Here is a 72089-nt window from a genome sequence, read left to right as displayed (position 1 = left end):
TGCTGCTGCTGCTTGGAGCTTTGATGGTTCTTGGCTTGGGTCCTTTCAGCTTCTTCCCAACGCCACCTCTTATTGTCACAGTCACAAACCTGCTCCTTGGAGAGCAGAAATAAAGGCCATGATCAAATGAGACGAGAAATATCAGCCAGCTCTTGTAATGATCCTGGGGGGGGGATTAAAGGGGAGAAGCTGTGAGAGCTTTTAAGGCTCTACATGACAGGTGTCATCTAGAGAATGAGAAAGCAAAGGGGCTTGTGGAATTCTCCTGTAAAGAACAGGACCACACTGGAGAATATAGCACGGGAGTGAGAGGCCTGTGGCTCTCTGGACATTGCTGGATTCCAGCTCTCATCTCTCAACTTTTCCACTCTTGATTTTAAAACGTATGTCACAGTGCACATTATCACAGATAAGGTAAAGGTAAAGGTACCCCTGCCCGTACAGGCCAGTCTTGCCAGACTCTGGGGTTGTGCGCCCATCTCACTCAAGAGGCCAGGGGCCAGCGCTGTCCAAAGACACTTCCGGGTCACGTGGCCAGCGTGACATTGCTGCTCTGGCGAGCCAGAGCTGCACACGGAAATGCCGTTTACCTTCCCGCTAGAAAGCAGTTCCTATTTATCTACTTGCACCCGAGGGTGCTTTCGAACTGCTAGGTTGGCAGGCGCTGGGACCAAGCAACGGGAGCACACCCCGCCGTAGGGATTCGAACCGCCGACCTTTCGATCGGCAAGCCCTAGGCGCTGAGGCTTTTACCCACAGCGCCACCCGCGTCCCTTTATTATCACAGATAGATGTTGTCTATTTCTTTATGGACACAGCCCAGCCCAAGTATTTCAGATATTTAAATTTTCAAATTTCAGTACACACTTGCATGGTTGTCAGAAACCACTTCCTAATCCAAACAGAGTTTTGCCAGATAAAATAGACACTCCGCAGTCAGAAGGAACATGTCTCTTAATACCATTTGCTGGGAATCCCAAATCGCAGGCCTCCCTTAGGCATTCATTGGCCACTGTGAGAACACAATGTTAGACTAGAAGGGCCTTTGGCCTGATTCTTATGTCTAACATGAGCAGGAATCTTCTGTTAGAGTTGACAGCTGAGATTCAACATTCACAGTGGTAACCAACACACACAGTGAAATAATATGTACAATTGCCAATGCTGGCGTCAGTTTCGGTTTGGGGGGGCTTCCGGTTTGGGTCGTGGACAGCGAGGAAGCGCAGAAAGCCCTTGTCAGGGTTTTCTGAGCAACACGGGGGCTTGGGGGACATGCAAAGGCACTGCTGGCGTCAGTTTTCTGTGGGAGCCCTTGAGCAAGATGGGCCTCCCTCTAGGAGTGTGCTCACGTCCATATTGCCATTGTCACTGCTCTTGTTCACTCGCCTTCTGCCTCTTGTTGCTGCTTGCATGCTTGGAGAAGACAGGTGAACAGACAGAGGCAGCAAGGAGTCTCTCATGGCAAAATATCACCCTGGACACCAGCATTGACTAACATCAAGTAGATAAACGTCCCATAGAGCTAGAGTGGCTGAGCTATGAAGCAGGAAGTTCTGCTTCTGCCATCATCTCATGAGGTAGCCTTAAGCAAATTTTAACCTCTTGGCCTCCTATTTACAGTAGAAGTAACAATCCTGACTGCCTTACAGAGTTGCCATAAGGTTTACTGGGGAAATGTAAGCAAAGCACACTAAACACTCAGAAGAGCTATTTAAATGCTACATGTCATTATTATTGTCCTGTATTTCAAAAGCACCCTTAAGTGCAAGTAGATAAATAGGGAAGGTTTACCTTTATAGCGGGAAGGTAAACGGCGTTTCCGTGTGCTGCGCTGGTGCTGGCTCGCCAGAGCAGCTTTGTCATGCTGGCTACGTGACCCGGAAGTGTCTCCGGACAGCGCTGGCCCCTGGCCTCTTAAGTGAGATGGGCGCACAACCCTAGAGTCGGACACGACTGGCCCGTACGGGCAGGGGTACCTTTACCTTTTATTTATCCAACACCTATTATAAGAGAGGGCAGCGCTAATGGGAATTTATTGTTGACAATTTCATACCTGGGGAGGCCCACATTAGCTGCTGTGAATTGGTGATGTTGGATGTTTTGAATTGTTTTTAGGAGGTTGTTTTTAAAAGTTTGAATTGTAATATATTATTGACATATTTGTCACCCTGTGTTCTTTCAGGAGGAAGAGTGGGTTGAAAATTTATTGAATGAATGTTGCTACCCAGTTTTAGTTTTGTCTTTTTTTACCAATTTCCCAGTGTAAATGAAACTATCTTGCAACCATTCTTGGGGTGGAGCAACACATTTCAATGGAAGATAAAACAGTAAGTTCGGTTTTATTGGAGCTCTAGAGAGAGAAATAAAGAAAGGCTGGGGATGACAAAGAAGCTGGTGAATGTGAATACAGACACATCTTCAGGTAGAAAGGGAGAACAAAAGACCTTCTGCCCAGAAATGTCCCCCAAGCCTCATTGTCACTTCAAGGCGTAACATTATCCCATCTGCTATACAGAGACAGACTGCTAGGCACTGGCACCTGAGTTCCATGACAATAGTCACCTTTACCTTGCTGTGGCCCAGACATGCAGGGAGTGGCCTGAGGTGTGGGTTCAAGAGAAGATGGGATTATGCAGATTAAACTCCCTGACACCAGCAAGGCTGCCAATACTGAAACAAAGAAAGCCACCCAAATGAAATCACAAATTGGTTATTTCAGTAATGGGTGGTTTAAGACCTTCAAATTTTATAAACAATAGCTTTGTTGCATGGCAGGGCAGGAACAGGAGGAGGAAAGAAAGGAAGGAAGGAAGGAAGGAAGGAAGGAAGGAAGGAAGGAAGGAAGGAAGGAAGGAAGGAAGGAAGGAAGGAAGGAAGGAATCTCATTTATTCAACACCATCCATGTGTATATAGAATTTCTTTTTTTAACCCTGGAATTTAATATGATGCGACAATAGTGATTTAAGAAGCCCCCGCAGCCTAAGATTCCAAGATCCCCTCCTCTTCCTCTTAAACTGACCATAACTACACACTGACATTGAACTTAAATCAGGGATGGGGAATCTGTCACTCTCCAGATGTGGTTGGATTCCAACCCCTTTCATCCCTGACCTTTGGCCATCCTGGCTGGGCCTTGATGAGATTCAGAGCCCAAGAATGTTGGGAAGGGCCAATGGTCCCCCATCCCTGCCTTAAATTGCTAAAGAAAATCATTCCTGGGAGAATCATCAGACAAGACTCATTTACATGCTGAGCATCTAACAAATCAACATATTCAGGAGTAGAAAGGAATTCCCCCCCTCCCCCCAAGGTTAGATTAGCTGGTAATTCTCACATAATTGCCAAAGCAAGCATAAGACAAAACCCTTAGAATAAACTGGATTGAGCTGAAGGGATGTCTCTGAGGTGGCAAAGTTAGTTCTGCAGCTCTTTATAAACTGGATAACCAGAGGGTGTCCTCTGTGAGAAATATGTGTGCTAGGAGAATAATTTAACTGCAGAAGGTTACATTCCAGGTGTGTTGGTCTGAGTATGCTTTCCCAGAAAAGCAATCTCAGCAGCACACGTCCACTCAGAGCCCATACATTTCAATGAAGCTGTGCTGACTTACAGGGAGAATGCTATATACCACTTAACCCAAATCCTCCACAGCATACTGAGTTGAAATACGTTTAAGGTCAACAGCTTCTACGTGGTACATAGATAGATGTGAGAAGGCACTTTATAGTCTCTCACATTAAACTTCCTGGTTTCCTAGTCTCTTTTTCTGAGATACATTTGTGTAAGTTTCTTAGCAATCAACATACTGATTTCTTAGAAATCAACAAATTAATCACCATAAAACATATAACCAGAGGATCAAACCTAATGAGTCACATTTTCAAGCTGATTTTTGCATTGCTAAAATTTCCATCTTTTAACATCTTTTTTTCTGTTTTGCAAATTCCCCCCAAAAAACTTGGAGTGGGAGGAATGGCAGTGTGATCCTACCTAGATATGTGTGCTCAGAAGTAAATCAGTGGAACCTACTCCAGGGTAATTGTGTATAAGCTGCAATATAATACACATTTTCCTAGTAGTAGGCCCCATGGAACTCCATGGGTGGTCTTGAGCTAAGGTTTACCCAGAATAAACCACTAAAATGAATAAACATAGCTGCCAGATCTATTAATTTCAATAGGTCTACTCTGAGTAAAACCTTATCGAATACCGCCAAATGTGCTAACTTTTGAATAGTCATGCAAGGGATTGCACTGTTAGGCACTAAGTTCCAATCAAGTAGAGGAATAGGAGGGAGAGGAAGAAGAAATGGAGATAGTTTAATAATAATAATAATAATAATAATAATAATAATAATAATAATAAAAAAAAAAAAAAATAGGCAACAACCCCCTTTTTACTCATATTGAAAGGCGCTACACCAAAGCAATCATGCTATTTAGCTCCGGAGTAATAAAGACGCAAGCTTGACTTCATAATTATAATGCTTTGGATGAGGAACCTGCCAGCCTCCAGATACTACTGAACTAAAACTCCCATTATTCATGCGCATTGGCCATGTTGGCTGGGGCTGATGGGAGCTGGAGTTCAGCTACGTTTGAAGGGCCATAAATTCCCAATTCCTGCTTTAGAAAATCCTATATGCTATTCTAGGTTATCAATCTTCTTTATTTATACAACAACAACAACAACAACAACAATTTGTACCTCACCCATCTGACTGAATTGCCCAAGCCACTCTGGGCGGCTTCCAACATATATAAAAACATAATCAAACCTGAAACCTTAAAAAAATTCCCTATACAGGGCTGCCTTCGGATGTCTTCTAAAGGTTATATACAAAAAAAAAATTTTCCTTCCAGTAGCACCTTAAAGACCAACTAAGTTAGTTCTTGGTATGAGCTTTCGTGTGCATGCACACTTCTTCAGATACACTGTATTCTTCAGATACAGTGTGTATCTGAAGAAGTGTGCATGCACACGAAAGCTCATACCAAGAACTAACTTAGTTGGTCTTTAAGGTGCTACTGGAAGGAAAAAAATTTTTTTGTTTTGACTATGGCAGACCAACACGGCTACCTATCTGTAAAAGGTTATATAGTTAACTCATCTCCTTGACATCCAATGGGAGGGCGTTCCACAGGGTGGGCACCACTACCAAGAAGGCCCTCTGCCTGGTTCTCTCTCTCTCTCTATATATATATATATGCATAGATATATATAGATATAGATGATTATGTAGAGGTGGAAGTAATCTGCATATGCATTTATGGACCTATATGTAAATGTGTGAGCAAACCGTGGATGTGCATCACATATATTTTCGTCTCTTCCAGGTGTCAAAACACTGCAAACCCAAATCAGTATCCTTTTGTCCTACATTTTAAGGTAATCCTTAACATGGTGGAGTTATAGTAGTGCAATATCCTGGCCCCAAGTAAGGAATGGGGAAGGAGCAAGAGACATGAGGATATTGGAATCAGGGAGAAAAAAGAAGCAAGAAAAGCAGTTGGTAAGATGAGCCGCATGATATTAAAAAAGGATTTCAGTGCAATACCACAGCAGGGAGTTCAAAGGAGCTGAAAATAAAGAACATTTAAAAACTGTTGTACAAATTTCTCAGTATGCCACACGAATGTTGTGAGGACAGTGCTGCACAGCTCCATTGATGTCATGATTGCTAGTTAACAGTTGCCCATGAAGCTTTTTCAAGCTGCAATTGACATGCCCGCTGGAGGGCATGTTTCCATTGTCTAGAAGTAAAATATTATTTATATATTCTTGATTCATTTATTAATTGCTTCTAGTAAAACATCCCAATGCGACTTAACAATAAATAGATATTGCTGTCCAAGTGCAGGAAAAATCTGATTTCCCTGCACATACCTATCTACAGTGGTACCTCAGTTTATGAACCATTCCAGAAGTCCGTTCTTAAATCAAAACCATTCTTAAACCGAGGTGCGCTTTCCCTAATGAGGCCTCCCGCCGCTGGTGCCCTTCCACCGTTCGGCTTCCGTTCATAGACCGAGGTAAAGTTCGCTAACCGGAACACTACTTCTGGTTTTGCAGAGTTTATATACCGAATTGTTCTTAAACCGGACTGTTCTTAAACCGAGGTACCACTGTATATGGAGGCACCACATACTGGGTTGAAACTGAAGGGAAAACCATTCTGCCATTAAGGCAAGTGAATGCACTGAAACCAGTTCCAGTTCTGAAGCAGGCTTGAATCTCTCTCTCCCCCCCCCCCCCATATTTGCTATTCATAATTTATTTGGAAGTTTGGACAAGTTTTCTTTCTTTCTTTCTTTCTTTCTTTCTTTCTTTCTTTCTTTCTTTCTTTCTTTCTTTCTTTCTTTCTTTCTTGTTTATGCATGTATTCATTTATTCCCAGAATATGGTATCTGAAGAAGTGTGCATGCACACGAAAGCTCATATCAAGAACTAACTTAGTTGGTCTTTAAGATGCTACTGGAAGGAATTTTTTTTTGTTTTGACTATGGCAGACCAACATGGCTACCTATCTGTTCCCAGAATATGTTTGTCCCAGCCTTCATCCAAGGAGTTCGAGTACAGGAAGAGATAGCCATGTTACACTGAGACTCCCATGTCCACCTTGTCTCCTTCTTTTCATCCCTTACTTCCAACCAACATTACCCTTCAGCCAAGTTCTTCACCCCACCCCACCCCACCCCAGATATATTTGTAAAAGGCCACTTATTTCTTTTAATCCCTTTGGCTATAATTACGGTAGCTAACTCTGCATTTTCCCCTGCCCTTATCTCCCCCTGCAAGCCCCAACTGACTGAATATTCCTGTTTACTTGCATCTCCTGTTCTTCATTTCCAGGGCAAGTTTTCTTTTTGATCTTCTTAGATCCTGGAGCAGTCTCTTGTGAATTCTTAATTCTTGTACTCTCTCACCCACCCCCTTTATCTTCCTCTCTTCATCCTCCCCCTTTCTCCATTTTACTTAACTACTCCATCATTTAAGATTCCTGGTTTTCTCTTCTTCTTGCTCACTATTATTTATTTACTCATTTTATTAGGGACTTGTTTTACCTTTGAGTCAAGGAGCAGCACATATTGGAGTTAGCCCATTTCATTTTCACAACAACACTGTTGCAGACACTAAAGACAACAGGCATATCAAAGTAAAGATTTAGGTGGTCTGAAATATCTCAGCTTCGGGGGGCATTCATGCTGATATTTCAGGGCTCATACCCTCCCTCACTATTTTCCCAAACAGCTGACTGGTTGTGTTTTAGCTGCTCCCCCCCTCCAAGCATAGCTGCGTGTTCCATTGGATCAGGGCAAATGTATTATTTTAATTCAATTGCATTCCTATTCCATCTTTCCTCCAAGGAGCTCAAGGTGGTAGACATAGTTTGCCCACTCCCTATTTTATCCTCACAGCAACCCTGACTGGCCCAAGGTCATCTGTGAACTTCGTGGCAGAGCAGAAATTTGAACCTTGAGCTTCCCAGATCCCAGTCCAGCATTCTGACCAGACTGGCAGAGAAACACCACCATGTTTTGCATGACTAAGTGAATCTCCATTTTAAAAAAGGCAGAAGAATCTGTCCTCCTTACTGCTTCTATGAATTTCTGTGTCCATGAGTCGAGTGGTTTGGGTGTTTATTTGTTTGTTTGTTTTCACGTTTGCAACTAGAGAGATAGGCAAGCAAATTGGATCATTTTCTACATCCCCGGGTCAGGGCTCCTCCTGCTTCTCATCTTTCCCCTTCTGCTGCTTTAATGTGATCAGGGGAGCAGCAAAGCCCCTACAGGTCCATGAGGTAATTGGGTGGGTTGTGATGGCAATAAAGACCCCAGTTCTTTGTCCACATTATTTTGGTAACAAAGGCTGAAAAGGCCTGACAGGTAAACTGCAAATAAACATTTTACCACTGTGTGTTTCCTTAATTTTTGGTAGACTAATCCTGTCAAGAGTTTTAGCCTGGTGAGCAGATCAGGTTGCTGTCATGTGAAAGGAAGGGGATACATCTTGCTGAATCCCCAGAAAGCAGCAGATGTGGTCCACCTACCTTGTTCCTTGTTCTGACTTCTCTCCCCATTTTGCCTTGTACATTGGACCATCACACAAAAAAGAGAATCATTTCAGAATTCTGGACTGCAAAGAAAGAGAAATAAAATTGCCATCTTTCCTCTCTCTCCCCATCCCCCTAAATTTAATTATTTCACTTAGTTCTGGGCACTGAGCCCATTTCAAATACAAATGGAGGGAAACAGGGGAGTCAGTACCACAAGTCAGCCTTTGGAGCTGAAATAGTGGGGTTTCCTGGGCATAGCTGCTCTCTTGGACACTGTGAGGGTGAGAGAGGATGAGCTTTATGACTGAATATGTACTACTGTCTCTCAAATGATGCTGTACATCTCCAGACAAAGGCAGCAAGGGGCACAGGCTACACATTTGGTGGCCTTGGACCCGGCAAGTAAACAGGGTTCTAGTTGCTATGAAAACAGATCCCCAATGGGATGTTTAGCAGTACAATTATGTACATCTCTATTCAAAAGTTAGTGTAGTTTTTCAATGAAGTTTCCTCCCAAGTAAGTGTGCATAGGGAGGAAAGCAGGACTATATTTGTGGGTGGAGGTGAACCTATGTCTCTGAACATTGTAATGATAAGTGCCTTTCCTGTTGTGGTACCCCCCCCCCACCATGTCAAACCAGGAGGTCAGCTCAGCTCCTACTTTTAAATATTCAATTACCACCTACAGATGTGTTTTCCAGTGTGAGCATTGGGATTATATATTCTGGTGTGCCCACAAGTACCTGCAATGATGCCAAAGGAAGGTCTTAATAAATACCCTCTCAAAAATCCACAATGCATGAAAGACTGTTTGCTCTTCCTGCTCAGTTCCTCTTTGCACTGGCTCATATTCTCCTGCATTGAACACACCTCCTTAAATACGCCCAGCTTCCATTGGTTGATAGGACTGAACAAATTCTCATCCATTCTGAACGAAAGAGAGGTTCAAGGTCCTTCTCTCCATGAGCAAATGTAGAAGCAACTGCTGTTTCTCTCATTGATGGGGTGGCTGATGGGGTGGGTATGCCTGCACCGTTTTGTGGCCCTGTCTCTTTTTCTGCTCTTTCAGATGTGGCAGCCATTTTGTGACTGGCACCAAAGCCCTTCTCAAAATTCCCAGAGGGTTGGCAAACCCTTATCGACTGTACATAATTTGTCTTTGATCCTGATTCTTACTGAGTATTCGGGGTTATCTACTCAGCTATCCTCTCAGCAGTTGAAACAACTTGTATAAACCTTCAATGCTGACAACACCATTGTATTGTTAATGTGTTGTTGTTGTTGTTGTTCACAGGACAAATTACATCATCAGCGCCCACTGAACAAATAGTATGCACAGGAGTGATAATCGTCAAATCAATGTGTACCAATTTATTGCCGTATAGGATAGGGTTAAACCACACAGGAAAATCATGCATCAAAGTCATGAAGAGCCTACAAAGGCAGTGAAAACAGGTATGCAAAACTTGAACAAATGGAGGGGTGGCACCAAAGAAGCTCCTTGTCTCTGTTGCCATTTGTTCTAGGTCTGGCTCGGCATAATATGTTACTGTATTGGTATGATGGCTTAGCATCAGAGAGCTCCTTAATAATAATAATAATAATAATAATAATAAATTTTATTTATATCCTGCCCTCCCCAGCCGAAGCCGGGCTCAGGGCAGCTAACAACAATAAAGCTAGCAGCTGGCTGGTCTGCTGAACTGCGTTGAACTGGAGTGCTGGAAGGAAAATGCAGTGTCAAAACAGTCATGTACTCTTGAACTAGGCCTACACAACTTGTGACCCACAAAGCTATGTAAAGAGGCCCCCACAACCCTGCAGGTACTCTGTTAAACTCCGATTTTTGCCTGACCAAATTCTGCATTCCTTCATGTTAGTTTATTTATTTAATTATTTACAAAAGTTCTGGATGAAAGATGCCTCCAGGTCTCCCTTGTGCCCCCCCCCCCCCCCCCGTTTCCAGAAAGGTTAGACTGAGGTGGCTGGAGGAAAACAGACGTTTCCATAGCATGGGTAGGCTGGTAGTAAATAACCATTAACTAAAACCCTACAGTCCTTATTCCATAGTGGTACAGGCACTGGCGCTGGTCTGAATTCAGCTGTCCACATAAATGGGCCCCTCCAGATGGTGTTTTCTTGCAGATGTATTCTGCAGCACAATTTTTTTATTATTATTTTTCTACTTTCAGTTCTGTGATGCTTCCGTCATGCTACCACATTATCACTATCTGAAGGAGCTATAGTACAATAAATGCAGGAGAAAAATAAACCAGGACATTTGTGCTGGGTAGAACACTTGTGGGGAGGAGTGGGGTGGGGTTTACTGGTTTGTTTCTATGCTTGTTTTTATTATGTACAGTATTTTCTGTTTTTTAACTTGTCTTTTTATGTTGTGAACTGCCCTGAGATCTACACATGAAGGGCGGTATACAAATGTAATAAATAATAAAATAATAATGTTTTTAAAAGTACAGGATTTCAGCAGGATGTTATGCGATATGAAGCACCCCAACATTTTTGAAGGTGCAAAAAGTACAGAAAGCAGGATTGCATGTGACCACCATATTATTATTATTATTATTATTATTTGCATATTACCGTATTTTTTGCTCTATAAGACTCACTTTTTCCCTCCTAATAAGTAAGGGGAAATGTATGTGCGTCTTATGGAGCGAATGCAGGCTGCGCAGCTATCCCAGAAGCCAGAACAGCAAGAGGGATTGCTGCTTTCGCTGCGCAGCGATCCCTCTTGCTGTTCTGGCTTCTGAGATTCAGAATTATTTTTTTTCTTGTTTTCCTCCTCCAAAAACTAGGTGCGTCTTGTGGTCTGGTGCGTCTTATAGAGCGAAAAATACGGTAATTGAATTTATACACCGCCCTATACCTGGAGGTCTCACAGAATAAAATCAAAATATAAAACCACAAAATACATAATCAAAATGAAAACAACAACAACCCAATCATCCCTCCCCAAAAAACTCCACATTTTAAAAGGGAAGAGGATGTCAATCAAATCAAACAAAGGCCCTATATCACCTCCAGCACAAATCCTCAGGGATGCACAATAGAAAGGATGTCTGGAGGGGCCTAAAATTAAAGTTGCCAGCTCTTGAAAACAAAACTTGTAACTGGTCATGGCTTGGGAACAAAGCCCAGATCAGGTCCAGAGGTGAAGGGAGGGAGGGAGAGAGCCCATCATTAATTTTTTTTGGCAGATTCAGGGAAGAATTAGGAAGGGCAAAGACTATTTGCATAAGGTGTACATACAGCGACAGAAGGAAAAGGAAAGACTGAAGGGCAAGAGCAAAAGAAAACCAACCTCAGCCTTGCCTTTCTGGCAACTGGCCTGAAAGCAAAACAAAAAAAGGAAGGGGAATCCAGTCCAGCCACGCTTTGTTGTCGGCTTGTTTCTGTACAAAATGCAGGTGGAAATAACATCTCCAACGACAACAGAGAATGAAAAAGGGGGTCACTGAGAAAAGCTGCAGGTAGGTACTGACTGCAGACTGAGAAGGGCATCTGAGCCATACATCAAGCATCACTCAGAGGTAGGCCTTGCCGTCTTGGCAGTCATATTGTTGCAAGGCCAGCTGCAGCTCCTGGCAGTTGCATCTTCCTTGTTCGAAATCCCGGATCTGCTGGTGATAACCAGTTCTATTATTCACTCGCCAGTGAATCAAGACAAACATACTATCCCAGAGTGCAAGGAAGCTTGTCCGCATGTGCGTTTTCAGTGATCAGACAGCTTTAATGAGATCAGGGCCCGTCCTCCGGTGCAATGATGGGACTAGTCCTTGCCTACTTAAGAACAATGGGGAAAGTTACAATGATTGGGATGGGTAGATTCTTCCCACCCCCCAAGGAAGGGTTTCTGATGAGATAATCCCTCCTTTCTTACACACTAGATTCTGCAGTGCTTAAAAAAAGGGAAAAAGTATAACCATAACCAGCAGTTTATTTTCAAAAAAGCAATCTATTGAACGACAACAAAAAAGACCAGTTTTTATTCTCTAATTCCAGTCACATAAGCCGAAATGATTTGTGCTGAAATTACTAAAGATGCAAGTGGCGATAACCCAATGATGGTGATTATACCTGCTTAATTTGAGCCAGGTGCTCAGCCCTGGAACAACTTAGTTCCAGTGCCAGGGCTGAATCCTGGAACAGATCCATACCAGGAAAAGGCACACTTGTTGCTTTTTTGCCTGTCATATAGCTGTTGAAGGCACAGGAACCTAGCTATGGGGAGGAGGAAGAGGGCAATACAATGTATATGCTCTCCTGATGTTGCACTGCAGCTCCCATCTGCATGGTCAGTGGTTTGTGTTGAGAGTTGTAGTCCAACAACATCTGAAGGTCGCCAGACCCATCACCAGTATTAAAACACATAGATCCAAAGGGGCAGGCATGCAATATCTCCACCAACAACAGGTTAACAGGCACTGGAAGATCACCAGATGCAATGCCTGACATGGGCATAGCCAGGATTTATTGGGGGGACAGGCTTTATGTTGGGGGGCAGAACCAAGCTATCTGTGATGCAATTGGTCAGTTAGTTAAGTATTTTTGTTTATTTACTTGATTTGGGGGGGAGGGGACAGCTGCATCCTGGTGCCTGAGGAACCTGAGGGGGGGGGGTGTTTCACAGCCAGCATGCCATTACTGAGTAATGTCACAGTATGGTTTTATAATATATTTCAAAGCGTGTCCAGGTGTCTTCAGGGGTAGGGATAGGAGAGAAGAAATGGATCATTATGAATGTTTCTCTTGGTCACTTTCTAGAGCTGAAGAAGGCCAGAATATTGATGTAAACCCAACTTCAGCTCAAATAATTCTGGTCCAAGCCAGGGGAAGCATCATGGGTGTTTTATTAGCATGGTGTTTCCTGTTGCTATGGAGGTGCTGTGTTCCATTCCAGTGGTCTGCACTTTCAGGATGTAGCTTTTGTCTGTGTAGGTCCTAATGAAAGGGGTGGGGGAAGCTGTTATATATCTGCCTTAGAATTAGACGTTCAGTCTTGAGTTTTTATTTTTTTAAAAAAATCCAGACTTCCCACCATTGCATCCTGGAAATATCTTACCAAAGCTGTCCCTATTGTTTTGGCTTTTATTACCTCTATAGGAAGCAATAACCTCTTAGTCCTATCAAAGCTATCTTTCTCTCTCTCTCTTCTCACCTCCTTGGTTAATAAGAGACACCTTTCTTCATTTTTGAAATGAATCTCAATATTAAAATCATCCATTAGCCCTTTAATGCACCCTGACAGAGAGAAGCAACATTTCCACAAACAATTGCTTCTTGTGAAATCTGATCTATCTATTCTGCTAGGATTTCTCTCACTGCCTGGCTTCGTTCCAGGGAGTTCTCAAAGGCACTGGACCTTGGGTCTCAGCTTCCATTAGGCGAACTATTTCCGTCAGAAGTTACTCACTTCCTGTTTTCTGTATTTAGACAATCCGTGTTCTGGGGAGGCTTTGATTCGATTTGCTGTACACTTTAGTCTAAGTGTTAACAAAATGGGGTGAGGAGAAGAAATGTGAGGCATATTAAAGGTGTTTATAGACTGGGGTTTATTCTGGATCTGTGCTGCTCAATAATACAAGGTTTTCACACCACCCACACACGGTCATCAAAATGCCAAGGTCTATTTTTAATCCCATTAAATCCAGATTTCCCTGTACTTGGTGTTTTTCTTATAGAAAAAAATGATGGTAGTACTCACCATGAAGTTGTAAGTGCCACACTTTTAGCCAGTGCTTTTCTTCTTCTAAAAAAAGAGAGGTGCCAGTACTGCGTACCCCTGAGCACCCTTGAGCTTTACCCCAAATAACCCAATTGGTTAAAAATGGACTGTGATACATTTGCAGTCACTGTTCCTGTCAAGGTGCACAGAATTATAAAATTGTAGGGTTGGAAAAGACCACGAGGGTCATCTAGTCCAACCCCCTGCAATATCACATGGTTTGAATGGTTTGTCACGTGTGTGGCGGCATTTTGGTGGGTGTTCCCTATTGCCACAACCCCTATTTATGTTTGCTTTTCAACCGAGCACAGTCTAGCTATTTTGTTACTGCCAGCTCAAACAATGTGACAATGCCTATTTCCATCAATTGCTGCGTGCTGCTTGCATGTCGGAACCATAGTACAGTATATATCAGCCTGAAATAAATAAAATAAAATACAGAGCTCTTGGGCAATAGCACTCTTGTGCTCTTGCACAAGATAACTTTTGTGCAAGACTTCTGCATTAAATATAATAAATATTCCCCTAAAAAGGGTCTCAGCAAGCAAGTCCCTCAGCTAGCTGTTTGCTGTGTGAGGAAGGCGCTGCAGTGCCCACAGTCATTATTGGGGTCTGTGGCTGTCATGGAGACCCCACCAGATAGCCAAAAAGAACAACAAGTAAGCATAAGGATGCAGCGATTCTGCATCAGTTGCAGTTTCGGCTGCTGTGCAAATGTTAAAGGCCCTAAAGCCTTATTGGGGGAAAATATGGCAACCCATATTTAAAAATTAAAACACGCCTGCTTCTTGGGAGAAAAGCAATGACAAACCTAGACAGCATCTTAAAAAGCAGAGACCTTTGCCAACAAAGGTCCGTATAGTTAAAGCTATGGTTTTCCCAGTAGTGAGGTATGGAAGTGAGAGCTGGACCATAAAAAATGCTGATCGCCAAAGAATTGATGCTTTTGAATTATGGTGCTGGAGGAGACTCTTGAGAGTCCCATGGACTGCAAGAAGATCAAACCTATCCATTCTGAAGGAAATCAGCCCTGAGTGCTCACTGGAAGGACAGATCGAGAAGTTGAGGCTCCAGTTCTTTGGCCACCTCATGAGAAGAGAAGACTCCCTGGAAAAGACCCTGATGTTGGGAAAGATGGAGGGCACAAGGAGAAGGGGACGACAGAGGACGAGATGGTTGGACAGTGTTCTCGAAGCTACCAGCATGAGTTTGACCAAACTGCGGGAGGCAGTGGAAGACAGGAGTGCCTGGCGTGCTCTGGTCCATGGGATCACGAAGAGTTGGACATGACTAAACAACTAAACAACAACAAATGGCAACCCTAAAAGCATTTTGTGAACTGGTAAGTCATTTTGTACTGCAAGACTTACAACATTTCAGAAGCATAGGAGTTTGGTCGCATCTCGTAGAAAAAGTTCCTTGTTTCCATATTAATGTGTCTGTTGTTACATTATGGATATCTTGTGTGCTTCAATTTACATCACCTCCCAGTAGAATTGGGAATGTTCCTTTGTCTCAGTAGCCCTGGAGAATTTCTGCCAGTCACTGCAGACAATGCAGACAATATAGATGGGCCAAGCTTAAGCTGCCTCCTGCGTTCCAGAGTGCTTCAGTTTTGAAGGGCTGGCCCAGAGCTGCTTCTCATAAAGGGGCACAAAGGTTGTGTTTGCCTTTTGGGAAGGCTTAAACGGCTCAGGAACACAATACCTCAAGGACCATCTCTTTCCATATGAACCTACTGGGACCCTGAGATCATCTTCTGGGGCCCTTCTTCATGTGCCTCCTCCACAAGAGGTCCAGAGGGTAGCAACACAAGAACAGGCCATTTCTGTGGTGACTCCCCGCTTGTGGAATGCTCTCCCTAGGGAGGCTCTGCTGATGCCTTTAGGTGCAAGGTGAACGTGTTCCACTTCAACTAAGCCTTGGGCTGTTTAACATCCTATGCCCTTTTGTTTTGGGGGAGGGGAGTTATTGGTTTGTTCTGCTGTTGTTCTTATTTTTATTATGTATTTTGTATTTTTATCTTGTATTTTTTATCCTGTGAATGGCCCTGAGATCTATGGATGAAGGACAGTGCACAAAATTAATTAAATAAATTATTAAACAACAACAACAATAATAATAAGACTACTCCTGAGTGTCGCCTCTGAATGTTGGTTTTTGTCAAGCGCAGTGCATTGTGAGTTGAAATCAACATTAGACTTGGTTGAAATAAAAAAAACATAAGCTTAACCAGTTAACTGAATTCTATTGCTGACTCTATATGGTCAAATATAAAACCAATTCATTGCCACAGCTATGCTGCAGTTCCAGCGCTGCCAAGAATCATAAAACGATGCATGCGGCAGGATTTATTAAACCATCAGAAGAACATTTCTGATGACAAGCTGAAACAGACAAAGCTGCAAGTCAAGCTGAATTCAGCCTCTTGTTCCTCTTGATAATAGAGCTTATTTCGGTCAAGAAGAATGGTGCAGTGGCTGCTTCCTCTTCATGACCACTCTGGGACCGTTGCTAAGTCTGTATCTGTCTTAGATGCCACAGCGTAGTAGGCTAAAACAAGGCAAGGGTAGCCAAAGTGGTACCCATCCAGATTTATTATAACTTCCATCATTCAACCTTATTACCCTGAAAACTGTTTCCCAACATGATACACTCATGGGATCTGGACTGGTAGGGACTGGCTGGGAGCAGGACCTTGGGGTTGTACTGGATAGCTCAGTGAAGAGGCAGCAATGCTTCTCAATACCAGTTTCTGGAAGCCACAGGAGGGGAGAGTGCCCTTGTGCTCATTTTCCGCTCACTGGTTTCTCACACGCATCTGGTTGACCACAGTGAGAACAGGATGCTGAACTAGATGGGCCATTGGCCTGATCCAGCAGGCTCTTATGTTCTTACGTTAAGATGTCACCCCAGTGTATGGTAACTGTGGAAGAGGTGAGTGCCATGCTAGGGATCATTAGGAAAGGGGTTGAAAATATAACTACCAATAGCTTAATGCCGTTATACACATCAATGGGGCAACCACCCTTGGAATACTGTGTATAGCTCTGGTCGCCTCACCTCAGAAAGGATAGGAACATAAGAACATAGGAAGCTGCCTTATACCAAGTCAGACCAAGTGTCCATCTGTCTTGGTACTGTCTCCACTGACTGGCAGTGGCTCTCCAGGGTTTCAGACAAGGAGCCTCTCACAGCCTGACCTGGATATGCCAGCATTGAACCTGGAACCTTCTATGTGCAAAGAAGATGCTCCACTAATGAGCTTTCCCTCAGTTATAATGACAATTATAATATTAAAGAACCTTTGGATATATTATTTGTTTGAGGCTGCCAGGATGGGTTGGAGTTGTTAAGATGAAGGAGGAAAGAAAAGGCGCCTTGTTCTCAAGTACTTTGGGTAGGAGGTATTTTTTGTTTCTTTTAAGCTTAAGTAAGATAGTGGACAAGAATTATGAGGCAGGAAGTGTCCAGATAAGATCTAACCTCAGCCATGAACTCACTAGGGGTCCTGAAGCAAGCGACTATTTCTGACCCTCACCACCCCCATTTGTAAAATGGCGGCCAAAATGGGTTCCTACCTCGAAAGATTGTCACCTGGATTACTGAGGTAATGTACAGAACTTTGTGCATTCAAAAAGTATAAGGATTGGGTCCATTTTTACTGGAAAAGCACATAATACGTAAATACATAATGCATAAATACTGTACTCACCCTGAATAAACTTGTGGTTCCGACATTTGATTTCTCCCACACCGCTTCCCCTAAACCCACTACAGACCCAGTAGCACATCATTTTAATAGCTGTGTGTCTGGCATTAGAATCCAACACAAGGAAATGTAATGTGAATCAAGTTTATAAATGGATTAAAAACAGCAGAACTGTTGTTCAGATAAGATACAACCTTGTTTCTATTTAATACCACTTAAGAAATCACTGCTGCATACAGGGTCTGGATGCCTTAGACCTTTGGGATGATGAAGCATTTCACTTTAAGATCCCCCATCCTGATCCAGCCTAGGTTGAAGATCAAGGCATACTGTCACTTGATGACTCACTCCTTCTTGCTTCTTAGCTCTGTTCACATGACACTCTTACTGCAGGGCAACCTCTGCTTATCCTATCTATTATCAAGGAATTACACAACAGCCCTGCTATTTACTCACGGCTGGAGGGGCTATTTGCAAGGTAAAGGTATTTACCACATAGCAATGAACCGTCCTTGAATTTAGAAGCCAGCCCTTCCTCCCTTCTGTAAATTTTATCTCTTCATTTCCTTGAGTGTTTGATAGTATATTTCAGGCATGTCCAAAAGGTAGATCGTGATCTACCAGCAGATCACTGGACGTCTGTGGTAGATCACTGGTAGATCACTGGCTCACCCCAAAGAACCTCAACAACTTTGGCTTCCCTAAAAAAAAGCTTTGCCCTGCCCTCCTAAAAAACAGGGCTTTCCTCCACCCTAAAAAAAGCTTAACAACCTTACCCCAAAAAGGGGGTAGATCACTGTGAGTAGATCGCAATCTCTTGGGAGTTGGCCACCCCTGGTAAATTTAAAGAAATCTGGCAATACAGGACCTACTTCAACTGATTAATAGGATTTCTGGAGTGCTTAATTACTAAGTATAGAATCCTGCAATGATGTGAATTCAGCATGCATTCATATATATAGTCCAATGCAACAGAACATGTGAGAATTCACCTTGCAGGCAGCCATGATTTGTGTGATGGTGGCACCCTTTTTAAATCACTGCCATTGTGCACATTTTGGCAAACCCAAAGAAATAGGGGGGTGAGTGCGGAAGGCACTGGACTCGGGGAAAATCCAGGGAGAGCAGGCTCTCAAAGTGCCAAAATGTTTTATTGTGCCCAACACATTTCAGAATTCTGAAGTCTCTTTTTTTGTGGGCAGCATTCCTACCGGAAAGCTGTGAAGATTAACTTTCCGTTTATCGTTTTTTCCTTTGCTAAATATACTCACATGCATAAATTGCACTTCACCATTTTAGCTGTTTGTCTGAATGCATCAACAGAGGCGCTAACTTTCTTTTTTCATCTCCCCAAAGCTACTCCATAAGGTCAGCTCTAATGGGCCCCCTCCTTAATACTCTGAGACTGAGGAAAGGCCAGGAACTGAGTGTCTACATTCCTTTCCAACACTCCAGGTCAGGGTCACTGTTCACAGGAAGTTGGTCTGACTATTGGCCATCCTACAATGATTCTCTCTCCCCCCCCCCCAATTTTTTTATATATATATATATTGCAAGACTAACAAAATCTGTCACCTTTAATCATTTAAGAAACAAGAGGGAAGGAGAAGCAGAATCATGTATATCCCCATCCTAGATTTGTATATTCTGTAACTGTGTTACAGAGCTATTTCTGTTGTTGTGGCTTGCCGTCTTTTGTCTACTTTTCAAGCTGTAAGTGGTACATATTTGGCAAGGGAGTAAATGACAAAATTCTCAAGGGCCATCTGCAGGTCACCCAGATAGCTTAAGAAGTTTGCATTAATTATGCTGTGTTTACTACCCAAGAGGGAGTGCATTAACTCTTTCAAGCCACAATAGGTAAAACCATGGCATTTTGCTGGTGGGGGGTGGGGGATGAAAGAGATTTTGGGTTTTTTTGGGGGAGGGAACTACCCTTTTAAAAAGCATTCTTTTTATGTGCCAGTCGAAAAGCTCGGCAAAAAAATAAATAAATCTAAAAAGGTAGACTATTTTCTTTTGCTCTTAATCTATTTTTCCCCTGTATTTTGACATCAAACGCTGCCTGTAACCTAATCTTCTAGGTGTTTGATGTGGCCTTAGAGACATGACAATTAAGCATGGCTTAAAACATTAATCCTAACAACAGAATCCAAAGACAAGTAATGTCAGGACTCTCCACCAGCGAGAAACTCTCTCAGCGTTTGTGGAGAAAATGAGTTGCAAATGAAATTAGGCACCTAGAACACTCTAAGTGGCCTGGGCTCAGAATCCCTTGGGGATCACCTTCCCGTATATGGGTCAGTCCCCATCCTTTGGATTAGGGTGATGAGGAGTCACTACTGTATTTCAAGACTCACTACTGCTGGCAGTGAAGTTGTCCCCTACTAAGAGGAGAGCATGTCCAGTGGTGGATGAGTGCTGTGGAATGCCTTCTCTAAAGAAATCCACCAGGCATGCTCTATTGCAATCTTGAGATGCTTGATTGAAATCTGTATCACCTCTTCGTCCAGACTTTTTATTAGACTGGTTGTCCATATCTCTGCATTGTTACTATTAATTTTGCCAGTTGTGTCAAGCGCATGATGTTTCATTAGTTTTAGTGTTGTGTTTGGTGGAGTGCGGTGGTGGTGCTCGCCTGACTTCTGGTTGTCCACACCACTGCTGCATACCAGAGGATAGAGTGAGGGAAGAGTGAGGTGGCAATGAGGTTGGCATGGTGCAAACACACTGGCAGGAGAGTTGGTTTGGTTCTGCTGCTGCATTTGCAGCATACTGTCCTCTCCACTGGCTCAGCCCTTTCTGTCCCAGGATGCAGCAGCATGGGTGAACAGGGGGCAGGCAGATGAGTACCACTGCCCCACCCCACCATCCTCTGCTACTTATATTACCAATAAAAGAAAGGCAGCTGTTCTTCTTTGTACAGTGGTACCTCGGGTTAAGTACTTACTGTAATTCATTCCGGAGATCCGTTCTTAACCTGAAATTATTCTTAACCTGAAGCACCACTTTAGCTAATGGGGCCTCCTACTGCCGCCGTGCCACCGGAGCACAATTTCTGTTCTCATCCTGAAGCAAAGTTCTTAACCTGAGGTAATATTTCTGGGATAGCAGAGCCTGTAACCTGAAGCATATGTAACCTGAAGCGTATGTAACCCGAGGTACCACTGTACTGAGAAAAGCATCATGTTCGTTTAAACAAAGCTGCATGCAGGCTTTAAATCAGGAATGGGGAACCTTAGGCCCAGCACTCAAATGTGATCTTCCAGGCCTCCTTGGCTGGCTTTTAGGAGTCTTCCCTGGCCACAATTTCTCCAGAGCCTTAGCAGCCCTGATCTGCACCCTCCTCAACTGCTTTTGCCTTCCCAGAATGTGTAAGTGAACTCCGATAATGCTTCTTGCTTTTCTGGATAAAGAATAGAAAATCTGAGTTTGATGAAACAAACCTACTGTACACAAAATAACATTCACTTTTGTTACTTTGCCCACTTTTGGCCCAGCTCTGCCCACCAATGGCATGTGGCCCCTGGAAGGTCACCCAGAAGGGAATGTGGCCCTCAGTCTTAATTAAGGAGGTCCCCCGCACCTGCTTTAAATAAATAATACTGTTTGAGATATCCTCTGTGCTTTATCATTGCAATTAAAGACAGACATTGCCCCAAGTGTTATTCTGGTTGATTTTTCAGATGCTGTACAACAGTATCTGCAGACACACATAATATTCAGCTTGATTATTTTTTTTTACAGATAATAAAACTATGTAAACAATATGGTTATATTTTATGTAGTGGTTGTAACAATCAAATGCCTCTAGTGGAGCTGTGGGACATTTTGTGTCTTGTGGATGTTACCAGGACTCAAGCTGGACCAGAAGAGATTCCCTTCGAGATGGGGATCTGCCTTATTCCTATTTCTAGATGTGGTAACTACTTGCGGTTATTCAGTGGTGAGGAAAAGATATTCTGCAGAGGCACCCAGCTATTACTTAACATGTTCCAGAGTGTTAGGGCTACGTTGTGGCCAACAGTCTGAAGTGAGCCAAAAGCTGGGGAGACAGGCCAAAGATGAGAACCCTTGGGTATAGCAAGACTTAAGGACAAACCAGGCATCAAGGAATAAGCTAGGAGACAGGACCAGGTGGCATGGCAGGACTAGAGGACAAAGCAGGAGCACAGACCAAAGGCGGCGGCAGAATAGTGTCCAAAGAGACCGTGTTGCTCAAGTATGGCTTATCTGGAAAAAGAAGCTCTTTTTAGTCTTTCCTGCCCAGAAAGGTCTAATGGTCACAGTCTGGGTGGGTGACCCAGTCAGTTCTGACATCCTGTTGCACAAGCAGAAGCACAAGGGGAAGTATGTTTTGCTAACATAACAGCAGTAGCAGATGGTGGTGTTGTGGGTCCTAACCAGACCTCCGCTCAAGCTCAACTGCATCACTGCTGCATTCTGGGATGGAGAGGGAAATGGCAGCAGCGAGGGCAGCACAGTGCAAATGCAACAGTGGGAATGCTGAATGGGCTTTGTCCTCATCATCCCAGTATGCAACAGTGATGTGGGCAACTGGAGGTTGGGGAGAATTGATGCTCTATCCTATAACCAAACTATACGTATGCATTCTAAGCCCCAGGCTCACTTCCATTTCATTGCGTATCACCCTATAGACACAATCCAGAGGAAGTTAAGCATGCTTTTAAGTGCTACTGAAACCAGTGTAATGAAACCCACCAAATCAGGTCTAGCTATCAGAGACACTGTGCCAGATGAATGTTACTGCAACAGGGATTTATTTCTGCCCTCATTTAATAGTTGCTAAAACTTATTAACAGTGAAAAGATCTGTATTATAATTTGTTACAATATAAAATCTGGCATTGTTGATAAGAGCTACAGACATTGCATGTTGAATTCTGACCCAGGTTATTGCTCAGTGCCCAAAAACTGGAGTGTGTGTGTGTGTAAACAAAGTGAGTTTTCACACAGGAAATTGAAACTGTTAGGTCTGTATTGTGAAACCTACATTGGGTGGAATGTTATCAAATTTAAAACTGACTGCCCTTCATCTTCTGTCTTGCATTTCCATCCTTCACTTCTGACAAAAATAGAGAAGCAGCTCAAGGGCACTTTTTGGCATTACAAATGAAAATGGCCTTAAATCTAAATTCTCAAGTTAACTGTTATGGCAATTCTTTCTACCACCTCCCTCTTCCCAATCAAGCTGCACTGTCTTCATACCTTTGAATGCCATCAGAAAAAAGCACTGATAACATTGAATGGGAAGTGGATCTTCTGACCCACCTGGTCCAAATTGCAGCAGCAGCCTGTGCATTCAAAAAGCTACTCCCCAAACTCAAAAGATTCTTTGGAACATCTGCTTATAGCATAAGGAACTTATGTCTGTGTGGGGAAATTCCAGGGCAGCTTGTGTGCTCAGGAGATATGCTTTTGTGCCTAATGCTTGCTGCAGGAGAAAAAATTCCCATGGCTTCTCTTCCGATACTGTCACAAACACCCAAGACCCATCATGACGACTCCAGAAACTCATAGCTTAGGTATCATCCTTTTACCACACTGCCCTATGAAGCAACATCATCTAGAGACCTGTGCTCTTCAACTGGTGTGTGTCAGGACCCCCTAGCGTCACAGCCTGATCCAAAGTGGATCCCAACAATGGCACTACCAGCATGCAAATATACAGTAAAAGATTAAGAAGCAGGTCCCCAAATGCACATTTGGGTTCAAAGTGGGTCCCAGATCTGAAAAAGTCAGAGTCCTAAAGTAGAGAGAGAGCAAAAACTTGCTTTCACAAAAAAGGGGTATTTTTTATTATTATTCTTAGCAGTATTCACCTTGAAGGAATATGAGGGAAGCATACACTTTTTTTTACAGACAATATATAAACATGTTGTACATAATTAACAATAACTTAGTTCACTAAACCAAAAATTAAGCCAAAATTAAAAAACAAAACAGAAAATACTGCCAAATCTTTATGCTGATACAAGTACAAAATAATTTAAATCCTGACTGCGGTTCTTATACGCTGCAGTGACTGACAATATATTGCACTTTGTCGACTGTGTGGACCCTGCCCAGCAAGCACTCCTGCTGCACAATCTCCATTCACCAAAGCGGGCCTTGTCGAGGGCTCACCCCACAGAGACAAAGGAAGATTATGGAGCAGCAGCAGCAGCACTGGGTGGCTATTCTCCCCCAATGTCATGAAGCCTCTCATGCTCTCACCCAGCCACTCCCACCCCTAACGAATTTGAATTGAGTTACAAATCGTGTATAACTGTACCATTTTTTTAAAAGCCCCCCCGCCTCCCTTAAATATAAAAGGTAGTTTAATTTCCCAGTTTGTCAATTGAAGATGCTATTTCTCCCAGACAGAATTTCTCGTCCACTTGTTTTGGCGATTATTTCTATTTCTTCACAAAGTGCAGCTATATATGCCCACACCAACCAGAAAAGGGAGGAAAGCAACTTTTCACTTTGGATGCTTGGTCCTTCGTTCTTTATAAAACAGCTGAATTATATATTGGGGGGGGGGGTAGGAAAGAGAAACCAAAACCAACGTACACCTTTGTTTTTTGTTTTAAGCAGACTTTTGCAGTTAAGATACAATTGGCTTGATTAAAAAAAACAACCATTAAAAAAACAAACAAGGAAAAGCTCGTCACAGAATTAAGCTTATGCGGTTTACATTATCAAACCCCTTTGCTCACAGGGGCTTTTTTCTCATCAGAAATATAGCTAAATATGTACATCATATGTTATACTGGACCTTGTGATCATGAAAGTCATCAGATCATAACAATTAGGAGAATACACTTCACACTGGCAAGAGCTTTATTTTTCGGTTGTTTACGTACAATATGGTTTCAGAATGGGATATAACTTTTTTTTCTGTTTCTCAACATTTGTGATTTTCCTTACAAAAAACAAACATATATGTCGTATAGAAAACGGCCAGGATACCCGTCTATGCTCCCCAGTAGCTGATCACTTTCCCATCACTCAGTAGCTGTTGCTATGTCTGAACTACTGGACGAATCTGAAAACAGGTCTCTCTCTCTCTTCCACCACTCTCCCTTATAGACCGTCACCTATTTTCCGCCCTTCACCAGTTTCACAGCTAGGAAAGGTGCTGTGTGACATGCATGCCTACAGATGGCAAACTCCACCTCTGGACACATTATTTAAAACATCTAGTAGGGAATTAGCTACCGTAACATTTCTTAGTATCTTGGGCAAGGTCTGCTAATCAAACAGACAAAACAAAAGCATCATGGCAGATCCTTAATATGGTTTTCTTTCCCTTGCTCTGAATTAAGGGTTGCGTGTTAGATCCAGGGGCACAGACCACTAAAGCAAAGGCTACAGCTCCAGGGTTTTATGTGTCAAAGGTTCAGCATCTGGCACCACCATCTCAGAAAAGAAACACTCTTGCCTGAGACCTGGGAGACCACCTGCCATACCTCCAAACTCAGCAGACTGTACTGAGAAGGATACAAGGAGGGTCTGAATCCGTGTTAGGGCGGCTCACTATACCAAACTGTCTGTGCTGCAGCACAAACAGGGCAGCCCCCCCTCCCATCCTCAAGGTGGGGCTAGGAAAGATGGCAGAGTTGTTGCCATCGGTCTCTGTAGGTAATACTGAGCTAGACTGACCAATCATCTGACTTGGTATAAGGCAGCTTCCTAGGTTCATATGGAACAAGAACTCTACACAAAACCATCAGAGCGACTGGAGACTGAACAAGAGCAATGCATAAAGGTGGTGCGTCAATGAGGGACGTTTTTAGGTTCTGGGGGCTCCTAGTGCCAGGAGTTAGTAGGGCTTTTTGGTGCGAAGGCCATGTCTTTGTGCATGGAAAGGGAACAGGGAAAGAAGGCACAGATAACAGGAATGATAGAAACAGTGTGGCAGCCTTGCACCGACCGGGAGGTTGAGAGCGGATAGGGCACAGAGGTTGTGGAGTTAGATCGCAGATTGCCTGCAGGCACAGATGTGCCCACAGAAGTCTCCCTTGGCACCCATGGGGTCCCCTCCTACCGCTGATGTCAGACAACGAAAGAAGCATTCTATTGTGGTCAATAGAATGGACTGCAATGTATGCTTGGCTGTGGTGTGTGTGTGTTGTGCCCATTTTCTGAATGTGCCCATGGGTTCCCAAGTTGGCAACCCCCAAGCTAGGCGGATGGAGCAAATCATGGAACTTAGTGGACTGGTGTGTAAAACAACACAATCCATGACTGGAGGAGATGCAGTTCAGACCTGCTGTTGGGAAGGAGCAAGAGAGAAGGGCAGCCTGGGATGCGAGTATACCTGTTATCACTTTCTACAACCAACTAGATGCTCAGAGAGGTATGATGGGGAAGAAATGCCGATTTTGTGCATTTTAGCCCTCCGGCCAATGCAGGACTGTTCGGTATGGAAAAACCTTTTAGCCATTTGTCCAGTGTATCTTGGGTCTTCTTGTAGGGTGTCATGCTTTAAAAAAAAGACCTTCACATTGACAAAAATGAATACAGAAATTATGCCAAAATAATCTGCACCTTGAGGCTGTTGGAACCTAGGTCAGCGCCAAATGTCTCCCTCTTTCACGTACACAGCCCCTTCCTAGTAGATTTTTTAAAAGTCTAACAGCGATGAAGAGAATCAAGAGTGGCCATTAAAGCAATAAGAAGATATTTAAAAAAACCTTTACCTGGGTGGACGTTTCTTTAAACAAAATAAAAAAATAAAATAAGATCCACAAGAACATGCAAGAGTTTTGAAGCTCTTTCTGGAACACAAGAGCAAAATAAATAATGATTTTTTTTCCTGTATCTGATTTCTTTTCTTAAAAAGTAGATTTTTTTTTTTTATAAAGTTGTCCATTTTTCCTCCCCTGAACACAAAGTCTGTGATAGAAATCCAGCATGGGCGGCTACCACTGAGCTTCCTCTTGCCTTGGGAGACTGCTAATCTCTTTACAATATTCACAGTAATTAACAAAGAGAAAGGAAAGCTGGCTCCAGCTTCTTCGACTGCTTCAGCCACCTTTTCTTTCTTCTGGGACCAGAAGGTATCATTTCAGACAGGTGAGTTCCTCTTTCTCCATTTACCTGAGGGGGCAAAGTGCATAACAGGCACCATTAAGCATTTCTGCAGAAGACCCATCACTGCAAAGTTTTAGTCTAGCGCTAGGAGTCGAACCACACTGGAATGAGATCCCCTTTCGTTCCTCTTCCTTCCCTACATTCTCTCCTCTGGGCAGATTTTTTTCCCTCGCTGTCGTCTTATAGGCAAAGCCCAGTGTTTTCAAGTTCTCTGTTAGGATCTTCAGATTCTATCCCATGGCTGTGACCATGCTGGATGGATGTGGATGTCCAAATGAGATGCTGGAAGATGGGTGAATGGGGGTAGGCGTTGGCAGGATATGTCCAGAGTGGCTGAAAGGTGGCAAATGCCCCATCGGTGTCATGTGACTGGCAAGGGCAGCAGCACTGAACGGAGAAGATTTCTCCTGCATGCACTTGGAAAGTTCCTCAAAGCATTCAGAGCCTTTCTTGCTCTTCTTCGACTTGTTAGACATTTTCCTATTTCTGGTCTGAATTCCTTCCTTCTTCATAGTCAAAGGCCTGTTCACCTGCAAGAAATGAGAAAATCAGGCTCATGCAAGCAAAATGACCTTCTTGTGTACAAAAATAAAAATATTTAAACAGCCCCTGAGAGTTTCCTGGACAGAAATCATTTTCAGGCCAAAAAACAAAACGAAAAGCCTACATCTCCTCCTTCCTCCCCGCAGATTTTGTTTATAAAATTTGATTTGTTTAATGAAACCACACTGGAAAACTTCAGACATGAAAAAGCAAGTTGGACCAAATACTGGCAGTTTCCACCCCTCCTTTCCTTAGCCTTAGCCCTTAACCTTCATTCATTTCCTAATTTAAAAAAGAAAGAAAAAAAGATTTCCTTTAAAATAAAAAAAAAGCGGGAGGGAGGGGGGAGGCACACACACAGCACCAGATTCTAAAGCTGGAGTGTTTCAATTTTTAAAAAGAAGAAAGTTTGCACTATTTCTATGTTCAGATATATAAAATTTGGAACCGATCAGAGCATTCTACAATTTCTTTCATGCAGTGCCAAACTTATATAAAGATACCCCGACTGAATTAAACTTTACATGAATCCATTTGAAATGTCCTCTGAATTTCTGGGAAAGGCAGAGAACCATGCAGTGTTTGGGTTATAACCAAAAGTTCTTAACCCTATTTTGCTTAAATCACCCGTGTGCTTTAGAAGCCAAGCTAATACATTGTAATGTCACTGAATTCCACATCACTATGCCAACAAAGAATGGCCGTGACTTCCCAGGGGAACCCTAAAAAGCTTTTCTCTTTAAATAAAAAAATAAAAGGACTCCCTGCAGTGAATACACAGGGGCTGGTGGACGCCATGCAGTTGCGGCATCAATCGCAGCTAAGCAAGCAAAAGGGCGACACATGGCAGGCAAATACTCACATTGTGCAATTTATAGTACAGTCCACAGGCATTGCACACTGGGTCCCCATTCGCATTACGTCGCCATAAGGTGGTGGTGGTTGTTTGGCAGTTGGCACAACAAGTTCCTGCTCTCCTAGCTGCTGACTAATTAAAGGGGGGGGGGAGAAGGGGAGAATATGTTGAACAATCTGTTCCTTCAATGGTTCACATGCAATATAATTTAATTTTTAAGAAGCAAGCATTTTAATGAAATAAATGAGGACACACACACACAGCAGGGGGGGAAACCCCTTTCCATGTTCCACCCCCACCCCCATTTGTTCTGGGATTTAAATGATCTATTTTGAAAATGTAAACCTGGACCTAATGCTAATGGGTGATACATTACTCTATCAAATGTATCTGGTAGCTAACCTGGGATATTATGATGCCTGTAGGTGTTTGGTCCCATAGCTCAAAAATTGGGGGGGGGGATGTATGTACATTAGTGCACCAGTCTAGTAGTTCCTTGCCCACCCGCTTGGCCTCTCATTCTTCTGCGCCAGAGAACTAAATGGAAAATTCCAACTGTGCAAGAGCTTAATGTGTGCATCAAAAATGCACCTGGAGCTCTGGGCAGTATGAACTGTGTGGGGAAACTGCATGTGAATTGTCATGTTATCCATGTATATACAGTCGTATCTCAGAAATCAAACAGAATCTGTTCTGGAAGTCCGTTCGATTTCCAAAACGTTCAAAAACCAAAGCATGGCTTTTGATTGGCTGCAGGAAGCTCCTGCAGCCAATCAGAATCAGTGGAAGCCCCATCGGCCATTCGGCTTCTAAAAGAACATTCAAAAACCAGAACACTCACTTCCGGGTTTCGATTGCTCGGGAGCCGAGATACAACTGTAAAGCAAGAGAGGAGCAGGAGAACGGACTGAACATCACCCAAACCCGTAACTTGCTGTGTTCCACTACTTTAAGCAACTTTCTTCTAGGCTGTTTCACTTCCGTCACCTGAGCCAGAACTGGGAGAAAGTGTCTTAAAACAGAAGAGCACAGAAAGGGAAGGTGGGGAGCAGGGGAGAGAAGGTTTGCACCTTACCATGTGAAGCCTTTGCCCACACATTCTTGCATGCAGTGCTTTTTTCTAGAAAAATAGGTGCCGGTACTCACCGTGAAGTTGTTACAGTAAGTGCCACACTTTTTAACAACAAAAAGAGATGCCAGTACTAAGCACCCCCTGAAAAAAAGCACTGATTGCCCAGATGCTTTACTCACGGTGTCTAATTTGACCCAACCTCCCATGCTAGTTCTACTCAGTAGACCCATTAAAGCTAACATATATAACTAACTTTGGGTCATTAACTTTATCTACTCCGAGAAGAAGTTATTTGGCTATAGCCCATTACCCATATACAGAACTTTGTGGAACAGTAAAAAAAAAATTAAAAATTCCCTGTTCTCATTATCTCAAACTCCTTGCTTTTAAAAGAATATTTATTGCCATTTTGTATGACACATTGTATAGCACCACCAATGTTTCCCTCAAACTCTTTTAACTAATGCACCCATCCCTCATGAAGTATGAGGTATATTCAGCAGTTATCCACATTTCTGATCATCCAGGTCACTTGAATAAAATGAGTTTGTACCGTTCTCTTGTCTGTGTATTAAACGCAGCAGGAGTGCATTTAGTTCTAACCACGACAAAAACTATGCATTTGATTCTAATTTGTAACCTGATGGTTTAGTGTATTTAGGCAGCTAGTCAATTGAAACTCAATGCTTTGCTTAACCCTCGGACCCTAAACAACTGGGCTGAGTAATCTGCCTGTGACATGGCAGTAACATAAAGATGTGCAATACTGCACTGGCACCCAATATATATGACCACATCTATACACTTCTGAAAATGTCTGAATTTGCATTGGAATATGCAAAATTAAATTAGTCCTTCTGACTTGCTAAGCATTAAACATACTAAACTTCAGCCTTGCTGCAGAGTCTGCTAAATTGGAAGCTATGAGCTCTAGGGCTACCAGACTGAACTGAAAAGCTCCTGTGGATTGTGTTTAGTGTTTACTGTTGTTTTATAATGTTGCTTGGGCCCCCAAGGAGTGGGGAGGGAGGGAGGGAGCTCCTCAACATGAAAGCAACCTAAGTAAGATTTACATTCAGGGGGCAAAAACTCTTTCCCCCCTAGATCGGCACTTGGCTGAGTGACCCATAACCCTGAAAACAATGGGGTCATTTCAGAAAATTTTAGGAGTGGGGGGAGGAAATGCACCCTCTCTTTTAGGAAAGAATTCTTCATACAAAGGGTTCAAAGGTATTCTGCTCCAGGAAATATGTTCAGTACACTTTGTTTGGCGCAGCCTAATGAGTGTGTCAGGGAAATATATACAAATATGTAAAAAGCATGGATGAGCTGATCCTCAAAAGCTCCATGAACATTATTGCACCATCCAAGCAAATGAAATGTGTACTATGACAGCGCCTTATGGCTCAACCTGTGACACTGATCCAATTTCTACAAGCCCAGTTTCTGAAGCTGACACAAAATGTGCACCCCACTAGTATGCACCCCACTATGGCAGAATATAGGACAGACCTCTACTCTGGATCCAGTTTAGACAAAAAATGTGCCTATCTACATAGGGTGCTACCACTGCTCTTATTCCACCTGATTTCAGCTGCAATGCTGGGAATGTCTTATGCATGAGGACAAACGATCCAACCATCTTGACTGTGCACAACCGCCACCGATTCTCCCAAGCCTTTCAGTGTACAGTGGTACCTCAGTTTAAGAACAGCCCTGTTTACAAACTATTCGGTATACGAACTCTGCAAAACTGGATGTAGCGTTCCAGTTAGCAAACTTTACCTCATTCTACGAATGGAAGCCGAATAGTGAAAGCGCACTGGCGGTGGGAGGCCTCATTAGGGAAAGCGCACCTCGGTTTAAGAACGAACTTCCGGAACAGATTAAGTTTGTAAACCAAGGTACCACTGCATACTAAAAAGCTCATGACTGTGTTTACCAATTTTCACAATTTCATCATGAGTCTCACAACTAAGCATGTTTGTCTTTAATAGCCAGCTCTCAGGAGTAGAGAAATGAGAAAGAGAAAGAGAAAGAAGCATACATTTATTTTTACAACTGCTGCTATTGCTACGTTTGGCACCAAGAACGTGTTAGGAGCTGCAGAAAAAATATATCTGAATCATAAAGTTACAAAATGAATGGAAGGAAAGCACGTTCAGAAACAAAGCAATATTATAAAAGGACTATTGAAAAAAAATCATTATAACTGGAGTTGACCATACCATGAGACAAAATTAAGAGGCTAATTCAGGTGGTAGAAATTGGTTGCCCTGAAGTGCAGCAGAGGCACATCTGCTCCCTGGATCATAATCTCATAATCCTCCAAGAAGTTCTATTCTACAAGACCAATTGAAATGAATGGGAACTATGTGAAAAAGTGTGGTAGTGGAATCGGAGAATGCGTGCCATTGGAGTTTTTTTGTAAGGCATGAAAATGTAATGTGCCAACTGCAATTACACTATTCTGTTCACCAAAGTGGTTTTCAGAAGCTCCTTATAAGACACAGCCTTCTGTTACACCAGGCTGTTTTTCAGTTAGCCCAGTAGTGTCCATTCCGACTGGTAATAGCTACCCAGGGTCAAAGCAAGTCTTCCACATCCTATACCACCTAATCCAAATAATGTACTAAACCAGGGTTTCCTAAACTTGGGTCTCCTGCTGTTGTTGGACTACAACTCCCATCATCCCTAGCAAGCAGGACCAGTGCCCAGGGATGATGGGAATTGTAGTCCAAAAACAACTGGAGCCCCAAGTTTGGGAAATCCTGTAATAAACTAACCTGTTACTTGCCAGAAAGTGAATCACTACAATTGCTTCTGCAGGAAAAGCACATACATACTCTGCCACTGGGCTAAGGCCACCCTCCCAACTTATTCCAAGTTTACTGAGTCCCATTCAAAGAACTAGGAGTGCAAAAGAAGGCCAAATAACTGCCCCTGGTTCTCAGAGTGATGAAGTCTGGTGAGTAGAAGCTTCTCACAGCTGTGATCAGTTCAAGTAGGACCAGAGCTGGGGAAACGGGATGCCTGGGGCATAGCTTAGGTGTTCCCGTCCCCCACTGAGGCCCCAGCACTGTAAGGGACTTCTGGATGATAAGATGGGGTGAGGGAATAGTGGCAAAGGCTCTCAAACTGAGTCCTGCGCTTTCTGGTGTTCCTACTCTGCCTATTGGCTCATTTGTGTTATGAAGGGCTTCACTCAAAAGCCCATCACAGCACTAATCTGCTATTGGCCTGCGAGCACTGAGAGACCCCCCCTTCCCAAAAAAACACAACAACACCACCCTTAAATAGAGCTAGATGTTCAGGCTGAATGATTGAAGCTAGCCTTCCCCGCCCCATCATGCTTTCATTGCAGCCGAGCAATGTTTAGATCCCTATCACTGGATCAAGATTATTTCTTATCTCTTATACGGCTACAGCCTTCTGGCACAGTTTATAAACATTTTCATCTTTTATCCAGACTTCCAAATTTTGCAATGCTTTTTGGAGGTCTCAGTGGGTAAAAAAAAAGGTGGTGCAGTATTTTAAAATTATTATCATTGTTAGGGGACAACTGTGGTGATTTTTCAACACCGATTGTTTATAATATTGGAAAGTTCTTAGAATTTGGGTTGTTCTGGCTCACTCCTTGATCTAACAAATAAAAAATATATAGTAACACAAACTCCAGATACTTGCAGTGAGTTAAGGACTTGCAGTCTCCCACCAAACATTTGAAAGCAGAGAGCTATGTTTGCATATTTGAGATAGTTTATTGATACTAGACTCTGCCGCTTAACTCTATGGCCTGTCCCATTTAGTCTGGCATGGAGTTTAGCCTGCGAGAGACGATAATGTTACACTGTTGTCTTAACATTTTTCTAGACGTGTCACTCACTTCAGAAGGAAAGCAAGCCTATTAAGAAGCTCGCCCTGTTGAAATTCTGACTCACAGCCGACCCCCACTGTAGCCCATCCTAGCTTTAGATTACTAGAGCCGCTCCTTCAGTCTCCTCCTAGTTCTTGCTGAGGCAAAAAATGCCCCCCCCCCAATGATGAGGGAGAGTTTTAGGACCTCCACCCAACCCCACAAACCACATTGCTCCAAAAAAGAAAAATATTTATTATTCTTAGCATATATTTTTTTACAAGCATTTGTAGAGTGGAGCATATTCGCAATTTCAAAACAGACAGCCTGACTGGCATGGCTTGTCTATAGAAACTCTTTAAAGCTTTTAGAGTCAGGAAACAGATACACAAAGTTTCCTTATCTTCAGAGTACAGATATCCGGATAGGAAACTACTACCAGGAGCCTAGAATTTTTTTTTTTTAATCACTCAAATGAAAATACACAGTATAGGTGACTCCATGGAAAAATAATCAGTTCTTTTAAAAAGGCAATTAGAGAATTGCCCAAAGAGAGAGAGAGAGAGAAAAGAGAGAGCTAATGTTAGTTTTACCATGGAATCTCTGAGTACAAAAATTACTTTATCAAAATAATTACTGAGCAGATAGCAACAACTTTAACGCATCTGATTTCCCGATCTCTCTTTTTTTCCCCTTTACACTTTATGCTTTGGATCTCTTTTTGGACTTTTGGGTTGGAAGGGCATACATGACTAACACATTCAGTTCCAGCCTACTTCTGAACTGTCCAAGAGGTCAAATGAATTAAGGCTGTCCTTTCTGGATAAAAGGGACAGAATGCAGCCACAGGAACAAACAGGCAGGCACAATTGGTTACACACCTTTCAACAGCCAGAGATTTACAGAAAATGCAGACAGAACAGGAGAAGGTGAGCTGGTGGTTTCACACTGGCTAGTGTCTTTGAGCCACAAATTGGCAGCTTCAGAGTTTGAATCTCACCTCTGTAGGGAACTCAACTCTGTAGCCTTAGGCAACCCACCCTCTTTCGCCTCAGTCCTTACCCCTGCACAATGGAAATAATAGCACTAACCTACCTTACAGGATCGATTTAAGAGCTACAATAAAACAATGGATGGGGGGGGGGAGGGAGAGAAGCCGCTCAAATACTAAATGTGTGATGTATATCCACAAACAAAATTGCTATTGTTCTGTAACTTGGCATGCAAAGTTCTGCGGGCAGGACCCCCTGCAAAAAAGAAAGTATGTCTCTAAGCGACACCGTGACCGCTGAGTGACATGGGTCTCATGTGCAGTGCAATATCTAAATCCCATACAGGCTCTGAAGCACACAGAGATGGGTCAAGTTGCCCTCTTGTCACCATACACGTGTGTGTGTGTGTGTGTGTGTGTGTGTGTGTGTGTGTGTGGTCCCATTAAATAATTTTAGCCTCAAAGCTGGTATAGAGAAATAGACACCTACCAGTCTCCGTTTAGGTTTAATGAGAGGTCGGTTTTGACCGTTCATTTTGTGGTAGAGCCCACAGGCGTTACACAGGTAATGCCCAGTACCGTCTCTTCTCCAGAGAGGGGTGGCAGTAGCTCCACAGTTGACACACTCTCTGCCTTCTAAATGGAAACACGAAGAAACCGGATTTCTTTCTTTAAAAACAAATTCACAAAAGCTTTTTGCATTGTCCTTTTAGGCAGATTCCAGAAATCAAAACAGCACATTATTCAAAACAGAGGGGAGGAAAACAAGAGAGAAGACATGAATGGCAACATCTACAGTGCATGCAATAAAGGTCTAAATCCAGGAGAGTTGCACAAATTTCAAGCATCAATTTCATACACAGCGATCAGAAAGCAATTATATTTAGTAGAACTTGCATTGGTATCAATCACAATGTGGCAGAAAATGTCCTGCTTTGCTTCTCCCGTCTAATGCAACTCTATGGCCACAGCATATTTGGGACTGTTCTTTCCTCCCCTCACTCCCCCTCCTCCAAAAAAACTCCCAAGAAAAGCGAAGTAGGAACATCAACAATTGTATGGATTGCATTGCCGAGTTAGCATAGTTATCTAAACAGAATGGCAACTCTCCCACCACCAGCAGATCTAAACTGTTTTTCCTGTGAATACTACTCTCTCTGGAATTAAGCAGAGTTTGAAAATGGACAAAGATCTGAAATAGTTCGATAAGGGTTTTCAATATATGGGAGGGAAAACAGTTTGAAATGTATTCTTTGAATGAGTATACATTTAACTTTTTGAGCTTGCGGTTTACAATTTCATAAGGAAGTTCTGATTGATTGAGTATGCTCTTTGTTGCTGGCTTGTTCATATCATACATAAATATTCACTGGCTATCTGTTTAAGGATTGACCTAACTTGAAAGATTCTGATATGTGCATGCTTGTTCCTCTAAAAAAAAAAGGAGGGGGGGAGGATATTTACTAAAAGTTCATTTGTCTGTGAAAAAGTCTAGTTAATAGAGGAAATTCTTTTAGCACAGTTTATGCAAATCATACAGTATTTAATGCAGAGGAAATACACTTTGGCCAGTAACTCGAGCAGGCTGAGTTCTGCTGCATCTATGTCTCCTTTAATCTATGGAGTGGGTGGTTTTTAAACAGTACAGGCTGGAGTGAAAAATGAGGGAACTCTGTGAAGCTGAGTTCCTCGCTTTTGTCCCTCCTTGGGCAGGAAGCTGAAGGAGTCGCCTTGTCGTGAGTCTTGGTTTTTCTACAAAAACATTAAATGGTCACGAACTCTCCCCACTTCCATCTACAGGACAGGGTCTCCATTACAACACTTAGGAAAACTCACATCTAATAAAAAGCCTTGTGCTGAGAGAGGAGGGGAGGAGGGGCTGAGACCTAGTTTTCCAAGGTGACTGTTTTATCTAGTTTGGAGCACTTTAGAAAAGTAACAGTGGTGTGGGATATTTTTAAAATTGCATTCTGTTTCTATGTACTGGAAACAGTAATCTATCTCGGGTCCTGGGGAAAATGTGAATTATCTCGCTCTTGAAAGGGAGCAATTTGAAGTGGAGATCCTGAAGCAGTAAAAACATGTGATATTTGGGTTGCAATGCTCATAAAAGAGATCATCTTTCTGAATTACTAGCCACTTTGAAAAGAGATGTGTGTATAGACATATATATCCTGTTTTATTTTTTATTTTTGGCCACATTAAACTCCATATGTATTTACTATGGCCTGGTAAGGTTTGAAAGCAAAAAATATAAATTATTAGCTTTTGTATCCATGAGAATATTATTCATTAAACAGTACACTGTTAAAGAAAGAAAGGTTAAGAGAGTCTCTTTGGCTTAAAGATTTTATATGTGATGACAGATGGGATTTTTTTTTTAAGTTGCTTGTTTTAACAAACAGGGATGAGCTGGAGTTAACATGATAAGTGGCACTTATTTCCCTCCCCCAGTTTTATTGAATTCATTTAAATTAGTATTTACAAGGTACCTTAGTAGCCAGCATTGGTATGTAAACTATATTTGAACTTTTGCTCCTTGTATGATCTGAAGGAAATCAGGCCCTCTGGAAGTTTTAAGAAAATGGCCTTGTAAATTTCAAGCCTGAACAGCTAGTTCTTTGCAAAATGTACTGCTTAATAAAGATGAACTTTTATCACAAGTTAACAAAAGCAACTTAGTGGAGATCCCGCAAAAAGAGGCAAGGGAATACAGGATCTTGCCACACATTTCCAGTGAATACAGCTGGCCTAGGCCTTTATATTGCTGCGTTAAGAGATTTTCCAATATAAACCCTTATTTGCATAATTCAGATCTGCCAGTTTTGTGGGGTTTTTTTAACGGATTACTGCATCCCTTGGGCCCAGCGGTGACCGAATGCTGCAGAGACCAGCGGCAGGAACATGAAGGGAGAGACAGCTTGCCTACAACCAATTAGCAATAACAAACTAAACTTTTGAAAGCTAGAGATGCCCCTGCTGTTCCAAGCTGCTCCCCCATCCTCATAAAATGTATGAGTAAGTTCAATTTGGTTACACTTTCTCACTAAAACTGAGCAAGGGGAATTCATTCAGGTTGAAGCAGGGCATTTTAAAACATGTCCTATGAAACACAGAATCACTTAATCCAGATTATTTACCTACACCTTAACCCATTTAGCCACTCTTTTTGCACAAGGTCAAGGTGCTTAAAGAGTTTTAAAATAAAAACCAATTGTTCCAGTTTTCAGTATGTTAATACACCAACAGCAATTCTAATCTGCCTTGATTATTGCAATTACAAAACCAAAGGAGCAGTAAATTTAAACTGAATTAATAAACTGGATGTGAATGTAAGTGGCTCAGAACTTCCAGCATCCATTCAACTTTTTTTTGGTAAATGCTACTATTTAAATTTAAATAGTTAGTTCAATGTGGGTGGTTTGGTCTTTGCAATTTGTACTGAGAAAACCACCCCGCAAAATACACAAAAGCCTTATTTTTAAGCATTTGTTTTCATTTTTTTGTTGTATCCACTGTACCAAAATCTCTGAACTCTTATCTGGTGGATGACATGAATTGCCTCAATCCCGAGCACTGAATTTCAGAGAGGAGGTCAAAGGATACATGACTCAAGTCACCTCGGAATCCATTGGCCGCATTTTAAATATATGTCGTTATTGCTATTAGGTGTTAATTAACAGCGGCCAGGGTAGCAGTTTCCAGTTCTTATATCGGAGTAAGGCAGGAGCATTATAAATCCTCTTTTGAGAATATATAGACAAGACATAAAGTTGAGCAAATACTCATACGGGCTGCCTCCTCTTCCACCCCCATCCATGCACATGCAGCCCACCGACCCATTTTCCCTTCCTAAAGGGGTGCATTATTATTATTATTCTTATCATCATTATTCTGTGAGAAGAGGGTGGGGCGGACAAGGGGCTTACCTGAGCAGGACCGGGCTTTGCTCCTCTGCTTGGGGGTGAAGCTGGAGGCGGGCCCCCCGAGGAAGCTCCCCGGGTGGAAGAGGCTGCCGCCGTAGTCGTGGGCGGCGGGCACGTAGGAAGGGTAGGTGGGGATGGGGTGGTGCGTGGAGGGCTGCGCGCCCATGGAGGCGGCGAGGCTGCTGCGCAGCGGGCTGGCGCTCTCCATCTTCATGCCGTCGGCCAGGGAGACCTGGTACTTGAGCGGCTCCTTGTCGTCTTGCCGGCCGGCCGAGGCCGAGGCGGGCGAGGCGGCGCTGCTGCCGGCGTTGGGGTCCGGGGAGACTTCCTTGGGCGGCGTGGGCGGGAAGCCGAAGAGGTGCGAGCCCGAGTGCGAGGCCGGCGTGAGCGACGAGGCGGAGGCCGCGCTCGACGCCGAGCTGCCGCCGCCGGGGTACACCGAGATGGCGCCGGGCGGCGCGCCGGCCGCCGAAGGGTGCAAGGGCCCCTTGGTGAAAGGGTTCACCGTCCACGGGTTGTGATGGTGCGCCGCCGACAGAGCCGCTTTGCTGCTGTCCAGCCAGGGCAGGCCGGGGCTGTGGAGCAAGTGAGGCCGGCACATTTGGCTCCCGGTGAGGCGGGCTGCGGGCAGGGAAAGGGCGGCAGTCAGTCAGTGAGACGGTCAGGGGAGGCCTAAGGGCGCTTTTCTCTCCCGGCCACCCAGCTGCCGACCCCCGCACCCCGCTGCGCCTAGGCAAGGCCTTGTATGCAAGGAAGATAGCACGCCCTTTGGCCTTGCCCCTACTCGAGCCACAAAATGGAGTCTGCCTTGCCCGCCCCTGGAATTCACGCCATGCACATTAGTATACCAGCAGCTTCAAGCAGCCATGATTCAACTCCCATTCCAAGGGAAACGCGCTTTTGACTCCCAGAGGAGGGTCAAAAGCTCGTTAAAGGAGCGCAAACGAGGCCACCTACCCAAAATAAAATAAAAACTTGCAGAATCAACAGTGAGCAGCAAGAAAAAGGACACTTGGGGCTTCTTTTGGAAATCGGTGGGGATTCAGGAGTAAAGTGCCCGCATGCTGGATAGCGTGCTTTGGAACAGGGTGTTTTTTTTGGGGGGGGGATCCAGATAGGAAGGTACCCCACAGCTTCTCCACTCTTTTGCTCAGGTCAAATGAATTTTGGCAACCGCCAGGCAGGCGATCTTCCCTCCTGCAATCGAGCAGCTGAACTACTTCGGGCATGGGAGCAAAGCCCCACCGTTAAAAGTACACGAGGAGAGGGCAGGGTGTGTGTGTGTCTGTCAAGGAGTTGGGCCTTTCCTAGTCTTAAAAGCAACACGCACACCTCCCAACAAAGCTCTATTAAGCAGAACGAGTTGTTTTTGTTGGTGGTGGTGGTGGTTTTGGGAGGATTTTTTCTCTCCCAGTGATTGCAATGCTTTTTAAAGTTTTCTCCACACACATGAAAAAGGTGCGCGTCATCTCATCTTTCCCCGACCCCGCCTTTATATGCATGCTGATCCAAAAGTATTTCAAATAGGATTAGATTTCATATCCGGGAAATGGCCCGGTCTTGTGCCTGCGAAGTACAGTACTGTATATCTGTAGTTAACAAGCCCCTTCCCCCTCTCCCAACGCGAAGACGCCGCTTCCCTTTCCTATTCCCCCCCTTAAAAAAAAAAGGGCACGCCAACCTTTTTCTAGGATTAAACCCAACCCGATCGCCCTCATCTACTATTGCTCCTTTGCCAGAAACCTCCCAGTCTCATCTCCATGAAGATCAGCAGGAGCCCGAGGCAGAAACAGAAAGCAAGAAGAGCTGGGAGGCCGGGGGTGGAGGGAGGAAGGAGCAAGCGGGGGGGGGGGATTTACCGTGCGCCTGGCTGTAGGAAACTCTGGCTCTGGCATGGGCCGAGTTGGCATAGTACGGGTTGCCTTGGGAGTCCAGATGATTGAAGAAGACATCCACTTCGTCCGGAGGTAGGAGCTGCGCTGGTTCCATATAGTTATGAGCCAGTCCCGGGTGATGGCTCTCCGGGTGCTGCCCGTTCAGTACGGCGTGATGGGCCATCCAGCGCGGCTGGTCCGTGGCTACCTCCATTCCTGTGGGCTTCTCCCCCACTCCCCCCCTAAAACCCTCCCTCCAACCCAAAACCGTTTTGGTTTAGAGTTGGTTTTGGTTTTGAAACGGTAGAGATAGCTAGGTTGATCTCGGAAGGCAGACAAAGGTAACCGTGTGTCCCTCTTTTAAACAGGGAAGTTGCGGAGAGAGGCTCCTGCCACACACCTGGGATCACCACCTGTAAGGAAGGAAGGAACGGTTAGTACCTTACGTGCCTTTTGAAGATGTGCTCCAAAGAGTACGCGTTAGATTCCGGCAGACACAGTCCTGTAAAAATTGTCCTCTGAATCACGGGATGGAGGTGGGGGGGGGAGGGAAGAGAAGGGAGCGAAGGAGGGTCCTTATTTTGACCATCACACTCTGTAGCCGCCGCCCCCCTCCCGGTTCAAAAATATTCATTCTTCCACACCGTCCCCAGGCTAACATCAAAACATTTGTTTTTAATGTTCCGCTGTACAAAAAAAAAAAGTTTATACTTTTCTACAGTTGTCAATAAGCAACGAACTGTAAGAAAAGGGGAAAGAAGAGAGCCCTTTGGTCTGCGTTTGTTTGTAGTTCAAACTGAGATAAAAGAAAAGAAAACTCGGAGTGATGAGTGCTTTAAAAACAAAAACAAAAAACAGCGATTCGAACGCGTTTTCTCCTGCAAAATAAGCGCAGTCTCCTTTTCCTCCCCCCGCCCACCCTCTCGGTTCCACTAACAAACATACTTACAGAGAGAAATTCCAAGCAGACTGAATCTAACTCCAAATGTTTGAAAAGTTTCTTTATGAGGCTGTAAAGGGGGGAGGGGAGATGATTGTTTGGAGGATGGAAATGCAGAAAAGAGTGAGCGAGGGAGAGGCGAAGGAGAGCGAAGAGAGAGAGAGAGGAGGCTTGGATAGAAGCTCTTACTCAGATGGCAAGCTCCACTTATTCTGGCCTTTTTTGTAACATCCCCAAAGCATCCTATGTCAGCTCTGGCGCCAGCTGGACTCAGTTCAGTAGACATGAACTAGGGGCGACGCGCAGGCTAAGAACCAGCCAATCAGCAGCCAGGCGCTCAGCCGAGCCTTGCGATTGGCCCCGGGAAATCCACATTCCCCTCATTTACTCCAAACAGCTAAAAAGCGCTGAACCCGCCAAAGACTCCCTCCCCCCCCCACCCCACGCGCCATGCCACTCCTCCATTGCTTTTTAGACTTTTGCTGCCCCCCACCTCTTCCAGAACTTCTCTGTTCGCCCCATTCCAGCTTTCCCATTATTAAGCAAACTCCTTATCTCTCAGAGATCGTGCTTTCTTCTTGTTGCAAAGTGTATACTTTACTCAGCGTAAAGCATGCTCCATACCTAGGATTTGGGAATCTACACGGCACTAAATAACATAGGGAGAAGGGGGGGGGAGAAGTACTTAAAAGCAGAGTAGGCAGGGACATGGGGTTTCGAAATATGGTCAGCCTTAGGGAACCCACACCCTATTTCTCAAGGCCCAGAGTCCGGTTCCCCATCATTTTAAAACAAGGGCAACAATTGCCCGCATTTGTTTTGCTTTGTTCAAGCTGATTCAGTTGTAATTAGAGTAGTGTTAGGTGGGTATTGGATCCCAGGCACATGCAGAGTAAACCAGAAGTATCTCAAATAAAACTGAAGTGGCTGTTAATGTACCAGCGAATTTGAATCCAAACGTATTTAAAACCGGCAATGATTTTATTTCTAACTACATGCCTTATTTCTTTCCGCCCTAGTTCAGTGTTTTGGTTCTATTATTACATAATTGTTATTTCACCATAACTTTAGTGCTCAGTCTATTCACTTCACAGTAGATCAGCCCCCTAAGCTGATTTAACTTCTTAGCAGTAAGCACATTCAGGATCGTAGTCGATGTGGCATTTTTCTCAGGCAGCTTGTTTTGTTCACCATTTAATAAATGAACAAAACCAATACCCAACTTGCATTTTTTTATTATAAAAAAACAGAAATACGTTTTCCAAGTCACACTTTTAACATCAGTTTAAAATCTTCGTTTAAAATAGTAAATAATTTTAGTAGAAGTGAATTAATTAAATACTCCACGGGCATGGCAATTTGGAAATAATTCTGGGTAGAAGTATAATTTAGTGATCATATAGCTGCCAGATCATTACAATAGTCTCCTACCCCTCTGGATTTTCTTAAATCTGATATTTAGGTTAAAGCAAGAATACAAAAGCACTGGTTTTGCATGGAAGTCATGAGTCTTCCTAGGTAATTGCCTGAAAAATCCCGCCCAAACCAAGGCCATATTTAGAACCCTTTGTGTCCAATATAACTATTGGACATTTACAATTCCAGGAAAATTCAGGCAAACCACATAGGTTATTGTATTCTCTTTTCATTCCTTATGGGGCATTGAAACGATGTAACAGGACTAGCTCTCAATCATGTTCAGAATATTGATATCATTTTAACTCTCTGAATGTAAACCATGACTATGCTACTGCTTGGGCTTTCAAAAACTTTTTAATAAACCGCTTTCTGATAGTTGGAAGCCCCCGAAGCTTTCCAGCCTGCTGCTTGAAACAGCTCCTGCCACAGGCGAGGTGGGTGGCTGGAGAGAACTAGCCGCTTGCTCAGCAACTCTCACTCCCCATTTAAAACCCAGCAAAAAATAGAAATGGAAAAGGGAAATTATCCAATCAGCCCCAGAAAACATTGATGGCAGACTGAAAGAACGCCCCCCTCACAAGCAAAAACGTTTCTAAAAGGAAAGAAACCATCCAAATCAAGCCCACGACTTAGAAGACAAACTATTCAGTGGACACATTCTTCCAAGTACACCATTACGCATTAATAAAAACAGCAGCAGCAACATTTCAAGGGACTACGCTTTTGCACACGAGTTCTACGAGCCTTCCCTTTCCTCAGATTAAGTACGTTGTTGTTGTTGCCCATCGCCAGCCTGGCTAACCTTAAGAGTTTTAATATTCGAAATTTTTGCTAAAGACGCTGCTCCTCTTGTGCCTCGTTTCTTCCCTGCTCCGGATCAGAACTCTAAATCTTTCTTTCAAATCCAGCGCATAGAGGAGCCTAATAAAGCCTCTCCTCTCCCCCGCCACTATTTTAAATGTTGCCTTTTCTGCGGCGGTTTAATTGGGGACGAAGTGTGGGCTTGTTCCTGGATCCTTGCTCGCAGCGAAGGGAGCAAGGGCGCCCGACTGCCCAGGAGAGACTCCCCCGGATCATTTACTCGAGATCGGATTCCGCCTCCCTCCGTGCCTGGTTGTAACGAGGGTGAAAGCTGTGAATTCTTCGCCCTTAACTCGCTTCTCTCGGCTCCTTCTTCCTTGAGCGAGCTGCGTGTCTCTAGTTTCTAGAAAACTCTCAATGCCATGGACGGCGTCTAGATAAGAGAGATATTCTTGCGGATTGCTCTCCTCCGAACAGAATACTCTTAAATATAGTCATGCCTTTTGTGCGGTAAAAGTTTTGATCTCCCTAAATCTGTTTTCGGGAGTAAGGCTATTTTCATAATAAGGTAGATTTTTTAAAAAAAATGCTTACTTTATAGATATTACTCCTTTCCCTCTGCCACCCTGCTTTTGAAGAGATATTTCCCCACCCCTCGCCGGATTTGAGACTCGCCCCCCAGCTTGTTTTAAATTGATGGACAGGTAAATGCCCCGTTGTTGCGGCGACACGCGCGCACGCCTTAGCATCGGTTCACTTGTGTCATTTGAGGCAGGCACCTGTGTCTCTGATCTGGGGGGGGACACACACAACACCAGAGAATGACCTGGCTGGTTGGTGGAAAACAAGCCAGCCCTGTGCAATTGCCATAACTAGCCAAGCCAGGTGGAGAAATCAATGGAGGCGTTGGATTAGAAACACACTCACCAACTTTGTCTCCTCGAGTTCGCTACTCCAGCAGGAGCCCGCCCCAGACAGACCCCTCTTGCTGCTCTGGCAGGTAAAGAAGGAGGTTTATAGACAAGTGACGTCTCTCCAAATATTTGATCTGCGGGCGGGGGTGCAGATGACGGCATCGAAGATAGGGTGGGAACACCACACACACACTCTCTCTCTCTCTTTGGGGTGCCCACGAATGCAGTCCCGACTCTCCCCCTACCCCGCTTCAGTTTGCTGCAGCGTGCCTACTCGGAAGTAAGCCCTCCCGACTCTGCTGCGCGCATTCTCGGCCTGCATTTCCTCCCAGAGCCTGAAGCCGAAGCGACCACGGGCTGTAGTTGCCGCCTGTGATTTCTGGCTCTTCGTTGCGCATTGCACAATCAGGCCAGGATCGCCGTCGGATTTAACCGACCAGATAAAGGAAGTTCTGAAAGACAAGCTCGCCCCCTTCCCTCCGCCCTCCGGACCCCCCCCCAATACTATATTGCTGCCCTGTGTGATCCTTTCACCGATCCCCCCTCCCAAGTTATGGATCGGGCGCACGCGTCCAGATACAAACAGGAGAGATGGCGACTGCGGTTGCAGGGCAGGCAAGCGCCGCGTCTTAAACTTTCCTAAACTCCTGGCCAACCGCTGCGCCGAGGGCCAGGCTTGCTAAGCAGCCACCCTTCCTGCCCTTTTGCTCAACACCCAAGCGGTCTGCTTTCGCTCTGGTGGATTCTCGCATTGTTATGCTTTCCTTCGACCTTCTTCCTTATTCGTTCCTCTTCACAGCCGCCCAGGACTACCAAGGCGCTTGCACGGATGCTAAGAGACCTCACCGATCCTCAACCCCTGACCCAGACCCAGCCCTTTCTGCAGAATGGGGGGGGGGGGGGAAGGATGGGAGACACGCTCCCGTAATTTAGCCATCAATTCTCTTCCGATTTGGACGGAAGGTACAGCAGCCTGTCCAGCCTGCATCAGTTCAGGAACAGCAGAGGCGTCATTTTCCTTCTCAGTTTTAAGGCGCAGTTAATGAGAAACTTTTCTACAAAGTCAAGGCACTTTCATCTCTGGGTCTTTAATAACGCGCACGCACACAAACGCGCAGGCTGACAATGGAACCCGCGAAAGGGCATCCCGCCTCTTCTTTCCAGTCTCCTCAAACGATTATTCACCTCTAATGTCACTTTTTTTGAGGGGTGGAGGTTGGGCATGGGGGGAAAGAAGTATTTCTCAAAGACACCCAAAGACATTTCACTTATTTTTCTTTTTAGGCCCTTGCGTACTTTTTACCTTAGTCACGTAATACAGGTCAGCCCCCTTGGATGGATACATTTAGGACAAATTTGGTTCTAAATTCACCTCAGATTCTTAGGTGAGAGAGGTTAAGTGTCCACAATCCTAAAGCACGTTTACGCAGAGCCCACTGTGTTATCCTAGGTGCGCGGGAAACATTATAAACCCGTCTCGAAACGCCGTTTTGTCCGTCCCCCCCTCTTCCCCAAACGCTGCTAAATCTATCTTATAGTATTCGGAAGGGATGGAAATAAAAGCAACCCCCTCTGACTAATGTTCCCCGTCAACAAGGCAAGGCTGGTTTATTTCAAACGCCCAGAAGATCTTCCTTCCTTTGACACCCTGAGCTGTTCAGCTGTCACTGGGCATTAGCCCCTCTTGGAAACGACAAGCCCCCAAGGTAGAGTTGGGGGAAGAAACTCCCCCTTTTGCAAAAGGGGTCTGTGTCCCTGCAAAGCGTTAGAGAAATCGGCGGGAGAATGGAGCCAGTTACAAGCCCTGCTAAGGACGCCACCAAGGCAGAAGGAGCCTCTCCAGGTGTTCAGCAGCATGGGCTCTTCCGCCTCTGGTGGGGAGCGTCTCTTCCTCCAGGTGGACCCTTGCCTTTCAAGCCCCTGTTCTAAGGCTATAGGAACAAGTCAACAGGACGTTTCATTCATGGCGTTAATTCAGTCATCACATTTTGAAGGTTCTGTCTCCAGCTACCTGCACCTTAGGAAAACTTTAGCCAAGAAGAACTTAAGATATGGGAGTTTTCCTTTCTTTTAAAGTACCTGGTTGTGAGGGTAGGGTGGCTGTTTGTTTGTTTAATTAACTAAGGTAATGGAACCAGATGTCCCTGTTCTCCCCTTCCACAAGTTATAATACTGTCTCCAGTATATATATACACACAAACAGAGAGAGAGATTTAAAAATAAAAATAAAATCATGCCATTTAATGGAAGAATGGATGCAATCAACCAAATGTGAGTCAGAAGGAAGGAAAGACCTTCTTTCCAGTTCCAAAAGTGAAATTTACTGGGATGGAAAATATAGGAGTGCCTCTGTGACTGACCCAGGTGCTATTGTGTTCCAGGTGTTTGCTGTTGTTTTGCTTCTCCTGACACTTCCCGGGATCCAGGCCACAGAACAGAATAGATGATGGCACTTCAGTTGGCTGAGCATCCTGGAGGAATTGTGATCCACTTGTAAAGCCAGGTAGTGTAAGCATGGACAGGAGGGCATCCTTTGTGTGTGTCATTGTTGCTTGTGAAGGATCCCTATTTATAATGTGCAAGCAGTGTAGGTGAAACAGGAAGACAAATAAGAAAGTTCCCCAAAGTTTCAAGTGATAACATACCTATTTATTTTGCTAACAAAAAAGTGCAAGCTTTAGAGCTGCGCAGAACCCCCACCCACATTGTTTTCCTTCAAAAGGTTCTGTAAAACTGGGAAAGGTGCTGTGCTGCATACATGCTTGATGCAATCAAAATACCACCTGAACCACACCTGCCTTGTATAGGACCAGAATTCTAAATTCACTTCTAGGTGCTCTTGAAAAAGAAGTGAAGGTAGCTTTGTTGGCCCATAATCTAAAATCCATATTAGGGCAATGCCCTTGCTAGGCCAACCAAAATGCTACACAAAACAATAAGCAAGCTTTCGGGTGCTTCAGAACTCTTCATCAGGCAAGAGTTCTGGGGGACAAGAAAGTCTGCACCTTGCTTTGTGACGTTCTGGTTAGCCTAATAAAGGGATTGCCCTAAGAGGGATTTTTCGGAGCTGCAAAAGGAGGGAATTGGTGTTGGCACCAACTTATAAGACAATACTGCCACGTACACACACATTCCAGCCCAAGGAACTATATACCTTATGCGCTGTGTGAGGAGAGGGAGGAGATAAAAAATAATGAGCAGACTGTCATTCCTAGAGTGCTGGGGATATAAATTGAATTTCCAGCGTCAAAGCAAGACTTTAGTGTGTGCGCGATCAAATTGCATCATCGCTCTTCGTGGGTTGTTGGCGGGTGCAAATGACAGCACAGAGTGTGAATACCTGTTAGGGTGGGTTAGGGGGAAAGAGACGCGCTTGCAGCATCCTAGCTGGGGAGACAATTCCGCTCCTCCTCACCTTACAGGCGAAGGAGGCTAGGCTGCAAGGGCAGCAAAATGGCACGGAGGTCAGATGCAGCACCCTCGGTGGGGATCTGGGTGGGTGGGTGGCTTCTTCTCTGCCTCCTCGCCTTGCTCCCCCGCCCCATATGAAGGGGGAGGGGGAGGCCAGGCCACTTTCCTGGAGGGCGGGGGAGGGGAAGATTGACAGCCCGTAATTGGGCCAGAGGAGGCTCCTTCTACCCAGCCAGGCGGGCCGTCGCCGAGACGCCGGGGCTCTGACGTCACCCGCCGCTGCCAAATTCGCCAGGAAATGAACTTTTTAATAATATACCCCAAAGGGGGTGGGCAGAGCCCACCCTGCTCAGCCCCTCGTTGCCCCCATCCGAGCCCCCGCGGGCTCTCCGGGGAGCTGGAGGCACCCTCCCGCGCCCCTCTCCTTCTCTCCCCCCGGCCCTCGCCTCCCTGTCACCTTCCGAGCCAGACAAAACAATTCCAGATTCCCAAACAAGGCGGGCGGGAAGGCGCAGCCCAGAGCCCTCTCTCCCCCCTCTCCTTCTCCCTGCTGCCCCCTCTTTGCGTCGGCTCCGGCCGGGATCCCATCCCAGCCCGTGGGCCCTGGAGGTGAGGACGATGCTCCCTTGCAATGCCCCTTTTTCCGCCCTCCAGCTTGTGCTGCTTCTCTCGCTCGTTTGGTCTTTGTTTTCTCCCGGATGCCTTCCCGGAGTCCTCGGCTTCCTCTTCAGCTTAGTTGCGAGGAGCGAGGAGAGAGACGGAGAGAGAGAGAGACCCCCAGCCCACCCTCTTCCAAAGCAGAAGGGGAGCCATGGCGATCCGGGTAAGAAAGAGGAGAAGCGGGGGCAGCCGCTCTGCTCCTGTGGCCGGAGGGTGGGCTGAGATGGTGGGCTTGTCAGGGAGCCAAGGCCGATCGACCCACCCACTGCCTTTGCCATTCACCCCAGCACACACGCACCGCGAGCAGACCCTGGCCCAGCCAGACGTGAGCTCTGGGAGGCGCCCCGTGTCCTTCAGGCTCAGTGTGCGCCCGGAGAGACGGGAGGTGACCGGGGCAAGCAGCCCATCTCCACCAGCAGTGGGATCAGGTCGGTCCCAGATGCTGCTGGCCTTTTCAGATCTTCAGCCCGCTTCGTTTTTGTTTGCGTGGTTTTGTTTTCAAGAGAAGCCGCTGTTTCTCACCACAACCTAAAGCCTTTCCTACACGCACACAGTGCGTAATCTAAACAAAACAGCAGCAACCAGGAAGCGCGGGCTCTCCTCTGTCTCCTGCCGGACGTGTTCCTTCCCCAGGTAAAAATTCTGGGGAGGGAGGAGAAGCAGCAGCAGCGAGAGATCCCTCCAAGCACAGAAGAAGCCCTGGAACGCGGAGGGGACCTTCCCAAATCAAAGGAAGGTCAAGGGGTCGTGGGGGGTTCAGTGTCAAGCCAGCGCTAGAAAATATGATCTTCCCCCAATATCGCGTTGTGAAGGGTTTCCGGCTCCACCAGGACTGGCAGCCGGGAGGGAGGGAGAGACCAGCTTGCTCCCCCCCCCCCTCGTTTGTGATCTGAACCCTTTCTCCTGTTCTAATATTAGCTTTGCCTTCACCACAAAACGATATTTTAAAGTGACATGCAACATGCAGAATTATTTCACTCCCCAGCCCCAGTGACAAGAGACGGAAAGAAAAGCTTCGATTTTGTTACTCGGGAACAAAGTTGGACACATTTGGATTTACCTGAGAGCCTTCCCCGCCCCGCCTGCCCTGTCGATATGTGTGTGTCGGTGGGGCATGTTTTTAATTAATAAATGAGCGAACATTTTCCAAATTTCCAAAACCCCAGAGGCCAGATGGAGAGCCTCCACTGAGGCATTGTGGGATAAAAAGGTAATTTCATTGTCTGCTCCCCTAGATGCGCTCCTGTACCTCTCTGAAATGCTGACATAAATGCATACATAATGATGCGCTGTGCGTTCAAACCACAGTTTTAAATATTGCCCTTTCCCGCACTCAGCAAAGCTGCGGGTGTTTCCCCCCTTTTTTCCGAGGGGGGTGTTAAGGGAAGCTGTTTGTTTTAGACAGGTGATAAAATCGCAGTTAACGAGCTGATAATTCGCCTTGTTTGTTTTAAAAGACAAATTGTAAAGATTAATCAAGCTGCTTGATTTATGGCGAGCGAGAGACCCTAAGGCTGCCCAGGAAACTCCCCTGAAGCCCCGCGTGTCAGGTTACCCTGCAGCCGGCTCCTGCCACTTCCCCACCGCGAGAGAGCCAGCCGGCCCACCGCCCGCGCCGAGGGAGCCTCGCCCCGCCGCGCATCCTTCGCAGGCCGAGAAGCGCGCAAAAACAGCGACGCGGCAACATTCCCAGCGGCCGCGTTCCTCCTCTCCACCTCCCCGTTACCATTCTCTCATGGCTTTTGCACACAAAAGGCAACTTGTCTCCCCTTTCTCGTCAGATCCTCTGCATTATTATTAGTGCCTGCCACTAGCATGGCTAAATTTGGGATTTTAGGAATGGCTTTTGTTTTGTGATTTTGCCTTGCGCCTCGACTCTTTTCCCTGCTTCGGCTCAGATCTCTAAATCTTTCTTTCAAATCCAGCACATAGAGGAGCCCCCGCCACTGTTTTAAATGTTGCCTTTTCTGCGGCGGTTTAATTGGGGACGAAGTGTGGGCTTGTTCCTGGATCCTTGCTAGCAGCGAAGGGAGCAAGGGCGCCCGACTGCCCAGGAGAGACTCCCCCGGATCATTTACTCGAGATCGGATTCCGCCTCCCTCCGTGGGTGAAAGCTGTGAATTCTTCCCCCTTAACTCGTTTCTCTCGGCTCCTTCTTCCTTGAGCGAGCAGCGCGTCTCCAGTTTCTTTTTTTTAAAAAAAGGCAAAGGCAAAAAAGCAGCCCTCTCCGCTAGCTAGCAACTCTATCTGCGCTTTCTGAGGTCGCGTTGCTATTAAATGCATCGCTGCAGCCGACTACTCCGAGTAAGGAAACGAAGGAGAGCAAGGCATGCGCGCGCGTGTGTGTGTGAGCGTGTGTTGGGGCCTCTTATTTAATTAATTCACTCATCGGAACATCAACTAACCCGCACAAGGACCACGGGGGCAGCAGCTTAACTAATTTTCTGGGGCTGAGATTCAGCCCGCTTCACACGGCTGGTTAAACAACTATTCTGTCAATTTTATTAAAGTCCTCTCTGGAGAGAATCTGCTTGAATGGGCAGCGGGCTGCGGCGGCAACTGCAGCAGCCAGCCGGCTCCAATCCCTGACAAATCTCTGCGTGGGCCGAAGAAGCAGCCTGCGCCGTCTCTTCCCGAGCCTCCCACCAGGATTTCGGGGGGCGATCGGTTGTTTGGTGGACTCTATGCGGGGAAAGCCAGATTCAGAAAGGGAAGACAGTTTTAAGACACCCCGCGTTGTTTTCCTTACAGATGCACGTAATGGGATGCATTTTATACAACAGCAGCAGGTTCGAGACAGGCAGAGGGAACGCGGGTGGTTATATTTCGTCCCAGGAAAAGGTTGGCAGCAGCCTCCTACCAATGGACAGGGAGGTATTAATCTAGTCAATGTATATAATTCGAGGACAGAGATCGCCCGGGCAAACTAGCTTCTTTCCTTTTTTTGTTTTGGTTCCCTTTTGTTTTTAAGTTGCAAAAGTTTTGGTCTAGGTAAATTCTTCCCTGGGATTAAAAACAACAACCCGCCTCCTTTTTAATATGCTATAAATGCATTTCCGGTTAGGGAATGATGTACTGCTATAGATGCACATCTGCTCCCTATCCCTCGCATTCAGTTTTGCTTTTGACGGGAGATTCCCCAGATTTTACTCCGTGGTTTCATCTGAAGGGACACGCGATGCCATCTCGCTGAGATGACTCCCACCATGTTTGCACTCGCAACACACACGCGCGCGCACACACAAAAGCAGCTGTTAATTGTGTCTTTCAAGGTAGGCAGGCACCTGTGCCAGTGATAAGAGCAGGGGGAGACCCCCATTGTGAAGAGACATAACAAAGACTATTTATTTACACGCGCTGCTCGTTTTCTCCCTCCCTCTCTCTCCTCACCCCAGACTGGGTTTTCACCCCTTCCTAATTTATCTTAGTTTAAGAGACTTTTAAAAAAGGAAATAATAGGAAGGGAGCCATTCCCATAGTCACCACGAGCTCTGACCCCAGAGAGCATTTCCCTGTGCTGGATATTCACCAACAGCAGTCTCCTCCACGTCCACAATCGCCTCTAAATTCGCTGCTGCTTCTCTCCAGGACACTACGTGTCACTCCGTGGCTCCTCCTGACCCCAAACACTCCTCAACTTTCGCCACACAAGCTGACCGGGTCTTCTCTCCAGCTCCGACACTTTGGAGTCTGATTTCATTCCAGTTATTTGCACCTCGCTGCAAATAAAAGCAAGCGACCTCTCCTAACGCTCCCGCGCGCCCTTTCCGCAGAAGGCGGCTCACAGCACCCAAGGGTGCTGCCGCCACGTTTCTCCCTCGTAGCGGGAAACCCGGGCTGAGACCTGCCTCGCTTCTGCTGCCTTAGGATCTTCTACACGACGGGGCGGGTCACCCTTTGAACCGCCGTCTCTTCAGACCTTTTGTGTGGAGATCTGTACGGATCTCGACGGCAAACTCCGCAGGCGGCAGCGCTCAGCTCTCGCTGCCTTTTACGCACACGCCAAACTCGCCCTTTCCAGCCGCAACAGTCACCATTTCTCCCTTCCTTCCTCCCTGCCTGTATGTAACCAAGTCACCAGAGCAAAGTGGTACCGAGAGAAAGAGAGAGGGAGGGAGCAGCCAATATATATAACCCCTAATGAAAAGGTGGCTCCACATCCAGGGCAGCGGGCAGCGCTGGAGAAAGGAACGGGCTTCCTCCGGCCGCCGAAGCAAAAAAAAAGGAAATCTAGAGCTACTCACCCAGCAGTGGCGAGCAAGGGTGGTCTCCCCGGACGCCGCATCCCAGACAGCTCCTCAGTGCCAGCAGGGGGTTGAAGGGAAAGATATTGGTGGCGGCCGGGAGGGGGCGGAGGAGCCGCGGGAGGGAGGGAGGAGGGGCAGCCAGGAGCAACGCTGGTCTGGGGAGGGGAGGGGGAGCCGCAGGCTGAGCCGACGGCCAGGCGGAGGCTGCAGCAGCCCCAGCCCCGCTCAGCGCTCCAACAAGCCGGCTAGGGCAGGTACAGAAATAGAAGCACGTACAAGTGGCGTCAGACTCTCTCTCTCTCTCTCTCTCTCTCTCTCTCTCTCTCTCTCTCTCTCTCTCTCTCTCTCTCTCTCACACACACACACACACACACACACACACACACACACACACCACTCTCTCGTCTTCCGGGTTAGCCGTCCAGGCAGGCAGGCAGGCAGGCACCCCAGCCTTACTCCCGCTGCAGCTGCAGGTAGCGAGAGAGCCAAAGAGCCTCTCGCCTCTCCAAAGGTCTCCTCTGCTGCTGCAAACGACTAGCGCGGAAGGGGGGGGGCGTAGATAAAGGGCGGGCTGCTTTAGAGCGGGGAGGGGGGGACACACGCTGCACACCCCGTAGGATTTTTGTTTTGTTTTGTTTCCCCATCAATGCATTCCAGACTTTTTCTCCTCCCCCGCCTCTCCCTGTTCAGTTTCGTTCAGCCCAATCCTCTTGTACGTTTTCTCGGAAGTAAATCCCTCCGAGCGGAGCAGCCAGGAAGACCCCCCCTCCCTCGCGGCGCGTGTTTACTCGGGAGTAAGCCTCGCTGCGCCCAGGGAGAGAGAGAGAGCGTCGGTTTGCAGTTGGAGGGGGGGGCAAGGTATTGGCAGTCCTCTCCTCCAGGGCTGGATCCGGGAATGTCCAGCACCATCTCTCTCTCTCTCTCTCTCTCTCTCTCTCTCTCTCTCTCTCTCTCTCTCTCTCTCTCTCCCCCCCCCCCCGATTGCTGGCTCTTTGTTTCGTTGAGCCATCACGGGCTCATATTCGGACTTGGCCGGAGAGACTGACGGAAAACGGAGGGGGAAGTTCCGAAAGCAAACTCGGGGCCTCTTTCCCAGCCCAGATGCTATCTCCCCCCCACACACACACACACCTCAGCCTCTCATGAGCCATATAGGTGGGGATCAGGCGCGCACATCTAGCTCCGGGTTGGGGTTCTTGAGAATGGCAAGGAGTGAATCTGTCTTACAGGGCGAGCGAAGGGAAAAGCCAGCAGCGCCCAGCTGGGGCCAGAGAGCCCTCACGTCTGCCTATAGAGCCACCCAAAATTCCTCACTAGCCCCATTTCCCAGGGCAACCCGCTTCCTGTAGGCAGGCTTCCTGCTTCCTCACCCCCTTTCACGGGCTCTAGTGGGCCTTTTTTTTAAAAAAAAAACAACAACAAAACAAAACACGATTATTCATTTTCTTCTGTCCTCCCTTTTGTTTCTCTTCAAATACGGCCAATGATACCAGTGCTTCTGAATGGGTGGTAACGGGGTTGTACAATTAAACTATCAACTACTTAACTACGAGGTCCGGTTAAGCTTCGTTAAAAACGACAACAACATATACATATATACATATACATACGTGTATGTATGTATATGTTGGGAAAGCCTCCTGTATTTCCAAGTCCTCGTTGCCTCCCACCGTTTCCTTCAATCTGTTAATTTGTACGGGATATTCTCCCCCTTTTGAGCCTGCTTCTCGTATCACCTTCCTAGTCTTCTCTCTTTTCCCCTTTCAAATCCTGACCACCAGATGCACCTGACACTCAGCCTGCAAATACATTTTATTAACCTGCAATTTGTCAGCCACTAAGCACCAGCCACCCGCCCCTCTCCCCGCAACCCATCTCCTCTGTCCGCCCCTCTGCCGCTTCGCCAGCTCCCCGCTTCATTCCACACCAGTTAGAATCGAAAAATAGTTTTACAAATATCACTTTGCAAAACAAAAAAGGAAAAAAAAGAAAAGGCGAGGTTGGCTTGAACTCAGACCCGCATACCTGGGGGTTCATAAAGGGTCGTGCAATGCCCCCTTGAAAGGGCTCTTGCAACCTGGGACGGATCGATGTCCTGAATTAATATTTTTTTTAATGCGTGTTGACATCGGTTCAGCGGTGCCCGCCCGCCTTCCTGTCCCACGCAAAGCCCCGGACTTGTTTCTCCAAGAGAAAAAGGCTTCGGGGTGGAGGCTGTAAAAGAGAGCCAAGCGGGAGACGGAAATTTGGTCCGTTTCAGAAACAGGCCACGAGTGTTTTGCAAAATGGGATCCTGCCATTTTGCAGCACGGAGATGCATCATTTGTCCAGAGGACTATTCATCAAAGTGAATTCATGGATCCTTTGGGAAGCGAGAAATGGGCGGGTCATTTTCTTTTCTTTTCTTTTAAAATGACTTGCTTTAAGATACCGTTGATGGGCCCAGAGACAACCTTTCCTGGGTTATATAAAGATGTAAGAAATAAATGAGGCGGCACAGCCCCCGTGCGTGACACTGGGAGGTAAGCCGCACTCTTTCAACGGGACTTACTCCCTAGTAAGTGCGTTTAGGACTTGCATCCGTAAATGAGGAAGGGATCCTGCTCCAGTCCGCATACAAATGTTAGTTGCTGCTAAAGGAGAGTCGACGCAGGGTTGCCTTTTATGAGTAATTTGTGGGATGCAGCCAAATTGGTAAGACTTAGAAATGTCAGCTAAGACAGTAAGGAAAATAATAGTAATAATACATTCTGCTCACTGGTGCTATTATTATTATTATCATCATCATCATCATCATCATCATTGCTATTTGAATGCATACAATTTGAGTCGGTTTTTTATCTGCGTTTAGTGCATTATAGTTAATTTATTTTAAATAGACGTTTTGTCTGTGTAGTCAGCTTGTAAGTGGGTTTTCTTTTTAACTACACTTAAGAGGAAAGTTGTTATTTTAATATTTATTTATGTAAAAGATGTATACGCTAACTATTTGGCTAGCCACACATTCGCACGTGTGATGCCCGGAGTCTCGCATCCGTCTCATAGGAAATGGCTATTTACAGACACAGAGACACACGCAAACACACCCTCAGCCTTACGATTGATATATAGGTTACTCTCCGCTTAGCTTCTTCTCGTCTTGCGGACCAAACCTACTCCCACCACAGCCTTCCCTTCTCCCTGCTGAAATCCTCTCCAAGGGACCCAGCTCCTGCAATGCGCTGGCGGGGGATTCGCCGCGACTTTGAATCCCGACAACGGAGGAAGGTGAGGGTAGTGTGCAGAAGGAAGAAGAGGAGGAAGGGTCGGTGAGAGAAGAAATAATTATTTTTAAAGCTGACCCCAGCAGAAAAAAAGAAAAAGAAACAAAAAGGGGGGAGGAGTGGGATGGGGGGGAGGGAATCGGGAAGAGGCTGGTCGCCTAGAGTTGGATAGTTCTAAAACATGCAAAGCTGTGCAAATCTTCTGCACGGGACCGGGACTGAGAAAGCTCCCTGGGCAAGCAGGTGCAGAAAGACCAGAAACGGGAGAGGGTGGGGGGAAATCCTCGGAACTGCGGGGGTTTCCAGGGAAGAAGAAAAAAACCCTCAACCCCCCTTCAAAAGAACCCCGTCCTCTTAAAACACGCACACAAATCTCAGAACAATAGGTTGGGGAAAGTGTGCCCGCGCGCGTGTGGTTGTGGAGGAGGGAGGGAAGAGATGAAACAGGGAAGGGGGTATTTTATTTTTTAAAACTTTCTTTCCCCCTCCCTCCACTTCTCTCTTTGCTGATTTTTTTTCTCTCTCCTCCCCCCCTCCCCAAGTGGGAAGGTCGAGTTTGTGTGTGTGTGTCTTTTTTTATAATGCACAAACATACGCGGCCTCAGAAGATTGGTTTCTGAAAGGACTCGTCGCCCTGCGATGCCTGCTGGCTGTTTTCTGTGCTTTGGCCCGTGACAAATAAAATAGAATAAAACAAACCCTTGCGCACCTCTCCCATCGGAGGGGTGGCTCCGTGGGATGAGAAGAGCGTGTTTTGGTTTCCAGAACTCCCTAGTAAAATTCTCATGTGTAACTATAAAGAAAGAGGATCTTTTTTTCTCCCCTTCCTGTTAGAAGGGTCTTCAGCCTGTAAAATGCGCTTCGGTTTCTGGACAGAAGCGACATTTTATTTCCCCTATGATTTTAAGACGCTGTTAATTAGAAACTCATTTCAAGCCGCTCCATAAAGCCAAAAGCACTTTCATCTGGGTGTCTTTCATCAGGCACACTTAACAGCACAAACTACACGATGGCCGGGAGTCCCAGCCCATAATTCCACCTTCCGTGAATCGTCCTCGTGTCTAAAAATCGCTATTTTTAGCAGAAGAAAATTATTTACTTCTCGCAGGTACCAACAGCAAGTCTGTTTTCTAGAGAGCTCTTAGCCACTTATTTTTCTTTTCTTTTTAATGCAGCAGCTTTGTCCCTTATTTAATATAGATTCCATATACGTATTACACCAACATGCTCATATTTATACAGGTAAGAAAATGTGTCCTTTATAAATACATGGAGAGAGGTTCCTGCATGTAGCCCGTGCTTTGGTAGCATAACCCAACCTGGCTGATCTGCCCTCCCCCCACCCCAAACCACGTCTGATTAAAAACCCCTTTTAAAATCACAGCCCCGGGACTTGTTTGTTTATTTGTTTTCCGAAAGGGTTAGCAAAAAGCGCGCCACTGAATGCCCCTTTCAAGCAAAGAAAAAAGGCTGGCTTTATTCCGCTTACTCGGCGACAACTCTTTCTCTCGGGCCCCCGGAGCTGCTTAGTTCGTTGTCACCGGGCATTAGCCCCTCTTGAAAAAGACAAGTCCCCAGGGTGGAGTTGGGGGAAGCCGGTGTCCATCTCCGTGCCCCCCCACCCCCCGCGCCCAACATGTCCTCTGCTTTCCTTCCAAATGTGCATGGCAGGAACAAAAAAGCGCGCCCCCTTCCCCCCCCACACACACCAGGTGCCTCTCCAGGTGGCCTCGATGGGGGGCATCTCTGCCGCCAGCTTACCCCAAGCCCCTCTCCCTGCGCTGCCCAACTCGGAGTGGGTCAGCCCGGAACCCCTCTGGCATCGCTTATACCAAGTCAGTGCTGTCTGCACTGGTCGGCAGCGTCTCCCCGGGATTTCAGGCAGCTCCAGGATTCAACCTGGCCCCTTCTGCATGCCAAGCAGGTGCTTCGCTACTGAGATACGGCCCTCCTCCCTGCGCGCCATCCAGTGTTTCATCTCTCTCTCTCTCTCTCTCATTTTCTCTTTTTCGTTGCTGGCCTTGGAATCACGCGCTTACCTTTGCTCTCTTCCGAGGTGCTTCCTCTCCGCGCGCTCCTGTAGCTCCTGAGCCCCTTTTCTTTCTCCTCCTTTGGGATTGTGTGGGTTCCCCACCACCACCACCCAGTCTCTCTCTCTCTCTGTCTGTCTCTCTCTCTTGCCTTTCACCCCCCACACTTTCTCTGCCGTTGGGGTGGGTGGAGGAGAGCAGCTTTAACCGAGACTCCCTTCCCGAGGAGGACTTGGGCTCCGCAGCTGGCACATCTGGATTCGCTGAGAGAGACAGGCGGGGAGAGCGCGCGCAAAGAGCGACGACGACGACGACGACCACCCTTTCGCCTCTGCCCCGGCGCTCCCCTCGGCGGATCTGAATAAAGAAGGAGCGCCAGGGGGCAAGGAGCGGCTGATGAATGGGCAGGAGGCAAGGCGAGCGAGATCGGTTGCCAGGAATTGGGGTGGGTGTGGGGAGGGGGGGGGGAGAGAAGTCAGCTCAAAACCTGGCAGCCAATTTCTCTCCTCCTCCGGCTTCCCCCTCCGCTCCTCCTCCCGCGCTCAGAGATGGCACGGCGAGCCCGTGCGCGCGTCCTCTGCGCGCATTTATGTACATAATCAGCCAGCTCGGCCCCTCGCCTTCATTTGCATCATTACAATATCTGTACAAGCGCCTGGCATTGTCTGCGGCTTGCACCTTTTGTTGCCTTCCCTGTCACAGGCGACGCGACTTGACTTTCATATTTCCCAATGAACTGATATTATTCCAGAGACGCGCACCCGCCGCCGTCGCCACCTCTCTGCACGCCCCCCAACCCACTTTGGAGTCGCACCAAAGAAAGTCTCCCCGTCCCAAGGAAGAGGAGTGAGGGGGGGGGGTCGGAGCTCAAAAGTCTGTACGCCCCAGCAAAAAAGCCACCAACATCCCCAGCCCATCACCTGCATTCCAGACCTCTTTTAAAAATTATTCCTATTGATTTAAACCTCCCTCCCCTATTGCCAATCTCCCTCCCCGCAGTTCTCAGCTCCTTGGTCTTACGTGGGCTGGGGAGAAAAGTCTTCGATTGAACCCTCTCACCTGTTTTATCACGTTGACTTCTCTCTCTGCCCCCCCTCCGCCCATCGCCCAAGCTTTTGGTCCTAACTTCTTCTGAACTGGACTTCATAGACCTAGCTGGGAAAGTGTTTTGTGTCTAGGTGTGTGAGAGCGCGCAGGGACGCTTGGAAAAGGCAGCGAGAGCCGCCCTTCAGCCATTGTTGCAGGAAGAGGAAAGGAAAGGAAGAAAAGATCTTGAAATTCATAAATTCTTGGCCCATTAGGCTAGTCAGCCGGAACTAATAGGTTGGGAAATGGTTGGAAGTCAAAGACGCCACCGCTTTTAAGGGCTGGCGAAATCGTGAGCTTTTTATTTCCTTGTTTGGCCTACAAATATCTTGGGCTAGCTAGGGATCTTCTTCTGGTTTGTTGGCTTGTTTGCTTGTTATTCCACATTTACTAGCTAACACACACACACACACACACACACACACACACACACTCCTCCATCACCTTGCCAGATCGCAGCCAATCAAATAATTTGTTTTGTCCCTTTCGCAAAAAAGGGCACTTCTGTTCTTTGCGTGGCAGAGGATGAGGGTGAAAAAAAGCGTATGAGGGATGGACAAAGCAAAAGGAGTGTGTGTGTGTGTGTGTGTGTGTGTGTGTGTGTGTGTGTGAACAACAACTTGAAGCAGCCATAAGAGAAAGTCCAACAGCCCAGTCCTTTCCTGGCCGTGTTTCTTCGGTGACCACGGTGCGACTGACGACCGGCTGTATAGCCTGCAGTCTTAACTCCCCTTTCTTTCAATGGGGCTTAAGGGACGACGCCTTGGATGTCTCGGGTTTGCGTCTACATTCTCGAATCTGAGGTCCCCCACAAGTTAAAAACCGCCGCTATGGCTGCTTAATATTTTTATGCTCATAGTAAGGAACAGGAAAACTTCACGTATGGTAAAAGGAGTGTGTGTGTGTAAGAGTTTCAATGGAAAAGAATTATCATCATAATGGTATGTGGGATATATATATATATATATATATATATATATATATATATATATATACACATACATACATACATGCAAACACTCACACACTCACACACACCCCAGAGCAATAGCAAGGAGAAGGGGGTGGAATCCTATTTTGCTGGCATTTTCTGTCTGTCTTTGTGATATGCTTCAGGAGGGGAAAGGGCCCCTTGATATGCTGCAGATAATTCTTATCAGTCCGAAGCAGCCCATTGCCAAAGTAACTGGTTTAATTACCCTCCTGTATCACTCTTCATTCTAGGAGATGAGATACATAACTAGATTTATTCAAGTATGTTTTAAATCTCCTCCCTCTCTCCCCCCCCCCCCGCCATGTTTTTTTTGCAGTTCCAGGTACAGTACTGGGAATCTGAGGGATGGAAAGAACAGCAAATGCTCTCCACTGAACAAACTGGTGTGAATGGAATCATTTGCAAAGCTTGGGCGGGGAAAGGGTTAAGTCGGACGTGTGTGTTGCCAATTCATAGTGGGACTGGAGCCTGGAGACCTTGCGGGGAGATACAGTGGCTTATGGGGGGTGGGGGTGGGTTAATGTGTTGTGGTGTAACAATACCAGTACTAATACCCTGCTGTTATTGATATTCTGCCCCATCGTAATAGTCTGTACTTTCTGAGCGGTATGGAAGCTTATAGGGGTCAGTAAACACACACACACACACACACACACACACAACCTTACTCCTCAAAATTCAACAATCGCCCAACTTTCCATGCCGCCCCTGTCTTCCCTCCGCCTATATTTCCATCCCCACCCGCCACGATTCTCCCATGATTATGAAATGATGGTGTTTCGCTCTCTCTGGGCTGCCCTGGTGAGATTTCCTACTGAAGATGTAGTCTTTAAACTATGAAAAGAAAAAGAGAGAGAAGACGACGTGGGGTGTTGGTAAGGGGAATAGAAAAGAAAACCCCCACCTCTTTCTCCCTCTCCTCGCGCGGTAACAATCTTATTCTACATATGAAAACATGATAAACATTAAGTTGCTTAATGATGATGCTGCTGCCGCCAGGTTTTTTATTATTATTATGGGCAGCCCAATATTTTCGAAACTGATTTTTTAAAATGTATTTGTGTAAGTGTGTGTGTGTATTCCCAAAGCCTGGAGACTCTGGGCTCAGCAGCTCCCGAGGTTCTCTCCCTTATTATTACTATCCAGGAGTAATTTTTCATCTCTGCTAGCTAATCTTTGTTCCTTGTGAAGATAATGAATAGTCCAATCCTTATCTCCTGGGCTCCTGGAGGCTGCAGGAGAATGGGGTTGAACAGGGTTGAAAATTGGTTCCAAAGTGCTGCTGAATAAATGCTGTTCCTTATCTCTCGCTTCCAGATTATCGGGACCCTTTCAAAACTCGCACAACAAATACAGCCACCGCATCTAATGCATCATTTACCAGAGCAGATCCCCGCGCGTTTGATCGGCAGATAGGCAAAAAAAAAAAAGGGGGGGTGGGGGTGGGGAGGGGGGTTGAGAAAAAGAGAGAGAAAAATAAGGAGGTGGGGGTGCAGCGGGAATAAGCAACAGCCAAAAATAAAAATAAAAAATCTCAGGGTGGATGCCTGCCCCCCCCTTAATCGCATTCACGAACGGTGCCTTTTTTTCAAAGAAGCGCGCGTGTGCGCGTATTCCGCGGGACAGCGCGTGCACACGTGCGGAGTGGCATTGCGGGGATCCTGCCGTGGAGACGCGCTATGCGAGGCTGACAGTTTCAGCCGCCTTCTCCATCGGAGTCTCCTCCTAGTTGCGCTCCGGAGGGGATAGCCACGTATATTTATTTATATTATATACATATATCTCCTCTTAACTGCTATGGGTTCCTGGACTGGATGAGGCCAGGCCGGCAGGCAGTTTGCTCAGAGAACGAAAGGAGGAAGATGAGGGATTTTTTAATCTTTCTTTTTTGTAAGCAGAATTAAACAAACAAAAAAAAAAACACACACAAAACCACACACCGAACTGCCCCCAAGACCCGTAAGGTCGATCTTCTTAGGAAACCTCGCTAGGAAATATTGATCTGGGCCGCTCCTGGGTGTTCATAGAAATCCGAGCAGTGATGGATCGCCTGGGGAGAGGAGGCGTTTGCTGCTTGCCGGGTCAAAAGGGAGAAGGAAAAAAAGACCCGGGGAAAAAATAAATGGATCCTGCACTCTTTGCAAGGGACTGCTCGGCTCCTGCTCAGCAGCCAGACGGTGCCCGGTGGCGGGGGGGGGGGGGGGTCTGCCCGGCCAGAAATTTGTGGACGGGACACCAGGAAGCTCCATAAAGCGCGTAGAGCTTTTTCTTTTTGGTCTTTCAGCAGTGCATAGGTGCCGGAGCACCCACAAAATTCCCCCTAAAGGGTCTGGGCACCCACACATTTTGGCGCCAGAGCCATGCAGGCTGCATTGGCACCCAAGGAGACAGCCTTACTAACCCTAACGACTTACTTACTTACTAAGCCTTACTTACTAACGACTCTGCTGTGGGTCACCTTCTACTCCCACCTTAAGCCTTTTCTTCTCTTCACCTCTTCTTGTCCGAGTTGGCAGAGAAGCCCCAAATTTATCCCTAGCCCCTCCCCCCGGTCATTCTGGAAGCAGAAGAGTTCCCCACCCCCACCCCGGGCTGCTTAGGGGATGGGATCTGATGAGCCCCTGGGAGGGAAAAGCTAGCAAGCCTGTGAGAATCCAAATTCGGTGCGGATACCAAACCCGTGGCAAGCCCCTTTCTGGTTTCATACAGGCGCACGGCGAAGAGCAGGTTTGGTAGCGGGAGGGGAAGAGGTCTGCAGGTTGGAAAGATCTCCCAGGAGGGGGTCACTCGATCCCTTTCCAGCTCACTCTTTTGCAGACGCCACTTGGGGAGCTGGGGGGTCGAAACTCGTTCCCCCTTGATCTCTCAAGGCTCCCTCTATTTGCTGGGACCTGCGGAGCTCGCTTTGCGTCAGGATTAACCCTGGCGCCGGACCAAGAGTCAGACCTGGGGGACAGGAAGGAACCCTGCTTGGCTGTCCTCACTTTTCATTATCCCCGTTGTTTTTTTATTTGCTTTCAATGTTTTGGTCTTTTAACAGAGGGGAGCGATGCACATAGTGTGCATCTGAGTCCTCTTGCCCAGTTTCCTTCGCTGCTCTTTCTCTCCCAATGGTGGAAGGCAAGCTATTCATTGCACGAGATCTGTTGTTGCAGTAAGCTGGGCTTTCGATGCTTCCTGGCTCTTTTCACTCAGGCTCCCGGTTCAGCCCAACAAGCAATATTATATTCCTTGTATACTAGCTGTGTCGAAATGTGTACACATTGGAGGCCTAGCATCTTTATCAGCACGTTGTTGCTCCTGAGCAAAGAAACAAAAAATTCCTTTAAGGTTGAACGGAGTCCTTCTCTAGAAGTTTCAGTAACCCATGTTTAAAGTTGGAGATTCATCACTGCTGTTCATAAATCAGGGATGGACGGACCCGGATTTTGCTTGTCCCTTCTACACAGTCACGATTTTAGAGGAAAGGTGAAGATTATGGCACCCCTTGTGTCTTCTGGAGAAAGACGTTTTATGCCAAACCCCACACACCCCAAGAATGTATCACTATTTGGATCAGCTTGATCTGGTGCTTACAAGAAGAAGAAAAAAGAAAAGAAAATGAGCAGGGGAGAGAAAGAAAAGCTAAGCTGTAATACGGAACATTGGCGCTGAAAAAATATTCCCATAGATGTTTTCTTCCTCCATTTCCCAGCAAAGCTCAAGCACACACAAATGCATCAAGGCCGGATAAAATGCAAATAATACCGCTGGCAAGTTCAAAGACAGGGAAGGAGAGGTGTAAAATCAGTCCATTGTAGATCTTCACCCCCTCCCCCCCAAGAAATAAAGAAAGGTTTTAGTTTTATTTTAAATAGTGGGACTGGCTTGCTGTGGCATCTTTCTTTACTTTAGTTACAGAGAAGCATAAAAACTTCAGGGGGAATTGGAGTAAAATTGCAACAGCTAAAAAAAAAAAAGGAGGTTGGGGGGGGGAAGCCAACTGTACACTTCTGCCTCTATTAAAGAGGTTTTCTTTTTTCTTTTTTGCAAATGTTCAACTTGTACTTTTTTTTTACAGCTACATTCACAGTTGTTCCCTCTAAAAATGGACCTGTGTTCGTTTATTAATAACCTAAACATTACGTATTAAAGACCTATGAGTGACACAGGATGACAAAAAGCTGTATTTTTCCAATATACACAAGCGCACATTTAATAACCTTCTATTGCATCTCAGCTAGGCCTTCTCCCTGATGGTTCCCATGGCAACTGAGATAAAAAAGCAGCCATTTTCCATATCTCTATGAAAGTCTATTATATTGCAGGATTAGTTCATCTTCTGCTAAGGTCAAACACAAAGTCATACAACCTGAAATATTTAGAATCCATGTACATTCATTTTTTGTAATGCCCTTTCATTTCCCACAAAAGAGTGGGCTCCCTGGAGGTTTTATTCCCCAGAAAATGCAAAGCAAAGCATTAAAAAATCATGATTAGCAGCTGATGAAAAGTTCAATTTTTCTTTTTTCTTTTTCCTTAAAAAAAAACCCACTATTGTTACACAGGTAGTGCATTACCCATTTATCTCTATCAACAGCAATGATTTCTAGTGATATTGAACATATAATTGGTTTCAGTTTGATTTCCTGGTGGGGAGCGCCACCTACTGGTCAGTCTTTGGAAAAGATACTGGCGTTTTCCAAAACATGGGGTTTGTTTGGGTTTTCATTTGTTTGTTGTTTTGTTTTAGTTTTAATATGGAGCTAAGATAACAAAGGTAATCTAGGTTAAAGGTAAAGGGACCCCTGACCATTGGGTCCAGTCGTGACCGACTCTGGGGTTGCGGCGCTCATCTCGCTTTATTGACCGAGGGAGCCGGCGTACAGCTTCCGGGTCATGTGGCCAGCATGACTAAGCCGCTTCTGGCAAACCAGAGCAGCACACGGAAATGCCATTTACCTTCCCGCCATAGCGGTACCTATTTATCTACTTGCACTTTGATGTGCTTTCGAACTGCTAGGTTGGCAGGAGCAGGGACCGAGCAACGGGCGCTCACTCCGTTGCGGGGATTCGAACCGCCAACCTTCTGATCGGCAAGTCCTAGGCTCTGTGATTTAATCCACAGCACCACCCGAGCTGCAATTTACTCACTTGCAAAAAGACAACAAACGATGACAGCAAGTTGATGTGTGCTCTGCAAATGTGGCTCTGCAGTCCTGGTTTGAAAGATGAGTTATGTGGCATCTTTGTATCCTTAAAGCAGAGGTCTTCAACGTTTTTGAGTCTATGGCTCCCTTGACCAACTGCATTCCTTCTGCGGCACCCCTGTGGGGCTCAGGAGCCCAGTTGGGTCACCCCTTGCCTGCAGAGCTGGCAGCCTCTCACCCTTTTTTGAACACCTTCCCTTGTGGAGTCTTCCCTCAGCCTCCTCTCCTCTCCCCTCTCCTTGGGAGTCCTCTGGGCAGCCACAGCTGATGCCCCTGGTCTTTGAGCTGCTTTCCCTGCCCCAAAGAGAGGTGCCTTCTCACACTGCCCCACAGGGGCCTGGGACTTGTCTGTCCATTCCCAACAGGCTGGTGGACTGTCTGACTGGGCTCCCTGGCCTGATTGCTCCAAGGCCACCTCAGCTCCTGGCAACCAGCACCCCCTGGCCAGGCCCAGAAGACCATTCTCCTGGGGAGCTTGTAGCCGGGGCTGCTGCAACAAGCAGCTGTACAAGCCTTTGAGAGGCAGAGACGTGAGAGGGCATCAGAGGAGGGAAGGAAGGAGAGAGGGACAGAGGCCAGTGTTGCCTGCGGTACTCCTGACCTTCATTCAAAGCACCCCAGAGTGCCATGGCACACTGGATGAAAACCACTGCCTCAAAGGGGTCTTAGTTTTCAGAGCCTGCCTTAGCAGGCAGATTTTGGGTGCTGTTAAATGCAGCGGATACAGACACATAAGAGCCCCACCGGAGCATAGAATCATAGAACTACAGAGTTGGAAGGTTTCCAGAGGGTCATCTAGTCTAACCCCTTATGATGCAGAAAGAGCAAAGTACTATTTGGTCCATCAGCACCCCCCACCACATGGTTTCCTACAGAGGCCAATCAGATAGCACCAAACCACATTTGGCCCTTTATTGACCTTTGGAGAGGTCTGTTTGGAGCTCGTTGCTATCCTTTTTTGCTTTCACAGCACTAAATTTAAATTGGTGCCATCAGGAAACTCGACCCCCTCACTGCTCACCCCTGTTTCCAGATCCCTTATGAATAAATGTAAAAGCGTTGGGGGACTCTCCTGATTATACTCCATCATGTGAACCACCCACCTATCCTGTTTGCTCTCCTTTAAGCAGTTTTCACCAGCCCATAAGAGGGCTTCTCTTATCTCATGACAGTTATACTTGCACAGGAGCCTTTGAAGCAGGACTTCAGAAGGGGTTTCAAGCGTCTCAGTAAACATTGACTACTAGATCACCCCAATCCAGTAGCCAATCCCAACTGGCTTGATGTGTGAGGGGTGATTGAGTGGACAGATGCCCAGATAAGAGACTGAGAGTGAAGGGGCTGGGGTGGTACATTCCTGCTAAAGAAATATCATTTCTCCTAATCCATAGATGCTTCTACTGGGTAAGTAGGTTGCATGCATTGGTGGAAGAATCTCTTCAGAACTTACTGAACAACAGGTTAGTGCTGCTAGCTGTTGGTTGTTGAGATGGACTTACTTGGAAGGAGAGGCTGAATGCTAAAAGAAAAGAGGCTTCTATGTGAACACAACCGCAGAACCTTTCTGGTCAAGAATGTGATGCAGTAATTCAGGGCATCTGATCTCCACAAGTCTCCGGGCCCACAGTAGCCTCTGTGTATGTTTCAGCCTTTGATTTGTAGCATGATTGTTCCAAAGGCTCAGGATGGAGATGTTTAAAACACAGTACTTGCATGAATAATAGAACTGAGCTCTGATTGATTGATTGATGTCGCGATACGTATTTGAAATATTTACATAGTATTACATATTCATTATATTTGTAAATTCACATTTCCCCATTTCATTATGTACCAACATTTAGTGATTTCTTATTTGTTTCTTATTTCTTGCTCTATGTCTTCCCTCCACCCATGTGTGACTTCCTTGTTTTTGTTTTACAACTTTATTATTGTGATTGTATTTTTGTATCTTAATTAAACACACATTCTTGTACATCTGTTTAACTTAACTTTGTGAAATCAATCTATGCATGTCAATAAATTTTTGTTGGAGCATCTTTTGGTCATGTATTCTTCTACACACTTCCATTCCTGTTTGAGATTTTGGTTAGACTGCATTCTAATTGTTGCCGTCATTTTTGCTAATTCAATCATTAAAAAAAAAATATGTTGCCAATCTGTCACTGATGGTACTTCTTCTGATTACCAATTTTTAGCAACCAATAACCTTGCAGCAGCCATTATATATAAAAAAATTCTCTTCATGAACTCTCATCATACTACCCTGTTCCTGGCCATTAAAGCCTTATACCACATTCAGGAAGTGCTCAGATATTAGCAGTTCTCAGTGGGAAGGAATTCCACAGATCAGTGGCATTCTTCTGCACAGGGACAGTTTACAAGTCCTGTGTTGTTCCATTATTTGCAAAGCAGCTACAGGTACCCTCAGGTTTAGGGGGGGCAGTGGTTGACCATTTCGCCCTTCCCTTGACAGCCATCAGTCCACTCAAAATTGCTACTCTAAGGTTGATTCCAGCCAGCAGATAGAAAATTCTGTGTCCCCACATCATCTCCTTCAGCTTGGGTGGGATGATATTGATAGAACAATCTCCTTCTCCCAACTTAAGTCGCATTTGCCCCCAAGCACATTTTTCATTCACCCTGGAGTTTTTAAAAAGTGGAGAAAAGGGAAGCAGCAGGAGAATGGAGAGGGGAAGTGACTGGCAGGGCACTTCTCTCCCTCTTTCTGATAAAATCAGAACAGTGTAGATGCAATGCCATTCACCGGGGGAACAACTGCAGGAAAGGTTTATTGGCCTCATGTCTTGCTTATGGACATCTGGACGGCTAGTGTGGGGAACAGGATGCTGGACAGTGAGCCAGTGTGGTGTAGTGGTTAAGAGCAGTGGATTCGTAATCTGGTGAACAGGGTTCGCTTCCCCGCTCCTCCACATGCAGCTGCTGGGTGACCTTGGGCTAGTCACACTTCTCTGAAGTCTCTCAGCCCCACTCACCTCACAGAGTGTTTGTTGGGGGGAGGAAGGGAAAGGAGATTGTTAGCCGCTTTGAGACTCCTTAGGGTAGTGATAAAGCAGGATATCAAATCCAAACTACTCCCCTTCTTCTTCTTCTTCTTCTTCTTCTTCTTCTTCTTCTTCTTCTTCTTCTTCTTCTTCTTCTTCTTCTTCTTCTGGACTAGAGAGCCTCTTGGTGTGCTTCAGCAGGACTCTTCTTATTTCTCCTGCGTAGAAGACAGGTGTATAGACAGACTGTGGTATAATTAGTTTGGACTTGAGACCAGGGGTCACTAAACTGGTTTGTGGCGCTCCAGTGGCTGCCCACAAGCTTCATGCAGATGCTCCATGGTGTGTTTGTGGATTTGTGGTTGAAGACAAGAGATGCAGCATTCACTGTATTAAATATTAATATGGATTTTAATTGTTTGTTTACTGCTTCTTTTATTTATTGTATTTCAGTTTTAATTCAATCTGTAATAAAACGCCATACCACACAAGATAAAAGAAGCCATGAAGTGCAATGAAAAAACATACAGCATCTAGCACAGCACATAACAATTGCTACATCGGGCAGAAAATTATTAAGTGGTCCACCAAGACCTTCAGCAATTTTCAAGTGGCCCATGCAAGGAAAAAAATGGGAACCAATGGTATACATTCTACACCTTCAGCTGCCACCCAGTTTTCCTTGCCTTGCATACCTGAGGCACTTTGACATACACCCACCCACACCCCTTTCAGACACTTCAAACCATGCAAAGATGTTTGGGCAGTGGCCATAGCTCAGTGGTAGAGCTTTTCTGCTTTTCTGGAGCACAAATTTTTACTCCAGATGAAGAATTGCAGGTCACTGGGCAGGGAAAGACCTCTGAGCAGGCAAGCCTGCAATGGATGGACTAGTGGTTTGCCTGAGCTTAAAGCTGCCTTATATGTTCATATGATATAAGACAAATGAGGGATGGGGGAAGGCTAACTCAGCAGGCAGAGCTGGTGCCACATGGAACTGCAATAAAATAAAAGCTCTGGCTTGCTTGAGACAGGTTGAATGGCTGCGAATCTGTTATCACCTCAATAACATGAAGGACCACAGCCGTTTTCTCCTTCAAGGTCACTCCAGGAGGCCTGGAAGAGATTGAGAGCAAACAAGAAAGCAATACACAGACTTGCATTTGTGTTACCGCAAGGTCTGCCTATATATAAGAAAAGGTTAACATATAGCTTTATAAACTCATGCAAGTGCTTGACACTTCCTTGGAAGCTTTCAATGAATTTGCAGTTGCAAATAAGCAATTCCCCCATTTTTGGAGGTGTGCTGAAGTCACTGATGAATTCAAAGCATCTCCTATTGAGGATCTTTTGAGGGACATTGCCTACTTTGGCAAATCCAGGACCGAGAGGTAAACTCCATTGATGATATTTAGCTACCATTGATCATGCAGGCTTTTTTGGGAATATGAATCTTGAGGGGCATTGACTTGGCTGTATTGTCCCTGACTGCCAGTATCATAATGCCGTTATACAGATCTGTGGCACGACCACAATTGGAATACCGTGTGCCGTTCTGGTTTGCCCGCCCTCAAAAAGGGCTGGGAGAAGTTCAGAAAAGGGCAACCAAGATGATCAAGGGGAAAGTTGCAGCATTCGGGACTATTTGGTTCAGAGACAAGGCAAGTAACAGGTGACATGAGAGAAGTAGATAAAAGTAAGCGTGCATGGACAAAATAGAGAGAGAAAATATCTTCACCCTCTCTTATTACACTGGAACTCATGGACCTCCAATGAAACTGAATCTTTGAAGATTCCATACAGAAAAAAGAAAGTAATTCCTCACACAGCGCATAGTTAAAGTACAGAACTTGCTCCCACAGGAGGCAGTGATGGCTACCAACTTAGATGGCTTTAAAAGAAGGTTAGATAAATTCATAGGGAATGAGGCTATCAGCGGGTGGCTACTAGTCACAATGACTATGCTCTGCCTCCACAGTCAGAGGCAATTATACATCTGAATATTGCTGGAAACTGCAGAGGGGGAGAGTGCTCTTGTGCTCAGGTCCTGCCTGAGGATTTCCCACAGGCATCTGGTTGGCCACTGTGAGAACAAGAGGCTGGAATAGATGGGCCATTTGCCAGATCCAGCAGGCTCTTCTTATCTTCCAAGGTATTAGCTCAGTTGGTTAGAGTGTGGTGCTGACAATGCCAAAGTTGCAGGTTCGATCCCTGTAAGGGACAGCTGCATATTTTTGCATTGCAGGGAGTTGGACAAGATGATCCCTGAAGGTCCTTTCCAACTCTATGGTTCCATGAGATACTCACGAGAAGTCCTGGACTGGAACTGGTTGTGGCACAGAGGTAGACCATATGCAGAAGGGCCCGGGTTCAATCCTCAGCATCTCCAGGTAGGGTGGAGAGAGACAGCTGACAGAAACCCTGGAGAGCTAGTGCCAGTCAGTGGGGACAATAATGGCCTGACTCAGTATAAGGCAGCTTCCTAGGTTGCTGAGGTACAGAAGTGATAGCAACCAAAGGTGTACAGTCAAACCTTGGTTCTTGGACACCTCTGTTTTGGAATGTTTTGGCTCCCAAACGCAGAAAACCCAGAAGTAAATGCTCCGGTTTTTGTACATTTTTTGGAACCCAAATGTCTTCCACCACTTCCGTGGCAACCAATCGGAAGCCACGCCTCGGTTGTCGAACGTTTTGGAAGTTGAATGGCCTTCCGGAATAGATTGCGTTTGACAACCGAGGTTTGACTGTAGCATGAATACATTGGGGGCTTAGAACTGGAAAGCAGTGCCAGAACATTGTGTACAGATACAGTGACATAATTGGAACATGGAGAAATGTGTTTGCATTTGGCAGGGGGGCGACAGCTCCTCAGTTTCCCCCTCAGAAATGAAGTCCTTTGCTTCCCTTCCTCCCCCAGCGAATAATTCTAAACCCAGCCTGCCCAAGCGCTTGTTTGCTGCAGATCCGTAAATCATTCTTGTTTCTGTGCGTCCATGTTTCATTTGCCGTTTACACTCACTTCAGCAGGAGCCACCTTGCTTTTGTCTTGTGGAATGCAGGCCTAGCGCTGGACTGACACCATTATTCACCTGATCCAGAGCTGAGGAGAATGGGCTTTGCTAGCAACCACCAGGAGCTAATGATTTAAATGATTACTCAAAGCGGACAAGCGGTAACTATTGACATTAAACAAGGTGCTTCCATTGTTTGGGGTGTTTTATTTTGGGTTTGGTTCCCCCCCCCCCACCTCCTCGCCCAGTCTCTTCACAAGGCAGCTTGCCTGCAGGGACAACTCCACAGTATGGCTACACAAGGAAATGGCTGTCAGGAGATGTGTCAACAAAAAGCCATCAATAAAGTGAGTCCTAGAAGCTTTGCGCAAGGAAGTCTGTTGATATATTTCTAAAAGTTCTTAACTGTGCAGGCAAGAGCTCGTTCATTTAAAGGAGGGCTGCGGAGCCACCGGTCTGGGGCCCTCAACACGTCTCCCAGGCCTCTCACGCCCCTTCTCACCAGACTGCAACCCTCACTAGCCTGCCCAGCCATACATATCCAGAGTTGTTTCCATGCAACCACAGTGCTAAGCTTTCAAGTTAAATCCACGGTGGATCAAGAGTAACGATGTTTTTTTCCTCCTCTGAACAGTAACATGGTTGTGTGGAGTGTCCGTTTGACATGTAGACTTGGACTGGCCATTTGACAGTTCTGGCAAATGCCACATGAACTGGTGAACACAGTATTCAGACGGATCATGGAGGAGACTGCTCTCCCTCCCCCCCCCTCTCTCTCTCTGTGTGTGTGTGTGTGTGTGTGTGTGCACAGTCCTTGAGTTTATTTCTTGAATTTAAAAAAGGCTTCTTTCTTTTCTTTGGCTGGTGTTTTGGCAAATAGTGGAAGGAGGGAGAAATTCTCACTAACCCATCAGCCACACAGCATGGAAATAATAATATTTAGCGTATATTATGCTAACTGTGACAGTGCTTACACAAAGGGGTGGGGAAGTTGAAGTCTCACAGAAAGTGCAGAGCTGGAAGGGATGTACTCCACAAAGCCCACTACAGGACTTGCTTCCCAATTACCTTATTAAACTGAAGCACCTCATTCGTTAAGCATAAGGCCAGGTTCAAGGTTCTTGTATTAATTTAAAAGGCTCTTTGCAACCTGGGTCCACAATACCTCAAGGGCTGCCTGATCCCTATATCCCTGCCTGATCATTGGGTCTTCCAGGGAGTCACAGGTCTCCCATGGCTCAGATGCTTGTCTCCTATCCACCAGGAGACTGATTCAGGAAGATGCCCCATGGATCCCCATGGAACTGTATCTCGGAGAAATTGCTTTTTTCCACTGTGAAGAAAGATGTTGAAGGGCAAACCTCAAGCCGCACACATTACGGTCG

The 72089-nt window shown here is 45.8% G+C and overlaps 1 protein-coding gene and 1 long non-coding RNA gene across 7 annotated transcripts; one reads left to right on the top strand and one right to left on the bottom strand.

Moving 5' to 3' along the window:
* Positions 1-23309: 23309 nt before the first annotated feature.
* Positions 23310-39948, bottom strand: GATA2 (GATA binding protein 2; the record flags this gene model as incomplete). 2 transcript variants are annotated; one of them, XM_081900479.1, is made up of 5 exons in its annotated part: positions 23310-27146; positions 28022-28147; positions 34425-34603; positions 37864-38481; positions 39720-39948. In XM_081900479.1, the coding sequence occupies 5 exons, from the start codon at positions 39946-39948 to the stop codon at positions 26847-26849; spliced, it is 1452 nt and encodes a 483-aa protein (XP_081756605.1). In that variant the 3' UTR covers positions 23310-26846. The 2 variants fall into 2 exon arrangements, with proteins under 2 accessions (XP_081756605.1, XP_081756606.1); XM_081900480.1 differs by having other exon boundaries at positions 34425-34570.
* LOC309363962 lies at positions 37853-66896 on the top strand. Of its 5 annotated transcripts, none has more exons than XR_014165669.1 (4): positions 37853-37984; positions 40103-40167; positions 46190-46311; positions 59816-60810. It is a non-coding gene; the product is annotated as an uncharacterized lncRNA (long non-coding RNA). The 5 variants fall into 5 exon arrangements; XR_014165670.1 differs by lacking the exon at positions 37853-37984 and adding an exon at positions 38332-38471; XR_014165671.1 differs by lacking the exon at positions 37853-37984 and adding an exon at positions 39709-39827.
* Positions 66897-72089: the final 5193 nt, after the last annotated feature.

Source organism: Podarcis melisellensis (genome assembly GCF_964234715.1).
Source record: "Podarcis melisellensis genome assembly, chromosome: 2".
NCBI lineage: Eukaryota > Metazoa > Chordata > Lepidosauria > Squamata > Lacertidae > Podarcis > Podarcis melisellensis.
This window is presented reverse-complemented; position numbering and strand designations above follow the sequence as displayed.